The sequence below is a fragment of the Melanerpes formicivorus genome, unplaced genomic scaffold (assembly GCF_026170545.1).
Source record: "Melanerpes formicivorus ecotype bairdi unplaced genomic scaffold, bMelFor1.0.p_v2 SCAF_13, whole genome shotgun sequence".
Lineage (NCBI taxonomy): Eukaryota > Metazoa > Chordata > Aves > Piciformes > Picidae > Melanerpes > Melanerpes formicivorus.
This window is the reverse complement of record NW_027142365.1, coordinates 3,213,407-3,284,468: the sequence shown is the minus strand read 5'-3', so window position 1 is coordinate 3,284,468 and position 71,062 is coordinate 3,213,407. Positions and strand designations below refer to the sequence as shown.

The 71,062-nt window shown below is 48.1% G+C and overlaps 1 protein-coding gene across 4 annotated transcripts; it reads right to left on the bottom strand.

The window, feature by feature from the left end:
- Nucleotides 1-30,899: 30,899 nt before the first annotated feature.
- On the bottom strand, nt 30,900-59,662 carry SEC22C (SEC22 homolog C, vesicle trafficking protein). 4 transcript variants are annotated; one of them, XM_068145897.1, is made up of 8 exons: nt 59,574-59,662; nt 53,731-53,818; nt 52,985-53,208; nt 49,560-49,723; nt 46,866-47,048; nt 39,796-39,914; nt 38,433-38,498; nt 30,900-35,419 (listed from the first exon to the last, which is right to left on the bottom strand). In XM_068145897.1, exons 3-8 carry the CDS (start codon nt 53,164-53,166, stop codon nt 35,219-35,221), a joined length of 915 nt encoding a protein of 304 aa, XP_068001998.1. In that variant the 5' UTR covers nt 53,167-53,208; nt 53,731-53,818; nt 59,574-59,662; the 3' UTR covers nt 30,900-35,218. The 4 variants fall into 4 exon arrangements, with proteins under 4 accessions (XP_068001998.1, XP_068001996.1, XP_068001997.1 ...); XM_068145895.1 differs by having other exon boundaries at nt 52,985-53,194; XM_068145896.1 differs by lacking the exon at nt 59,574-59,662 and adding an exon at nt 57,379-57,457 and having other exon boundaries at nt 52,985-53,194.
- Nucleotides 59,663-71,062: the final 11,400 nt, after the last annotated feature.

Genomic DNA, 71,062 nt, shown 5'->3' with positions numbered 1-71,062 from the left:
GCTCAGGATCTCAGGTAGGGATAGGACTAGGGGGAATGGAATGAAGCTGGAGGTGGGGAGATTCAGGCTGGAGGTGAGGAGGAAGTTCTTCCCCATGAGAGTGGTGAAGCCCTGGAATGTGTTGTCCAGGGAGGTGGTTGAGGCCCCATCCCTGGAGGTGTTTAAGCCCAGGCTGGCTGAGGCTCTGGCCAGGCTGATGTAGCGTGGGGTGTCCCTGCCTATGGCAGGGGGATTGGAACTAGATGATCCTTGTGGTCCCTTCCAACCCTGAATGAAACTATGAAACTATGAAACTATGAGACTGTGAGATGTTGGCTCTTCCCAGAAACACTTTCTCGAGCCTGGGGTTTAAAGTCATTCCCTAGCTAGTGCAAATCAGCCTGGCACTGCAGACTTCCACCACTGGGACTTTTCTGGTCCAGAAATAGTTAAATGGCTCTCTTCACTGACAGCAGGAACAGCTTCACTCATTATGCCACAGGCTGATTGTTTCTTTGATGATAAGCTGTCACTCCAAACTTCACAGATTTTTCCAGGTACATTTCTTTCTTCTTATAGGCACACATGTGTGTGTAGACAGGTGGATGGATGGATGGATGGATGCAGGGATGGATGGATGGATGAATGGAGGGATGGGTGAAGGGATGGATGGAGGGATGGATGCAGGGATGGATGCAGGGATGGATGGATGAATGGAGGGATGGATGGAGGGATGGATGGATGGATGGATAGATAGATAGACAGATAGATAGATAGATAGATAGATAGATAGATAGATAGATAGATAGATAGATAGATAGATAGACTGACTGATTGATTTCCTGATCTTGTGAGACCCCACCTGCAGTACTGCATCCAGTACATGTGGCCCCAGCACAAGGACACTAAACTGTTGGAACAAGTCCAGAGCAGGCCACAAAGATAATCAGAGAACTGGAGCACCTCCCCCCTGGGGACAGGCTGTGAGAGTTAGGGCTTTGAGCTAGAAGAGGGTAGATTTAGACTGGATATGAGGAAGAAATTCTTTACAGTGAGGGTGGTGAGACACTGGAACAGGTTGCCCAGGGAGGTTGTGGATGTCCTCTCCCTGGAGGTGTTCAAGGCCAGATTGCTTGGGGCTTTGAGCAACCTGGACTTTAAGGTCCAGTTCCAACCCAAACCATTCTATGATTCTAGAGGGAGAGTTAGAGAGATGAGAGAGAGATAGAGATGAGAGATAAAGGGATGAGAGACATGAGAGAGAGATGAGTGATACAGAGATGAGAGAGAGATGAGTGATAAAGAGATGAGAGAGAGATGAGTGATAAAGAGATGAGAGTGAGAGATGAGAGAGAGAGAGGAGAGAGAGAGAGAGAGTGGGACTTGATCTTACAGGTCTTTTCCAACCATAATCATTATATGATTCTATAGATAGACAGAAGAGATAAATAAAGACTAGATAGAGGTAGACAGGTGCAATAGACAGACAGACAGAATGATAGGTAGGTAGATAAATAGAGAGATAAATAGGTAGATGTTTTTCAACATCATCATCAAACTGTGAGCAGAAATGACCCTAACCACACTTGAAATTGAAACTACTTCAAGCTCCTGAAATAATTCCTCCACCATATCCCCCTCTTCCCACCTCCTTCTCATCCCTCTCCTAAATAAGTTACAAAGGAAGCACTAATTAGCTGCCAGCACCAGGCAGGTCTGCATTCTTCCCTGCTCTCTACTGACAGGCACTGTACAGTAATTGGGTCAAAATGCACAGATGCTCAGAATAACCAAAGCATTGTGCTTTTGCCTGCAGCTCTGTTGGAGGAAGAGTTGCACAGTAAAGGAAGACCCAACACAGCTACTTGCAGCTCATCTGCTTTAAGGATGCTTGACTAGAACTCTTTACTAACATTAAAGATTCATGAGGGTTTTCACAAAAGCTTCCAACTGGGGGGGGTGTATGGGGTGGGGAATAAATCATTTTGCCCTTACAGAAAAACCATCAGGCTGAAGGCCTATAAATACATTCTTGACTTCATACAGGTAGCATGCCTTTGCTCTGCCACACACAGCCACTCTTCACAGCCCTCAGGTTCTCCAAAACTGAAATTGGAACATCTCCCTCAGTGGCATCACTAAGATCTTCACATCCCTGCAGTAAAGCTCGAGGTGAGGATGAAGTTCTTCACAGAAAGAGAGATTGGCCATTGGGATGAGCTGCCCAGGGAGGTGGTGGAGTCCCCATCCCTGGAGGTGTTCAAAAAGGGATTGGATGTAGCACTTGAAGCCATGGCTCAGTTAGTCATGAGGTGTTGGGTGACAGGTTGAACTTAATGATCTTTGAGGCCTTTTCCAACCTTACTGATTCTATGATTCTAAAGGATTTGCAGTGTTTGGCTCCAGTTAGCACAGAGACCATGGAAATAACCTAAGCAGTTGAGGCAGTTCATGTCAACACCGTGCTGGGCTGCACTGTGATACAGTCTGGCTGTGAACCCTCTCACCTGTTAGGAGCTGTGCTTGAGTCCTGCAGCTGGTTCATGGCAAGCCAGATCCTGAGATAACTGAGCTCTGAACACACCAGTGTCACAGTGGTATGTATCAGAGCAGCTAGATGGAACTTACCTTCTCTGGTGTAACTGGGTGGATTTCTGCAAGCAAACATCCCCATTAGTGAAAATCACTGCCTGCCACTGGTGTTGCCCTGCCAAAGCCTGTGGAGCTGTGCTACTTTATGTCTGCAGGGCTATGGAGCTGGATGTGCAGAGCTGGAGCATTTTCAGGCTGGGACAATGGATATTTCTGTTCATTGTGCTTCAAAACACAGCTAGCCACACAATGCTGACACTTTCTCCTTCTTTCCAGACACAAAGGATCCATGAGAATGCAGATTAAAAGCCCTGCATGGTGCTATCCCACTGACTTTCTCTCCTGCAATCCTCTTGCAGGGTGGGTTGAATGAGCTCAGCAAGGAGAAGGAGCTGGCTGCCCAGGGAAGTGGCTGAGTCACCAGCCCCAGAGGGATTTAAAAGCCATGTAAATATGGTGCTGAGGCACATGTTTTAGTGGTGGGCTTGGCAGGGCTGGATCATGGTTGGATTAGGTAAAGCTGATGATCTTAAAGGCCTCTTCCAGTCTAAGCAAGGCTGTGATCCTGTGTATGATCCTGAGTGAATGAGATGCTTTCTCTTAAGCCAGCTCCATGTGTGGAGAAAAACCAAGAGAGTGTAAAAAGTGTTGCAGAAAATCAGCCATCCTTTGAAGGGAGATGCAGAGAAACAGATGGCCTCTGCTCCTGGTAACAGCTCTGCAGAGCCATAAAATCCTTCAGCTGGGAAGCTTGGCCATGGATCCCATCCCAGGGAGACAGCAAAGCACCTGTTGCAAAAAGACATTCCTGGGGCTCCCCCTTTCAGTCTCCCAAGATAGTATTTTGGGCCAGACAAGGATGTGACCTGCAGAGCAATCAGCCCCACTTCCCTCTTCTGTTCTGTGGACTTGTCCTGTCCAAGCTCTTCCACAGGGTAGTTGCAGCCTTTGTTGTTTCCAGTCTAAGAGGGATGTAGCTTCGTGCCTGGCATACCATTCAGCAGAGGCAGAGGAGCTCTTGATCCCAAGGTAAGGATGTTCAATGCTATGAAGGCTTGACACACCAGGCACACAGATCCCAGCTTCAAAGAGCAACTCATCATTATCTGCACAGCAGCTGGGGCCAGTGCAGCGTTTGAAGATGTCCACCAAAGGCAGTCCAGCCCTAACCCAAACTAAAATAAATAAACACCCTCTTGAGATGACTCCTCTTTGCTGATCAAAGACTGAGTGAGTGCTGGGCTTAGCTGGGAAAATCCCAGAGCCAGGTTCCTTCTATCCACACTCCTGTGCCTAACAGAGCAAAGGATCCAGCAGGATTTTTGCCCCAGATCAACACAAAGCCAGGCTCCTCTCCAGGGAAAACAACCTTCCCTCAGCTGGGGAGTGGAAAGGAATATTGGGTGAGAACTGCAAAGTTATTCTGGGGGTTGACCTCCTGGAGGCACACCGAGTCTTAAAGAGCAGAAATAGCTTGGGAGCTGTCCAGCTTGGTTATTTTGCTGATCTCAGAGCAGCAGGCAGCTCAGGCAGACCTGTGAGCAGCACTGAGACCCTCCAGACTCCTCATCTTGCTCCTGACACAAGAGGAGAAGAACCCCACACCACAGCTCTGAAGGGCTACATTTTCCAAGCAATCTGTTTGGGATGAAGCAGAAGGAGACATACCAGAGGCCACAGGGCCTGGCAGGAGCTGCACCATGCCACAGCTTCAGTCCTGCCTCTAGAGCCACTCTGTCCCTGCTCCCAACAGCACTGGCAGCAGAGGCAGCTCAGCTCAACTGCCTAAGGCTCGTGGACCAGGGACCAGGCAAGGGGGCAGACAACATGAGGAGCCACCCTCTTCCCACTCCTACCATTCTGTGGCTCTGTGACATGCCCAGAGCTCAGGACAGCTTTCTTCTACCAGAGCAGTGCCATGACCAGACTCTAGATGAAGACCATCTCCACAGGTTAGGCAGAGCTTTAGTAAGACGGTTTGATGTCTGATTGCACTCAACCCAGCAGGCTTCCTTGCAGGTGTCACCACCTTTCCACTCACCCTCCAATGCTGACCAACAGCCCAGCACAGTTTAAAGGTGGTGGAACCTACCATGAATTTGGTATCTTCCTCAGTGAGTCACCTGAAGAAGAATCACAGAATCACAAAATCAACCAGCCTGGAAGAGACCTCAGAGAGCATCAAGTCCAACCTGTTACCTAATACCTAACACCTCCTGACAACTAAACCATGGCTCCAAGTGCCACATCCAATCCCTTTTTGAACCCTCCCTCAGCCTCTCCTCACAGGGCTGTGCTCCAGACCTCTCCCCAGCCTTGTTGCCCTTCTCTGGACATGCTCAAGTGTCTCAATGTCCTTCTTAAATTGAGGACCCCAGAACTGGACACAGCAGAAACCTCTTCTCCATGCCTCACACCTGCAAAGAGTGCAAGGACCCTCACTGCAGCTCAACTGGTGCTACACAATCCCACCCTCATCCACCTTGCCAAAGTAAGAAGCAGCCCTGAGATGAGGCACAGCAAACTGCTGCCTGTCTCCTGCCCAGACCTTCCTGATGCTGCCCAAAACTAGGGCAGCCACAGGCACATCATCTCTGTGCCTGCTTTCTGCTGTCAGTCTGCAGAGAAATATCAAAAAGGCAGCTCCTGGTGCTGCTACAATTCCCAGGGAAGGGAGCTGGACCTACTTCTCTCTTATGACTGAGGGTTGGCAGGCAGTGCCTGTGCCCAAGGACACTGCATGTGTCACCAGATCACATTGCTCTTGCCCAGAGGAGCTGGGTGCCTGGAGCTACCCTCTGCAGTCACGTGCAGTTTGCTGTGTTTTGAGAACAGGACTCCAGAGAGGAAAGTAGAAGCTGTTGCTCCCTGCATATTAATAGGCACAATAGATATGCACATAATGTGCATTTAATTCTGGGCATGGGGCATGCAGCAGTCCCTGAGGAACTGAAGCACTTTGAACATGGAGCTGGGTTTCCCTCCAGCTTCACCTTCACCTTGTGCCAGCTAATGCAGACAGGGCAGCAGCTCCACCTTTGTAAGGACTAGGTGCAAGTCAAGCCTGGTCTTCTGGCAGCTCTTACCAGATGTGCTCACATCCAGAAAGACCTCACAGCACCTCCTGGGGATGTTGTGCCTTGATTCTGCCAATTGCTCACTTGATTAAGGGAGGGAGGAACCCATCAGGCATCTTGGGACTCTGAGGGGCTGGAGCATGTCCAAAGAAGAGCAATGAAGCTGGTGAAGGATCTCCAGCTCCTGGAATAAGCTGTCCAGGGAAGTGGTGGAGTCCCCATCCCTGGAAGGATTTAAAAGCTGTGTGGTTGTGGTGCTGAGGGACTGGGTGGGTTTAGTGGTGACCTGGCAGTGCCAGGTTGACACTTGGGCTTGATGACCTCGAAAGTGTCTTCCAGCCAAAACAATTCAGTGACCCTGTGCTTGAAGAGAGAGTGAAACTGCAGCCCAAATCCAGCTGTGGTGGTCGGAAGACACCAGGGAAGCAGCAGATGCAGGGGTGGATTTCCAGGCTTCTGGGTCTTGCTGTACCCCCAAGACTCAAGAGAGCAACACAGAGAGTTCAAAGAACACCCCCAGAGAAAATGCTCTCTCAAACAAACAGGAAAGAAAGGAGTATTTGCTTAAAATGTTAAACATATCTTAATTAGTAAACAAATGCAATTCAAATAAGGCAGAACAAATCCCTGCATGGCAGTGCCAGACCTCTGGTGAAATTTCTCTGTGTAGCAGTTAGAAGAGAAGAACAAAAACACAACCACCACACAGATGCAGAGAGATGCCAAAGGAAATGAAAGATTTAGATTGAAGATGGAGATTTAGAGTCAAAGCTTCCTTTGAAAGTCATTGAGAGTCAGCAGAGGAGAAATCTTCCTCAACTTGCTCAAACTCACAAAGTTGTCCAACCTCCCTGCAGTCAGCAGGGACATCCTCAGCCAGATCAAGTGTTTCAGAGATGCAAACAATCCAGCCTGGAATGGTTGCAGGGATGGGGCACCTACTACTTCTCTGGGCAGCCTGGCTCAGTGTTTCACCACCCTCAGTGTGACAAAACTCTCTCTCTTCTCTCCAGTCTAATTCTCCCTCTTTTAGATGAAACCATCACCCCTTGCCCTGTCCCAGGCCCTGCTAAAAAGTCTGCCCCCATCTTTCTTGTAGACCCTTTTGAAATGCTGAAGGGCCACAAGAAGGTCTCCCCAGAGCTTTCTTTCCTGCAGGCTGACCAACCCCAGCTTTCTCAGCCTGTCCTCACTCCAGCCCTCTGGTCAATTTTGTGGCCTCTTCTGGACCTGCTCCACCAGGTCCTCGTCTTTCATAGGCTATGGGCTCCAGAGCCAGAAGCTGAACTTCCCAGGGGGTCACTGGTATCTCAGGTGGTGCTCAAAGCTGGGAGGTGGCACTCTGTGGTGGGAAGGGCATGCAGAGAAGCAGAGCCCTGGAGAAGCAACAGGAGTTTCTAGATTACCATGTCCCTCATCATCTGCAGAGACTTCTCCTCCTGTTTCTGGCACTGAAAAACAAAATAAATCTCTTTGCACTTTGGACTCCACATCTTCTAGCTGTATTATTTATGAGTCTCTATCAGCTGAAGAGAAGCAGATCATGTTTTATTGATGCCCTTGCAGATTAATCACAGGCTGGATGGCACTTAGAGCATTTCCATTCCTTTGCTTTGTCAGGGGTTTCAGGGCTTGCAGCAGCCCTCCCCACGGCAAAGAAAAACCCCAAGCCCGAATGGTGTAGGTTTCCAAAGGGGTTTAGGTAGGAGATGGTGTCTGGATGTTTTGTTTTAAGGGGAAAAAGAAATCCTGGGGGGTTTGTATAATTGTTGTGAAAGACACAGGTAAGCACTGGAGCAGGCTGCCCAGGGGGGTTGTGGAGTCTCCCTCTCTGGAGATATTCAAAGCCTGCCTGGATGTGTTCCTGTGTGACCTGCTCTGGGTGACCCTGCTCTGGCAGGAGGGGTTGGACTGCATGAGCTTTTGAGGTCCCTTCCAGCTCCTAACATTCTGTGATTCTGTGATTCTGTGACATACACACCCACAGCAGAGAAAAAAAAGGGGGAAAAACAGAGAAGCAAACAAGCAAGCTCACCTTGTGCTGGATCCCTGTTCCTCCTCAGTGCCTGTGCTTGTGCTGCTGCTGTACCACACATGGCCTTTGATTTTATGTCACAGAATCACAGAACTGCTTAGGTTGGAAAAGACCTTTAAGATCAAGTCCAAACTTTAGGATAGCATAGCATAGCATAGCATAGGATAGGATAGGATAGGATAGAATAGAATAGAATAGAATAGAATAGAATAGAATAGAATAGAATAGAATAGAATAGAATAGAATAGAATAGAATAGAATAGAATAGAATAGAATAGAATAGGTTGGAAAATACCTTTGAGATCATCCAGTCCAACCTATCACCCAACACCATCTAATCAACTAAACCACGGCACCAAGTGCCTCATCCAGGCTCTTCCATCCAGGCTCTTCCTAAACACCTCCAGGGATGGGGACTCCACCACCTCCCTGGGCAGCACATTCCAGTGGCCAGTCTTTCTTTCTATGAAGAACTTCTTCCTCACCTCCAGCCTAAATCTCCCCTGGCACAGCTTGAGACTGTGTCCTCTTGTTCTGGTGCTGGGTGCCTGGGAGAAGAAGCCAACCCCCACCTGGCTACAACCTCCCTTCAGGTAGCTGTAGAGAGCAAGAAGGTCTCCCCTGATCCTCCTCTTCTCCAGGCTAAGCAACCCCAGCTCCCTCAGCCTCTCCTCCCAGGGCTGTGCTCCAGACCCCTCCCCAGCTTTGTTGCCCTTCTCTGGACACCTTCCAGCAGCTCAACATCTTTCCTAACCTGAGGAGCCCAGAACTGGACTCAGGACTCAAGGTGTGGCCTAACCAGTGCTGAGCACAGGGCAGAATGACTTCCCTGCTCCTGCTGGCCACACTGTTCCTGATGCAGCCCAGGATGCCATTGGCCTTCTTGCTACCTGGGCACACTGCTGGCTCACATTCAGCCAGCGGTTAACCAGTACCCCCAATTTCTGTCTGTGCTGGGAAATCCTTTCTGGCTTTGGTCCTCATCAGAAAATGAGAAAGAGAAGAAGCCAAGGCAGCCACCCATCATCATGACAGGATCTGTGCAGACAGCACTTTTCATCTGAGGAAGCTTCATGCATTTATCATAGGAACTGTCCCCAGAATTTGCAGTACACTTCTCAGCCTGCTATCTGCTCATCACCCTGAGGGACATGGCTTACTGATGACCTGGCAGTGCTGGGTTAACTGTAGGACTCAATGGTCTTAGAGGTCTTTTCCTGCCTACAGTTACAGGAGTGACAAGTCTGAACTCCTCTCCATGCAGTGAGATGATTTCAGCCTGAGCTGGACTCATTACAGAGTCAGAGCCACTCCTGCACTCTGCATTCATTTTTGCTCAGAGGCATTCACTAGAGGTTGATCTCTCTTCCAAGCTGCAGGAAAATCACTTCACTTGTCAGCCTTTTTGATCAACCTCAGACAGGGTGTCTTACAGTAAAACCCTTGCTGCCTGCAGTGAGGTACAAGCTGCGCTGCTCTCCAGGCAGGATTTCCTTCATTTTCCCCCCCTCAAGTTCTTCCTTTCACAAAGCAGCACCACAGCCTGGGACAATTCACACTCTGTGGGAGCCCACTGGAGAGGTTTTCAGTCCCTCTAAGTCCTTCCCCATTATTTTTGTTTTAAATCTTCCTAAATGAGTGACAGCCTAAGAGAGCCTTTGATGGACATCATCTCCTCTGCCTCTGTGCCTAGATGTGCCATGCCCTAGGGACACTGTGCTCACACTGCTGTGAGTAGGCTGCTGGGAACTGCAGCACTCACATCATAGACTCACAGAATGGTTTTGGTTGGAAGGGACCTTCCAAGGTCATCCAGTCCAACCCCCATACAGCCATCAGGGACACCCTCAACTAGAGCAAGTTGCTCACAGCCCCAGACAGCCTGACCTAGAATAGTCCCAGGGAAGGGGCATCTACTACCTCTCTGGGCAGCCTGGGTCAGTGTTTCACCACCCTCACCACCTTCAGGCAGTTGTAGAGAGCAAGAAGGTCTCCCCTGAGCCTCCTCTTCTCCAGGCTAAGCAACCCCAGCTCCCTCAGCCTCTCCTCACAGGGCTGTGCTCCAGACCCCTCCCCAGCTTTGTTGCCCTTCTCTGGACACCTTCCAGCAACTCAACATCTTTCCTAAACTGAGGAGCCCAGAACTGGACACAGGACTCAAGGTGTGGCCTAACCAGTGCTGAGCACAGGGCACAATGACTTCCCTGCTCCTGCTGGCCACACTGTTCCTGATACAGGCCAGGATGGCATTGGCCTTCTTGGCCACCTGGGCACACTGCTGGCTCATGTTCATGATTTACTGGCCACTTGATCTCAATCTCAGAGCCACACCTGGGAGACAGAGCTGCTCCCATTGCCCTGGATTTGGGAGCATTTGTTCTGAGGAAGGGAACAGAAAGGTGGAGGCAAACAGATGATAAGCACCTCTGATAGATGTTAGTGTGTTGCTCTGCTAAATGAGCCATTGCAAAACAAAAGGAGCATTCTTAAAGAGCTCGGAGGTTTTGATGACAGTTTTGAAAGCAACTGCTTCCACCCACACAGGCTTTTCATTTTGAAAATTTCCTTAATTGCTCCATTGTTACCTTAATGCTCAAACTTTGATCTGAGCACTTTGATTCCGGTGAAATGTTTTATTCCTGGAGTTGCCAGTAGCTCAAAACATCGTTTCTCCTAATTACTCTAATTGTACAGGCAGGGCAATTTGCCTGCTTAGAGCAGAAGATATCAAATGGCCTAGTCAGAGCTGAGGCACCCAGGTCACCACGACTTCCCAACCAGAACAAAAGCAGCTGGCAGCTCTGTAAGGGTTGCTCTTGTGAGACAGAGAGCAGAGGCAGACTCGAGTGGCAAGCTGGAGGGCCAGTCACCAGTGGTGTCCCCCAGGGATCAGTGCTGGGCCCCATCCTGTTCAATATCTTTATTGATGATCTGGATGAGGGGATGGAGTCCATCATCATCAGTCCATCATTGCAGACAACACCAAGTTGGGAGCAGGTGTTGATCTGTTAGAGGGTAGAAGGGCTCTCCAGAGGGACCTTGACAGGCTGGACAGATGGGCAGAGTCCAACAGGATGGCATTCAAGAAGCCCAAGTGCCAGGTGCTGCACTTTGGCCACAACCGCCCCATGCAGTGCTACAGGCTGAGAGCAGCCAGGCAGAAAGGGACCTGGAGGTAGTGGTTGACAGCAGCTGAACAGGAGCCAGCAGTGTGCCCAGGTGGCCAAGAAGGCAAATGGCATCCTGGCCTGCATCAGGAACAGTGTGGCCAGCAGGAGCCCTGTGCTCAGCACTGGTTAAGCCACACCTGGAGTCCTGTGTCCAGTTCTGGGCTCCTCAGTTTAAGAAGGACATTGAGACTCTTGAAGGTGTCCAGAGAAGGGCAACGAGGCTGGGGGAGGTCTGCAGCACAGCCCTGTGAGGAGAGGCTGAGGGAGCTGGGGTTGTTTAGCCTGGAGAAGAGGAGGCTCAGGGGAGACCTTCTTGCTCTCTACAACTACCTGAAGGGAGGTTGGAGCCAGGAGGGGGTTGGTTTCTTCTTCCAGACAACCAGCACCAGAACAAGAGGACACAGTCTCAAGCTGTGCCAGGGGAGGTTTAGGATGGATGTTAGGAAGAAGTTCTTCCCAGAAAGAGAGGTTGGCCTTTGGAATGTGCTGCCTAGGGAAGTGGTGGAGTCACCATCACTGGAGGTGTTTAGGAAGGGACTAGATGGGGTGCTCGGTGCCATGGTTTAGTTGATTAGATGCTGTTGGGTGATAGGTTGGACTGGATGATCTCTGAGATCTTTTCCAACCTTACTGATTCTATGATTCTATGAACTGCAGCCCTGCCCTTAGGCTTTCTGGGTGGCATCCATCTCAGAAGGCATAGACCACAGAATGACAGAATGGTAGAGGTTGGAAGGGACCTCTTGAGATCATTTAGTGCAACCTGTCTACCAAAACAGGTTCATCTAGGGCAGAAATATCCTAGATACTGTTATCTGAGCTCCTCATCCTCTATTAAATGAGTCAAGGATCAGTTCACCTCATCAGAAAGAGGATGTCAATAGGTCAAGCACCCTGCTCTTTCAGAAAAGCTTGGGTGTGACACTTGGTGGCAGGGTTTAGCTGATGTGGTGGTGTTAGGTCATGGGCTGCACTCGATGATCTCAGAGGTCTTGTCCAGCCTCGATAATTCTGTGATTCTGAGTTTCCCCTTACCTCACATCTTCTCTTAGCTGCCACAAAGCAAACAATCCAGCTGAGCTCTCTAAAACAGTTCCTAGTCCCTTCTGCAGTGAGCAAAAACATTGGCCCCTGAAGTCCTGAGCTCCCTTGGAGCCAGGAGCGCCGGGGAGCTGGAGCTGCGCTAAGCCAGCCAAACGGTTGAAGGGAAAGCCATTTGTTGCCACCCTTAGTGATGACTTTTATTGCCAGGCTGTTGAGCTCTACAGCTCTCCACAGGAAGAACAGAGATTTTTATTAGGGGCAGCAGCTAATGCAGGGAAGCAATTGTGTTAATGAAGAAGACAAACAGATTTGTGAGGCAGTCAGGGGAAGTGGCTCATGCAGTGCTCCAGAGCACGCTGCGGCAGGGCACAGGTGACAGCCTGCTGAATGAGGAAGGGTGAAACTGAACCAGCAAGGTCAGGAACAGAGGTGCAAGTGGTTCACAGTCACAGAATGGTAGGAGTTGGAAGGGACCTCTGGAGATCATTGAGTCCAAGCCCCCTGCTGAAGCAGGTCACCCACAGGGGTGCAGGTTGCACAGGATCAAGTCTGGGAGGGTTGAGAAGGAGACTCCACAGCCTCTCTGGGCAGCCTGAGCCAGGGCTCCCTCACACTCACAGCAAAGTTGGTTTTCCTTATGTTTAGGTGTGTTTAGGAACTTTCCTTATGTTTCCTTATGTTTAGGAACTTTGTGTGTTCCATTTTCTGCCCATTTCTTCCTGTCCTGCCCTGGGCACCGCTGAACACAATCTGGCCCCATCCACTTGACTCTCTCCCTTTAGAAATTGATAAACCTTGAGAAGATCCCCTCTCAGTCTCCTCATCTCCAGACTAAACAGCCTCAGGTCTCTCAGCCTTTCCTCCTCACAGAGATGCTCCAATCCCAGGGAGGTGGTGGAGTCACCATCCCTGGAGGTGCTCAGGAAGAGCCTGGATGAGGCACTTGGTGCCATGGTTTAGTTGATTAGATGGTGTTGCGTGATAGGTTGGACTGGATGATCTCAAAGGTCTTTTCCAACCTGGTCTAGTCTAGTCATTCTATTCTATTCTATTCTATTCTATTCTATTCTATTCTATTCTATTCTATTCTATTCTATTCTATTCTATTCTGTTCCGTTCCGTTCCGTTCCATTCCATTCCATTCCATTCCATTCCATTCCATCTCCTCATCACCTTCACAGCCTCTGCTGGACTTTCTTCAGTAGTTCCTTGTCTCTCTTGAACTGGGAGCCCAGAACTTATCGATGGGAGAAGCTGGTGCTGGAGCTGTGCAGGCCAGATGTGTCTTGGAGGCCAGACTTTACTTGCTGGGAAAGACACTGCAGTCAGAGGGAAGAGACAGCTGCAAATGAGAGCACTGAAGTTCAGAGACAAGAACAGTTTTACAGCAGACAAGGTTAAACTCACACTAGTGAAACTGGGATATTGTCAGGCAAGGCTTTTGCTGTCATGTGCAAACAAAAAAGAGATGCTAAAGACCAGAAATGCTGTCACCTCATGGGTGCAAAGAAAGCATCCAAGCACTGTTATTTCTGCTTGACTTCTGCTTGACAACACAATTTCCCTCCCAATGCTTGTTAATGCCACCATAAACAGAGGGCAATCACTGGCACAGATCATCAGTGCTATTAAAAAGCAGGGCTGTATGGCACACAAAGGTCTTTCTGAGCACTCATAATAACTGAGAAGCTGCTGCTCTCACCACTGAGGCCTCTGTGAATGCTAGACAAAGCACCTCTGAAGGGAGGGAGTAAACCTCAAGGGAGCCTGATCATCTCAGTTGACTTTATGGCAGCAATAACATTTTGATTTCTAATCCACCACTATTTCAGATGAGAAACTCTCATGGGCAGAGCTCAGCCTCTCTCATTCCTTTGTCACATTGACCTTTACTGATGGCACTTCCAGGTGGTGCCATCACTGGGATATGTGATAGCCAACAGGCTGTTGTGCTCTGATCCCTACCCTGACCCAGCAAGGGAGGGGAATGCTCACTTCCCAGGTGATGGCATGTCTGCAGTTGCTTGCTGAGGGCTGTTCTCTGTCTCTGGGGGTGATGGAATGGAATGAAATGGGAATAAGAAAAGGATAGGATAGGATAGGATAGGATAGGATAGGATAGGATAGGATAGGATAGAATAGAATAGAATAGAATAGAATAGAATAGAATAGAATAGAATAGAATAGAATAGAATAGAATAGAATAGAATTAACCAGGTTGGAAGAGACCTTTGCAATCATTGAGTCCAACCTATCACCCAACACCATCTAATCAACTCAGCCATGGCACCAAGTGCCTCATCCAGTCTCCTCCTAAACACCTCCAGTGATGGTGACTCCACCACCTCCCTGGGCAGCACATTCCAATGGCCAATCTCTCTTGCTGGGAAGAACTTCTTCCTAACATCCAGCCTAAACCTCCCCTGGTGCAGCTTGAGACTGTGTCCTCTTGTTCTGATGCTGGGTGCCTGGGAGAAGAGACCAACCCTCACCCAGCTACAACCTCCTTCAGGTAGTTGTAGAGAGCAAGAAGGTCTTCCCTGAGCCTCCTCTTCTCCAGGCTAAGCAATCCCAGCTCCCTCAGCCTCTCCTCACAGGGCTTGTGCTCAAGAAGGAGTCATGCCCTGAAGATGCAGGTGGTCAGAGGTCAAAGCCTTGGGTGCAGCAGGAGAACATCTCACTGTCATTCAAGACTGCCATCATCTTGCCCCTTGGCAAAGCCCTCTGCACAGTGCAAGAATCCAAAAGCACAGGGCAGAGATTCACTCCAGCACTGAGGACACAACAGCTAACATTTCTGGCACTGCCTCCCCACCACTGCATCTCTTCATCCCACTGAGGAAACCTGGCACCAAACCTTCGTGCTGCTCCTGGTTGTGATGTAGCCCACAGAGCTTTCCAGAAAACACAGAAATGGAGATTGATTTTTTGGCCACAGCCATTTAATGTCATTAGCAGAGCCCTGCAGAGAGCCTTTGCCTTCCTTTGGCAGTCCCAACCATAAAAGCCTAAGCCCAGGCTTCACTCCAGAGCTACAAAGCTGGGCAAATCCTGCCCAGCACAAGGGCAGCCCACCAGGTCTCCAGCCAAGTCTGGCAGGCTACATCATTCCCAGACCCAAAACTGCTGAGGACAATTGGGTTTTTTGTCCTTACCAGCAATAAATGTAGCCAAGCCATGATGCCCTGCATATAAGCTATCAGCTCTGGTCCATCACCAAGAGGCTTTATAGAGCTCATTTTCCTTTTGTTCTCCTTCACACATAGAAGGGACAGCTTTGGCTTTGCTGAGGACATGAAGGGAGCCAAGCCACACACACACCAACCAGTGAGGCACATGCAGACCCACCTCAGGCTGCCTACCCCAGCATCTATGTGGGCATCATTACAGAAGCATCTGGGCTTTTCTTTTGCTTTAAGCAGCCTACCCTTTGGGGAAGCAGCTTTGCTGCTGGTCATGGAGAACATCTGTGGCAGGAAGCAAACTGGGCTGGAGCAGTGCCACTCATGCTGTAACAGCATCAAATTGGCTTTTTTAACACCTCCAGGCAGTCTGCATTCCTGCTTTGCTCCTCTCAAGAGAAACCAGGTCAGTTGGGCTTCATGCTGCAGAGGTGGCCTACAAAATGGGGGAGAAAAAACAAAGGGCAGCAGTTGATTGCTTGTGTCCTTTCCCTGGGGACAGTCACAACCTACTGACCTCAGTTTCCAAGAGCTGAACAAATCCCAACTAACCCAGGGGCAGCCAGCAAAGCTGGTGGTACCTGGGCTTTCTCTGCCCAGCAGAGCAGTACAGGGGCAGTGTTTATAGAACCATAGAACTGTCAGGGCTGGAAGGCACCTCAAGGCTCAGCCAGTTCCAACCCCCTGCCATGGGCAGGGACACCTCACACCACAGCAGGTTGCTCACAGCCACATCCAGCCTGGCTGCAAACACCTCCAGGCAGGAGGCTTCCACCACCTCCCTGGGCAACCTGTGCCAGTCTCTCACCACCCTCCTGGGGAACAACTTCCTCACATCCAACCTGAATCCACCCATTTCTGGTTTTTTGCCATTGTGCCAGCAGCACCAAGACTGCCCCCAGACCCAGGAAGACTTTTGGAAGTGCCCAGGGAAGTGGACTGATGGCTGTGCCTTGGGGCCAGCTTCAAGGCTGCCTCAGAGAGGCTCTGCTGAATCTCTGCTGGAGCCACTGAGCACAACCCTACATTCTCCAAGACAAATTCCCTGCCCTGTTCATGGCACCCACCAGCTCTCCTCAGCTGGTGATGGGACACCACAAGGCTGATGAAGAGAAGTGACCTCCCAAAGCAGCCTGGCACAGCCATGCAGAGCACAGCAGGGCTGAGGTTTTTGGCATGTGGTTGCTTGTTTATTTGGCTTAATTTCTCCCTTCCCCCTTCCTCTCAAACTCTGTCTTTTCACACATCAACCCTTAAAAACAGCTCAAGTGAGGAAGGTTTTCACAGTATCACACTATCACAGCATAGCCAAGGTCGGAAGAGACCTCAAGGATCATCAAGTCCAACCTGTCACCACAGACCTCATGACTAGACCATGGCACCAAGTGCCACATCCAATGCCCTCTTGAACAGCTTGAGGGAAGGTGACTCCACCACCTCCCTGGGCAGCACATTCCAATGGCTAATGACTCTCAGTGAAGAACTTACTCCTCACCTCCAGCCTAAACTTCCCCTGGCACAGCTTGAGACTGTGTCCCCTTGTTCTGGTGCTGGTTGCCTGGGAGAAGAAGTTTTGCTCTCCAGACCAAGCCACCTTGGCCCTGCTTGGTTCACACCCCTCCTTTGCTCTCACTTCAGTGGTGCCTCCCACCCCTTCCCCCTTTCCTTCCACTCTTATGCCAGCAGCACTGGGGAGAAAATCTGCACAGCTTCATCTCTGGGCTTCTCCCTCTCATCCCACTCCAATTTCTCTGCCAAAAGCCTGAGTTTTGTGTCCTCCCCACTGAATGCCTGCTGCTCTCCAAGAGCAGGGCAGCAGTGAGTGGGTTTGCTGCTCTACTCCTCTTACCCAGCTCTCCATTTTTCACAGCACCATAGGATGGTTTGGGTTGGAAGGGACCTTAAAGATCATCCAGTTCCAACCACCCTGGTTTGGACACATGGGGTCACCCTCCTCTAACCAATGCTCACTTCTAGAGCAGCTGACCACAGAACATTTCCTTTGTGAGAAGTTAACCTGGCTCAATGATCCCAGAGGTCTTTTCCAACCACAGCAATTCTGTGGTGCTATAAGTTTAAGGAATTTTCTGATCTTTTTCCAGCTTGAAACTCTGCAGATTGTGGCTGTCCTGCTTGCTCCATCACCACCTATTGGCATGTGAGAAAACAGCATGTGAATCCTGCTCAGTCCTGTCTAACTGCTGTTATGGGAGCAGGCTCCCGTGGGAGCACCTGCAGGACTTTGCCACCAAGGATTTTCTTGAGGCCAGCACCTGAGCATGGCCCTCTGCCAGAACTGCCCCACCAGCCCACAGACAGAGCAGAAATCCCCTAGGACACACACTGGGCACTAGGAAATGATGGTTTCCATTTTACTGTAGGGAACAGAGAACCAGGAGGGCAAAATGACCACGGCACAGAGGCAGTGTGGTAAAGGGGGGAATGAGCTCAGGTCCTTCACTGGGGTAGAAGCATACAGAGCTCCTTCCCTGCTCCACCTGTGTCCATGCCCTGCTTACACTGATGCTCAGCATCAGTCCAGGACTGCTCAGTACAGCTAGGCCCTCCCAAATGGATTTGAAGTGGGCAAGGACCTTCTGCCTCACCCTTACACCAAGGCAAGGCCACTGGCCATCAGGTCTAGTTCTTACACAGACCTTCACCTCGATCACAATGAGTTCCCTTATCTGCCCTCACTTACCTGCCCATGAGCAAGGCACCTAAGCCTGAGCTTCTTGATCTTTTATTTCCTCAGAATATTCCTCCCATTTGCATTGTTTCCAGCTACCCTCTAAATGTCCTGGTCAAGAACCATTCAAAAGAGATTTCCCACAGCAAAGGAGTTTTTCCTCATGTTCAGATGCAATCTCCTGGGTTTCAGCTTGTGCCTGCTGTCTCCTGGCTAGCAATGGCAGCAAAACTAGAAATGGGGAGATTCAGCTTGGATGTGAGGAAGAAATTCTTCCCCATGAGGGTGGTGAGAGCCTGGCACAGGTTGCTCAGGGAGGTGGTGGAAGCCTCATCCCTGGAGGTGTTTGCAGCCAGGCTGGAGGTGGCTGTGAGCAACCTGCTGTGGTGTGAGGTGTCCCTGGCCATGGCAGAGGGGGTGGAACTGGCTGAGCCTTGAGGATCCTTCCAGCCCTAACAATTCTATGACTCTATGACCATCAGCTCCTTCTAACCCAACACAACTGCACACCTTGCCCTCAGAGGTGGATATTTGCATTCCTGGTTTGGGTGTGAGGCTGTGCTGGACCAGTCAGCAGCTGTCTAGAAAGCAATATTTAGCTGGAGTGCTCCTCAGGATCCCCATACAGAACACATCCTGTAGCAGGCACAACAGGAGCAGTGCCTGGCTGATGGGCAGCTCGTATTTGCTTTTGGGAGGTTCCAAAGCACTGCCTTCCTCCTCATCATGCACAGCAGCTAATTAGAGCATCTCCCCTCCAGAGATCAGCCAGGCTCAGACATTTCCCTGGATTAAAAACAAAAACATCACTTGGCACTGACAGGAACAATAAAGAGAGAGACTGACAGGTCTGCTGGAGCTGAAAGCCACTGGCTATGCAAGGGAAAAACAAGCTCTATGGCACATCAGAGATGTCTCCTCTCTCAAAAGGTGAAACACAGGGAGAGAGTTTGCTTTGCTGCAGCTAAGCCTCAGCCCAGGCATCCAAAGAGGGAAATGATCTGTCCTCAAGAGCCCAACTCTTGGGCAATGGAAACTCAGTGTCCTACTTCACCCTCCACTCCATGCAGGATGTTACAGGCTCAGAGACACTGGAAGAGGAAAGGAAGGAGAGAGTCACAAGGAGGAATCAGGGCTGCTAGTTTGTGGCGCTGCAGTAAGCAGATGTCCAGTCTAAATCTGCCCTCCTCAAGCTTCAATCCATTCCCCACTGTCTATCACTACAAGCCCTTGTAAAAAGTCCCTTCTCACCTTTCTTGCAGGCCCCCTTCAGGTACTGGAAGGCCTCTGTAAGGTCTCCCCAGAGCCTGGGCAGCCCCAGCTCTCCCAGCCTGTCCCCACCGCAGAGGGGCCACAGCCCTCTGCTCGCCTTTGTGGCTTCCCCTGCACCCCCTCCAACAGTTCAGTGTCCTTGTGCTGGGGGCACCAGAGCTGGACAGAGTACTGCAGGGGGGGTCTCACAAAAGCAAAGTGGGGCAGGAAATCACCTCACTTGTTGTACTGGCCACACTTCTGATGCAGAGATGTGATCCTGAGGGACGTGGTTTAGCACCAGACCTGAGGCAGTCAGACAACGTTTGGGCTCAATGATCTTAGAGGTCTTTCCCAACCAAATGATTCCATGATTCAATGAAGCTGCAGAGCTCACCTCTTTTGCCAGCTTGGTCAGATGACTCTCATTGAGCTTTCTCCACTGAGTCCTCATCCATTAGCTCATTTAATTGCAGCCTTTCTGAATCAAGGCCATTGCATCGATTTCTGAGGAGCAGCTCTGGATTTACAGTGGCCAAGTAGATTGGAAGCAGTTGGCAGTTTTGTTACATGTTCTTCCCTCAAATCAATACTTAATGGATGAGAGGGATGCTTGAGACTGTTTCTCCAGGCTGGAAGATACCTCATTACAACATGACTGTCTGCTTTGTTTCCTACAGCCAATTTCAGTCCTTTGGAATGGTAATAGATAGAACTTCAATCAAAGCAAACCAGATAACTCATGTGAAGGAGAATGCAGTAGGGCTCCTGGCAAACCACCCTTTGGAAAGACAGATGAGCTTCATCACTGGTTTTAAAAGACTCATCCAAGTTGCAGAAACAAGAGGTGTAGTTCCAAACAAACCTCTGAACTTCTTTACTTTGAGGGTAGTGGAGCCCTGGAACAGGCTGCCCAGAGAGGTGGTGGAGTCTCCACCTCTGGAGTCATTCAAAGCTCACCTGGATGCTGCCCTGTGCAGCCTGCTCTAGGTGACCCTGCTCTGGCAGAGGGGGTTGGACTAAATGATCTCCAGAGGTCCCTTCCATCCCCTGCCATTCTGAGATGCTGTGGTTCTGTGATCCCCCATTGCCTTGGCAGCTGGCTCTATCCTCAAGTGTTTGAAGCTAGAAAGCAGGAGGTTAATAATTGCTCTTCATTTCACAGGTGGGCAGCTGGGACAGATTCTGTGACATGGTCCTGGGCCACCTGGTCTAGGTGGACTGTCTTGAGCAGGGGAATCTGGAGCAGGTGACCCCCAGAGGTCCTTTCCATCCCCATCCATAGTGTGATATTGTGACATCTCCCAGTACAAACCCAGAGAAGCCAAGAATTGCTGTGTCACCTGAGAGTGAAGTACCTCTAGAAGTCAGGCAGAGAGTGTTCTGCTTCGGTATTGTTTGCTGTTTCCTTTCAAAATGCCTGCTTGAAGGTCTTCAGTTGTTGACTAATGGATTTGTCTCATCAGTGGAGCTCTCTCAGCTTTAGCAGTGCCTTTCTGAACTCCCCAGCAGAACTCAGACATTGCCAGAGTCATGCAGATAAATGGGATAGGAGGATGAGGCCAACACAAGGCCCTGAAGGAGATGAGGTTTTACACACTACCACTGTAGTGATGGAGACACTGGAGCAGCACAGACACTCCCCAGAGATCTGAGCCCAGAACAAAGTGGGAAATCACTTTCCATGTTCCCACAGGAAGCTTTCCTGGAACCAGAGTCTGCTTTGTGTTGGATGGCACATTTAAATGCCATCCAGTTCAACCCCCCTGCAGTCAGCAGGGACATCTGCAGCTACAGCAGGTTGCTCAGAGTCCCCAACAACCTGACCTGGAATGGTTCCAGGGATTTGGCTTCTAACACTTCTCTGGGTAACCTGGGCCAGGGTCTCTCAGTGTAAAGGGATTCTTCCTCCTCTCTAGTCTGAATGCCCCTCTTAGTTTAAACCCATCACCCCCTGTCCTGTCACAACAGTCCTTGCTAAAATGATTGTCCCATCTTCCTCATGGAGGAAAACTCTGGAGAATATCAAACTTCTGGAAGACACTTAGTGCCACATACCTGTGAGCAAAACAGGCATTGCTACCAGCACAGAGCAGACTTAGCTGGTTGTCACCACTGCTATCTCCACCAGACAATGTAGCTGGGTTTGGCACTGCAGAGCAGCCCATCCCTCCATCCACACCTGTTAGAAGCAGAGCCTGTGGGAAAAGAGAGCATCTTCCAACACCAAAAGCCTTTCACAGCTGGGAGCCTGTCACAGTTGGGAGCCTGTCACAGTTGGCTTTGCAGCAGCTCAGCTTGGCATGAGGACAGTGAGCTTGGCTTTGCTTAGAGGAAATGTTCCAGCAAGCTGATGGGGCTAAAAGCAAGAGTTATTCTGGGAAATCCACATGAGTTTTGGCCATGGTCCTAAAGGAAGGAGGAAAGACAAGGGAGTAGACTTAATAAAGAAAGGAGCAAAGTTTCACAACAAGGAGGTTGGCTTCAGGGCCACAGCTGGGATTTCCCACCTGAAGCACAAATAACTAGGATGGATGGAGTGAGGAAAGGCTTGTTCAGCTCTCCACCTGATTGCTCCCACCCCTAGAGCACCACTCAGTCTCACAGAGGGAAACCATCCTAAAAGCACTCCAATCTTCCCAGACACCACATGAAGCCATAGGACCCCCTGGCAGGGACAGCAGATTGCAGCCAGGCCTCTCTGGGTGTGCAATCTCTCTGCAATGAAGAGAAGAGCTGCTGCTTTTGAAAGGCTTTGGTGCTGAGGTGCTGCTGCAAAAGTCTCAGCAGAGAGGCTTCAGCTGTCACAGCCCATTGCAGAGCTGGTCCCATCCATCTGGATGTCTTGCACTTAAGGCAGGTGCAAATCCCAGCAGCCCCAGCACTGTATGTGCCACTGCTTTAGCCCAGCTGAGAACTCTGTCCTCTATTTCTAACTGAGATACATGAAAACAGGAGGAGACCTGACCTACAACAGACACAGACAAGTGAAAGGTGAACAGAAGGGACTGGGAAAACAATCAGGCTTCAAGGCATAAAGGCCTTTGAGGACACAGGGATCACCTGGAGTTTGAAATGTCTCTTCTGTCCCATTCAGAACAGGAGCAGTGGTTCAACCTGACCCAGCTGAGGTGGTTCCTGTCTCCATCCACCCTCCTGGGACAGAGGATCTGGGATTTCAACAGACATTTTCCCTTAGGGATCTCTTTCAAAAGCCAAACTAGAAAAGACAAGATCCAGGTTCTGATATGTGGGAATGGAATGGAATGGAATGGAATGGAATGGAATGGAATGGAATGGAATGGAATGGAATGGAATGGAATGGAATAGAATTAACCAGGTTGGAAGAGACCTTCAAGATCATCCAGTCCAACCTATCACCCAACACCATCTAATCAACTCAACCATGGCACCAAGCACCCCATCCAGTCTCTTCCTAAACACCTCCAGTGATGGTGACTCCACCACCTCCCTGGGCAGCACATTCCCATGGCCAATCTCTCTTGCTGGGAAGAACTTCTTCCTAACATCCAGCCTGAACCTCTCCTGGCACAGACTGAACTCAAAACATAAATCAGGGAATTGCTTCAGCTGGAAAAGACCCGTCAGATCATCACATCTAACCATCAACCTAATCCCACCATGGCTTTTAAATCATGTCCTGAAGTGAAATATTGCTCCAGGGGAGGTTCAGGCTGGATGTTAGGAAGAACTTCTTCACAGAGGGAGAGATTGGCCATTGGAATGTGCTGCCCAGGGAGGTGATGAAGCCCCTGTGCCTGGACCTCTTCAAGCAAAGCCTGAATGAGCACTTGGTGCCATGGTCTGGTTGATTGGATAGGGCTGGGAGGTAGCTTGGACTGGATGATCCTGGAGGTCTCTTCCAACCTGGTGGATTCTGTGAGTCTCTGATTTTGCTGCACCCTTTCTAGAGCAGTCAGAGGTAAATTTGGTGACCCCAAAGATGTGTTCCTGCCCAAAAGCATCACATGCTGCCATCCTGACTGCCTTTTAACTCCTTCAATCAGCTGAACAGAGGATAATGAATTGCTGGAGAGGAAAAGCAACTCCACGCTGAGCAGTTGCTTCATTTGCTCTCTCCAGCTTACAAATCCAACTCTCCAGTGGCACTTTGCCCAGCTCATTTTACTTTAGCAGCTGGTAAATGAATATGTGATCAGGAAGCATTTCCAATAAATGTGATTACTCCTCTGCTGGGGAGGTTGGTGGCAAACATTGCCCAGCAACATTTTATATGAAACAATAAAAAAAGGAGATAACTTTAACAAGGAGGCTTTGGTCATGAAGTTTCAGCCCCACTTGGTCCTCATGGGTTAAAGGAAACCACCTTTCAGGTCCTAATCTAATGGGGGGGTTGGGGAAGTCCATGAGGATGATCAGAAGCTGGAGCACTTCTCCCACTAAGACAGGCTGAGAGAGTTGGGTCTGTTAAGGCTAGAGAAGAGAAGGCTCTGGGGAGAGCTCATAGCTGCATTTCTATACCTGAAGGGGACCTACAGGAAGGCTGGGGAAGGACTGCTTGAAAGGGCTGGTAGTGATAGGACAAGGGGAATGGCTTTAAACTGGAGCAGAGCAGATGGAGGTTGGACATTCAGAGGAAGCTCTTCACAATGAGAGTGGTAAAACACTGCAACAGGTTGCCCAGAAGTGTGGTTGAGGCCTCACCCCTAGAGACTTTCAAGGTCAAACTTGATGGGGTCCTGAGCAACCTGATCTCATCAGAGATGTCCCTGCTGACTGCAGGGAAGTTGAACAAAATGACCTTTGAGGGTCCCTTCCAACACCACCTCCCTGGGCAGCACATCCCAGTGGCCAATCTCTCTTGCTGGGAAGAATTTCTTCCTAACATCCAGCCTAAACCTCCCCTGGCACAGCTTGAGACTGTGTCCTCTTGTCCTGGTGTTGGTTGCCTGGGAGAAGAGACCAACCCCCACCTGGCTACAACCTCCCTTCAGGGAGTTGTAGACAGCAAATAGAGCCTGGCATCTTCATCTTGATACCCACCTCTCAGAGCCTTACAGACATTGCTAAGATCCCCTCTCAGCCTTCCCCTCTCCAGACTAAGCAGCCCCAGGCCCCTCAGTCCTTCTTCGCAGGAGAGATGTTCAAGTGCCATACTCATCCTCCTAGCTTGTTGGTCCCTCAAATGTCACCATTCACATGACACAGGCCAGGATGCCACTGGAATGCTGAGGCAGGTGGGATTCCAAGGGGTGTCTTAGCTGCCAATGAGCAGGTTAAATACAGCTTTTCAGAAGGCACATCCATCGCCCATCGCTCATGTCGGACACCAGAGCGCTGTGGATAATGCCACGACCTTTTGTCTTATTGAATATGCTCCTTGCTCCAGCAAGGATTGATTTGCTCCCCCAGCACTGATGGATGGATAGATAGGACCCGTGGGGAAGAGCTGCTCATTAACCTGGGTCAAAGACAGCGTGGCCAGCAGGAGCAGGGAAGTCATTCTGCCCTGTGCTCAGCGCTGGTTAAGCCACACCTTGAGTCCTGTGCCCAGTTCTGGGCTCCTCAGTGTCTCTCCTTCCTCCATGTGCCCTGGGGAGCTCAGGCATCTTGGAGATCAGAGTGAGGTTGGAGCAGGTGTAAGCAGGGTGCAGTCTGGCAGTTCAGTGTCTCAGTTCCTGCTCTTTCCTGACTTCTTTTCCTCCATTTATCCTTCATGTCTCCATGCTGCCCTCTCCAGTGTGCTGCGATGTAGTCTTGTGAAGTAGGTCTGGTTTTCCCCTGACAGTGTGGAGGAGGGGACACAGAAATCAGCGCTGCTGCCAGCAGGAAAAGGCAGGGGGCAGATGTGTTTGCTATAAAAACAAGTGAACCACAGAGCATATGCTGCTGGGAGGGAGGAAGGGCTGAGAAGATCCTGCAAGGTCCCTTTCAGCACCAGCAAAGCACATCTCAAACCCACTTTTGGTGACGTAGAAGTTTGAGTCTGGTGACTAGAAGCAGCCTGGTGATCTCAGGCAGCTCTAGGTCAGGCCTCTCTGAGACCTGAGGCATCCCAACACAGACAGTGAAGTCTGAGAATCCTAGGTTTCTTCTCCTCCTAGCACCACCAGAGCTGCCACCCAGACACCTCACCTTCCCACCACACTTCACAGCAAAGGGCAGCAGCATCCTTTGCCTGTCTATTAGAAGAGTTTTGGAAACAAGGTTTTGCCTCAAACCCCTTCCCTCCCACCCGGCTTAACTTTCCAGGCAGCTGCTGCAGATGGATTAGGAACCAGCAATGCATGCACATGTGCCTCCAGACTCCTCACTAATGAAGCTTCTGGCTTCTCCTCTCACAGACCCTCCAGTCCCTTCCTGAACCCCTCAGCCTGAATCCTCTCAGCCTGAATCCCTGAATTCCTGAATCCTGAGGCTGAATCCAGCCCCCCTTAGGCTGAGAACAAAGCCCCCATGTTCCAAGCAGGAGTTCCAGCCTTTAGCACAACGAGTGGTGCTTGCTTTGCTCCTTGAAAACTAGTGAGAGAAAGCAAACCAAGGAGCTGCAGTGACTTTGCTTTTGACAAGCTGTTTCCAGCCTAGCTTGGAAAGTGGATTTGTAGCCCTGCAGCGATCCTCCTGCTGTCTCCAGGGTGGTTTGGCTCCAATTCGTGAATCCCACAGCAAAATCTACCGGGAGAAGCGTAGCTTTTGTACAAGCAGGTACCAAAGCCGGCAGATTCCCTGAGTCAGCTGCTTGGCTTCCCTCCCAGCCCAGGCTGGCAGCTTTAGCTTGTACACTGGTGCCTCCCAGTGCTTGCAAGGGAGAGGAGCAAACAGCTCAAGCAGTAACTTTGAAGGTGGTTTTAAATTAGGGATTTTAAATCCAAACACGGCTTGCTTTGTACCTGCTCATGCTTGAGGGGATCAGGAAATCCTCTGTGAGCATAGGGAATGGCCAAGGACATGTTCTGAGTCCTGGGAATGGAGGTGGCCAGGCTCCTCCCTTCTCTGTTTGGTGCATTAATCATGAGACCATAAACTGCTGCTGCTTCTCGCCTGCTTCCTCCAATCCCAGCACCCACAGAGCAAGGCAGCCTCAGGCAGAGGCTTCAGTGAAGGAACCAGAGAATCACCTGGTTAGAAAGGCCTTAAGATCATAGAGTCCAGCCATAATCTGACATCTCCCTGTACACAACTGCTAGACTGTGTCCCTAAGCATCTCATCCAAATGCCTTTCAAACACCTCCAGCAGTGGTGACTCCAGCTCTTCCCTGGGCAGCCTGATGACCTTTTGGTGAAGACTTTTTTCCCTAATATCCTATCTAAATCTTCCCTGGTTGATCCTCAGTCTGTTTCCTCTTGCCCTGTCACTTCTTACCTGGTGGAAGAGGCTGCCCCCCACCTCGCTACAACCTCCTTTCAGGTTGGAGGACAAAATAGGACACTAGGACTTAGGCACATCTGGGCTAGACACCAAGCAGAAGCTTCAATACCAACACAGGACACACTGTGGGAATTCTGACTTGTGAGTCCAAACCAGCAACCCAGCCTGACCACACTGCCAGCTCAAGCATCAGAGGCTCCTGCTCTGCACCATCTGAATGTTTCTCAAGAGTCTTAGGTAACAGCTGTGAGCAGGTGAAAGGCATCACCCTGGGAGGAGGCAAACCTCCTGGAAGGATGCCCTAGTTCCTGGCTCTGCTCACAGTAGACATGCCAGACTCCTGCCTTGTCCTGCAGGGAAGCCCAGTGCTGTGTGTACATTTGGGTCACACCTAACACATAAAGACAGCAAAACCCAGGGCGAGGCAGTGCCGCTGCAATCCCTGCCACCCAGAACCACGCTCAGCAGCTGGAGCTTCACTACCACATCTTCTGAGCACAGCATTGGTTCCCCTCTCTGGCCAGGGCATGTCATATCCCATTAAACACAGGGTGCTCTGCTGCTGAAAGCCTGCTGTGACATGCACAGCTTTATTCAGCAGGCCTGGCACCTTCACTGCAGCTTGGCTTGGGGTTCTTGTCCTCATCCACCAGGCAAAGAGTTTGGGGTCATAAAATCCTAGAATCATTCAGGTTGGAAAAGATCTTCAAGATCTTTTGAATCCAGAGGAGGCCACAAGGATGATCCAAGGGCTGAAGCAGCTCTGCTGTGAGCTGAGGGAGCTGAGGGAGCTGGGGATGTTCAGCCTGGAGAGGAGAAGGCTCCAGGGGGACCTCAGAGGTGCCTGCCAGTACCTGAAGGGACCCTGTAGAAAGGCTGCAGAGGAACTTTCCCTGAGGGTGTCTGAGAGAAGCCAGGGGGAAATGGTTTGAAGCTGAGGCAGAGCAGAGTTAGACTGGAGCTGAGGAAGAAGTTCTTCAGTATGAGACTCTGGCACAGGCTGCACAGGGAGGCTGTGGATGCCCATTCCAAGGGGCAATCTCTCTGTCTGTGAAGAACTTGTTTCTAAGACCAAAGCCTAAAGGAGGTTCAGGCTGGATGTTAGGAGGAAGTTCTTCATAGAAAGAGATTGGCCATTGGGATGTGCTGCCCAGGGAGGTGGTGGAGCTCCCATCACTGGAGGTGTTTAGGAAGAGACTGGATGGGGCACTTGGTGCCATGGTTTAGTTGATTAGATGGTGTTGGGGGATAGGTTGGACTGGATGATGTCTAAGGTCTTTCCCAACCTGGTTTATTCTATTCTATTCTATTCTATTCTATTCTATTCTATTCTATTCTATTCTATTCTATTCTATTCTATTCTATTCTATTCTATTCTATTCTATTCTACTCTACTCTACTCTACTCTACTCTACTCTATTCTAATCTCTTCTAAAAGCAAACACCACTTCAGACTTCTTGACAGTCCTCACCTCCTGCCTTCCCACGTTTCACAGAATGTTAGGGGTTGGAAGGGACCTCTGAAGATCATCAAGTCCAACCTCCCTGCCAAAGCAGGAGCACCCAGGGCAGGCCACATGGGAATGCATCCAGATGGGTCTGCAAAGGCTCTAGAGGAGATTACACAACCCCTGGGCAGCCTGCTGCAGTGTTGTATCACCCTTACAACAGAGAAGGTTCTCTTCATGTTGAGGTGGAACTTCCTGGGCTGCAGTTTGTATCCATCACTCTTTATCCTATCTCAGGACACCGCTGAAGAGAGCCTGCCCTTTTCGTGACACCCACCCTTCAGACACTTACAGACATCAGTAAGATCCCCTCTCAGGCTGCTCTTCTCCAGACCAAACAGCCCCAGGTCTCTCAGCCTTTCCCTGTAGGAGGAGGTTTGGCCTTGCTCCAAGAGTGGCCTTGCACAGCAGAGCCATCACAAGGAGGGAACACCGAGCTGCAGACAGAGCTGCTCTGCTCTGTTTTCGGCCACTGCAGCCCTCCCCCTCTCAAACACTTTTTTCTTTCCCATGCAATTAGGTCGCATCTGAAAGTCAGCAGGCAGCAGAAGTTGAGCTACTTTGTTTCAAATGAAAACATGTATTTCTATCACCTCAGGAGTTGTTCCTCTTTTGGCACAGGGACCCTCTGATCCTCCCACCTCCTTTTATCAGCATCTTCAAAAGAGAAAAGGAGTTATAATTGCTTCCCCCCCTCACCTCAGTGGAAAAGGGAGAGGCTGCTGTTGTTCTCTTGGCACCTTGAGAAGAAACACTTTGAGCAATCACTTATTTACAGAACAAAAATAACATCTAGATTTCAAAGGGCAGGAGAAGCAGGCACTCTCTCCTCCCTCCTCCACTCTCAGCTTTAGCTTATCACCACCTCCTGCCTGCACAATCCACTCCTCTGCCTCTTCCCTCCTTTCAGGGGCACACACAGCCTCCATCCACTCCTCTGAGCGTGGCAATGAGTGCTGCAGTGCTGTAATACCCTCACGAAGCTTTTCCTTATGGGTAGGTGCTCCTAGGTTCCAGTTTGTGCCTGCTGCCCTTTGTCCTGTTGCTGGGCACCACTGAAAAGAGTTTGGCCCCATCCCCTTGCTCCCCAGTCTTGGTGAGGATTGAGAAGCACCCCCCCCGCTCAGCTGCTCTTCTCCAGGCTAACCTCCCCCTGGGCTCTCAGCCTTTCCTCCTCACAGAGATGCTTCTGTCTCCTCAGCATCTTCATAGCCTCTGCTGGACTCTCTGCAGCACTTCACATTTTGCCTCTGCTGCAGACACACAGTGCCATTCCTGCTCCCTGGATAAGCAGCCTTCTGTATAGACTCAGAGCATCACAGAACAGAAGAAGACTTCAAGTAGACCTTACTGCTGTCTACAACTACCTGAAGGGGGGTTGTAGACAGGCAGAGGTTGGTCTCTTCTCCCAGGCAGCCAGCACCAGAACAAGAGGACACAGTCTCAGGCTGCACCAGGGGAGGTTCAGGCTGGAGGTCAGGAGGAAGTTTTACACAGAGAGAGTGATTGCCCATTGGAATGGGCTGCCTGGGGAGGTGGTGGAGTCACCATCACTGGAGGTGCTCAGGAGGAGACTTGATGGGGTGCTTGGTGCCATGGGTTAGTTGATTCGGTGGTGTTGGATGATAGGTTGGACTTGATGATCTTGAAGGTCTCTTCCAACCTGGTCTGTTTCTATTTCTATTTCTATTTCTATTTCTATTTCTATTTCTATTTCTATTTCTATTTCTATTTCTATTTCTATTTCTATTTCTATTCTATTCTACATCTAGGTCCACCCCTGTCACTAGGCCAGATTGCTCAGAACCTTATCCAACCTGCCCTTGGACATTTCCAGGGGTGATGAATCCAGAACTCCCCTGGGCAGCCTGTTCCTGTGTCTCACCACCCTCACAGTGACAAATTTCTTTCTTACACCTAACCTAAATCTACCATTTTTTTTCCCAGTTTGAAACTGTCACTCCTTGTCCTAGCACTACATGCCCTTGTAAAATGTCCCTCTCCAGCTGCCTTGAAGGCCACCTACAGTGTATTTATAGAATTCAACTGAAGGATCACTTGTCAGTGTGCAGCTACCTAGCTGAATCAAAATCCCATCACACTGCACCAGCACACCCAGGTAGATCAGAGGGCACAGCACCTCCAGGAAAGCCACCCCGACTTCACACAGGCACACACAGGCCACAGACAACCCAGGGTGCACCCTGCCAGCATTTGAAATCACTCTGGGTTTGAAGGTTAAAGAGCTGAGCTTAGTTTTAAACATTTTGAACAGTGCCACATGAAACACTAAAGGTGCACATGCAAATGAAAGGACTGACACTTCAGTTTGGTGGAGGAGAAGCTCAACAGGAGCCAGCAGTGAGCACTTGCAGCCCAGAGAGACAATCACATCCTGGGCTGCAGTAAGAGAAGCAGAGCCAGCAGGTCGAGGGAGGTGATTCTCCCTCTCTGCTCCACTCTGCTGAGACCACAGCTGGAGCTCTGGGTCCAGTTCTGGAGCCTCTATTACAGGAAGGATCTGGAGGTGCTGGAAGGTGTCCAGAGAAGGGCCATGAGGATGAGCAGAGGGCTGAAGCTGCTCTGCTATGAGGACAGACTGAGGGAGTTGGGGCTGTTCAGACTGGAGAAGGCTCTGAGACCTAACTGTGGCCTTCCAGTATCTGCAGGGGGCTATAAGAAAGCTGGGGAGGGACTTTTGAGGGTGTCAGGGAGTGATAGGACTGGGGGGGATGGAACAAAACTAGAAATGGGTAGATTCAGATTGGATGTTAGGAAGAAGATTTTCCCCATGAGGGTGGTGAGAGCCTGGCACAGGTTGCCCAGGGAGGTGGTGGAAGCCTCATCCCTGGAGGTTTTCAAGACCAGGCTGGATGTGGCTGTGAGCAACCTGCTGCAGTGTGAGGTGTCCCTGCCCATGGCAGGGGGGTTGGAACTGGCTGAGCCTTCAGGTCCCTTCCAACCCTGACAATTCTGTGATTCTCACATCATATTATTTCCAAGCTATAAATGAGACAACCCTTACCAAAACAGCCATTTATTAGCTCTATGTACATATATACATACACATGCCCAAGGATTTACTTTATACACATTTACACAGGTTCAATTATTAATACAGTGCAAAAATGTCTAAAAAGGTCCCAGCCCACCTTCTACAAACTCAACAGATCTTTGGGAGAAAAAGGAAGGACAACAAAAAAAGGACAAGCCAAAAAACCCCCACAGAAAGCAAGCAGCTTCATAAAGTGACCAAGCAAATCTTCACACCAATGACGTTGACTCTGTGCCAATCTTCCTGTGGCAAGCTGCTGGGTGAGGAAAAAAAGGAGTTTCCAAAGGACTTACCTGGAAAACTGAGAGAGTTAAGGAGCTGCAATTCAAACTACACTGAACAGTTTAAAGCTGAATAAAACCCAAAAGGGCTGGATTCGTGTTGGGGGATTGGATTCCACACAGGCATAATCCTACATTATGAGTCAGATTTAATGCACTCAAACTGCAAGTCATTCTTTTTTATTACATCTTAAAGCACTGAGATCAACCTAAACTATTCTGTTCCTCCTGCTGCTCCACCAGAGGAAGTTTAACTGTGTGAGTGCCACACAGGCAGAGGAGCCACTCAAAATGCTAAGAGAAAAGAAGAGGTCAAACGGCACGTGCTCTGCCTCCCAAGCCAAACCTGAGTGTGCAGATGCTAATACACATCCATTAACCCACTGAGATTCCCTGGCATGATTTAAACACATGAGCCAGCAGTGTGCCCAGGTGGCCAAGGAGGCCAAGGGCGTCCTGCAAGTATCAGGAAGAGTGTGGCCAGCAGAAGCAGAGGAGTCATTCTGCCCTGTGCTCAGCACTGCTTAGGCCACACCTTGAGTCCTGTGTCCAGTTCTGGGCCCCTCAGTTTAGGAAAGATGTTGAGATGCTGGAAGGTGTCCAGAGAAGGGCAACAAAGCTGGGTAGGGGTCTGGAGCACAGCCCTGTGAGGAGAAGCTGAGGGAGCTGGGGTTGCTTAGCCTGGAGAAGAGGAGGCTCAGGGGAGACCTTCTTGCTCTCTACAACTCCCTGAAGGGAGGTTGTAGCCAGGTGGGGGTTGGTCTCTTCTCCCAGGCAGCCAGCACCAGAACAAGAGGACACAGTCTCAAGCTGCATCAGGGGAGGTTTAGTCTGGATGTTAGGGAGAAGTTCTTCCCAGAAAGAGAGATTGGCCATTGGAATGTGCTGCCCAGGGAGGTGGTGGAGTCACCATCACTGGAGGTGTTTAGGAAGAGACTGGATGGGGTGCTTGGTGCCATGGTTGAGTTGATTAGTTGGTGTTGGGTGATAGGTTGGACTCAATGATCTCCAAGGTCTTTTCCAACCTCGTTAATTCTATTCTATTCTATCCTATTCTATCCTATTCTATTCTATTCTATTTTACAGGGGAAGTAAAAAAGGAAAGATTGAAAAGGTTGCAAAGGAATTAAGAGTAAAGCAGAGCTTTGCTCACGTTGTAGGAAAGACCTAGCCCCATCCTCCAGCTAATCCACAAAGCACAAAAATTAAGAGAGAGGTGGAAAAGAACCAACTGCTTCTCTTTGATTTTACAGAAGCATTTCCAGGAAAAACATTCAACAAAAGTGAACTTAATCTCCATCCACTCTAATTAGGTTAATTACACAAGCTATCCAAACACCTTGTTCCACCACTCTTGCTATAGAGCTGTTGCTAGCATCACCTGCCATGGGGATGTGTTTGCTCTGTGCTAAAGCAAACAGATGCTCAGGAAGCAGCTGGAACATTACAGTTTCTTCCTATCAGCTCAACTGAAGGATAAAGAATAAAAGGCAGATAATGGTCCCTGCCCTGGCTCTAAATGCTCTGCCTGCCTTAAGGTATCACCAGGCCAGCTTTGTCCAAGCACACATCAAATCTCTTTTGGGCTCTTTAGCCAGATGGAGGCTAAAAGGGTCACACCATCAAGCAGAACTGGGGCTGAACAGCATGGGAACATAAAGCTTGTCAGTAATAACCATCCCCACCCCCATTTGTGGTGGGGTCATCTGGGTGCCTTGAGGACAGTGGTTGAGTTCTAGCTTCATTTCTCTTCTTACACTCTGGCAGAAAACTGGGGTAATGACAAACAACTTTAATCCACTCCTTACATCAGAACAGCTCCCTTATGGCACACAGCTCTAGCTGCTTCCTGAACTGGATGGCTAAAACATTCCCCTGTCATCCCTACTGCAGTATTCCTCACAGGATTCCAGCATGGTGAGGCTTGGCAAGGACCTCTGGAATCAGCTAGTCAAATCCCCTGCTAAAGCAGGGTCACTCACAGCAGGTTGCCCAGAATCACAATGCCCAGGCAGGTTTGGAATCTCTCCAGAGGAGGAGACTCCACAACCTACCTGGGCAGCCAGCTCCAGGGCCCCAGCCCCCTCACAGGAAAGGTTTTTCCTTATGTTCCTACAGTTTCATTCTGCTACCATTAGAATAAATGGGCTGACATCAGGTGGAAGAGAAACTCCTACATTTTACTGCAGGAAAGATCTCTGGTACCAGGTCTCTTGATGTCTCACAGGCTGTTCTATTCTATCGGCTGCAGCACAGCAGCACTTCCAAGTTACAGCACCAGAGGTCCCTGGTCTGGCAGCTCGCTGCTCATCGTGTTTGCAGCATGAGCTACCAGGAACATTCACTGAGGTGCAAGAAAGTCATTTTGTGAAGTGATTCTGCAGACTCAGGAAGGCAGCTCTGCATCCTGTTAACCTCTTTACAGCAGCTAAAAGGTAGAGATTGTAGGAGAGGAAAATGAACCTCTGGTGAGAGATGTCTGCTGAAAGAAATGGGGCAAGCAGGAAACAGCTTCCTGTGTAAAACCAGGAGAAAATCCAGGACCACACTTCCACAACACCATACCTAGAGACCTCTACACCTGCTCCTTTGGAGGCTCATTTTGACAGCCATGCTTTTTCTTTTAAGCAGGCAACCCCAATTATTCCTGTGTGTGTTCTGCAATGCCCACAAGCACCTCAGCACATGACGTACAGGAACACCCAGAGCAGCAGAGGTTAAGGATTTCAGCTCTTAAGGACTCCAGTCAGAAGTGCACACTCATAAATTCTGGGTGTTAAGAACTCAACACCATTAACTAAAAGTGTTTTATGCAATAAAGAGAACCTGCTCTCACTTTCCATTACTGGAAATGGCTTTCCACTTCCCAGCTATACCTCCAGTTTCACAAGATGAAGGAGTTAGTTGGCTGCCATAAGCAGGCCTGGAGGATTTATTATCCACCCAGCCCAAGCAAACATGGAACACAAAGAGAGTGACCTTAGCCAGGGAAGCAGAGGCTACTTGGGCTGAAAAATCACTTCCTTTCACTTGGTTTCTTTTATGCTGCCTCAAGCATGTTTGCAATTAACCAATGAGCACACACTTCACTATGATGCACTGTTCAGCTAGGAGATATTGAGAGTATTTATGGGTTTGTAAGGAGCCAAGGCTTTTCCTTTCCTTCAAAACCTAGAAAAATTACCCTGAAGCCTGTCCTAACAATTTTGCCCACTGACACTGAGCCCATCTAACTATGGCAAACTCCTTCACTCACCAGTAACCTCTTACTGCTTAACGAAGTCTAGAGGCAAAAATGTCACCCACCAGTCTGCCCTCCTTTTTCTACACAACTTTAACATCTCCCACAGCATTGGCAGGACAAGATACTGAGCTGCTGGACTGTTACAAAGCCAGTAAAACAAATGGCAAAATGCTGCCTGGATGATGATAGTCAAGGAGTGAAAGCCTGGTTTTGGAAAGGGGAACCCCCATCTGTCACAGAATGGTAGAGGTTGGAAGTGTCCTCTGGAGGTGGAGTCCAATCCCCCTGCCAAGGAAGGTTCACCTAACATCCACCACATCCAGGTGGGTTTTGAATGCCTCCAGAAATGGAGGCTCCAACACCTCTCTGGGCAGCCTGCTCCAGTGCTCTGTCATCCTTTAAGAAGCTCCTCCTCATGTTTAGATGGAACTTCTTCCATTCAAGGTTGTGCTCACTACCCCTTGTCCTGTCACTGGCTGCCACTGGAAAAAAGCCAGGAAGATGACACCTGGTGAGATCTACCATGCCCAGCTGCCACATGCCAGGTGAAACACAGCCACATTCTGCAGGAGAAAGTTGTTCCTCACTGGGTGTTTGCCATGATTACAGTGTCCTGCTTTCTTTCAAGCTGCTCTGCAATCTCCTCCTTGCAATCATCAGCGTCAGGGATCTTTAAAAATACTCCCAAGCTATTTTGGGTCAGTTTCATACAAACAGCAAAAGGGGTTGTAAAAATAAAGTAGCAAACCCAAAGTCTTCTTCATACTTCACAGTCAGGCTGTTTCTCCATGAGCTGCCTTGTCAGTATCTGGTAAGAAGAAAGAGATGCTACTCCTATGTGAAAAGCTATCTGCCAGAGGTTCCGTAACCCATGGAGGTAAACGTTGCAGGAGCAGATGGAGAGGAAGAGCACAACTGTCTTCACCTTCCTTGCTGAGCTGTAGAAGAGGTACAAGTAACACTGCAAAAGGACCAGAGAGACAGTGTTAGCATTCAGCCATGTACAAACAGACACAAGAGACAGCTGGGAACCGCTGGCACATACCACAACCCCATCATGCTGAGGGTTGGAAGGGACCTCGGAGGTATCTAGTTCAACAACATTCAGAGAATCAATAAGGTTGGAAAATAAGGTGATCAATAAGGTCAGAGATCATCAAGTCCAACCTGTCACCCAACACCTCCTGACTACTAAACCATGGCTTCAAGTGCCACATCCAATCCCTTTTGGAACACCTCCAGGGACAGTGACTCCACCACCCCCAGTCTGAGACACTGCCACAGCAGCTTGCCCAGGATCAAAATGCTCAGCTGGCTTTGGAACCTCCCTACAGAAGCAGACTCCACAACCTCCCTGGGCAGCCTGGGACAGGGCTCCAGCACCCTCACACCAAAGAGGCTTCTGCTCATGGTCAGACAGAACCTCCTGTGTTACATTTATGTCTACTGCCCCTTGTTCTGTCACTGGGCACCACTGAGAAGAGTCTTGCCCCACCCTCTTGACCCCCACCCTTTGGTTATTGATCAGCACAGAGAAGATCCCCTCTCAGTCTGTTCTTTTCCAGGCTGAATGGCTCCAGGTCTCTCAGCCTTTTCTCATACAAAAATCCATGCTGCTTGGATGTGCCTGCCACTGCAGTGATCACTGAGAAGCTCAAGGCTTCCCTTTCACTGCTGTGTTGAAAAACCCTCCCAAAATAGCTGGAGTGGTGACCTCAACCCAGACCCTTCCGAGTGAGCACAGAAATTGGAAGTCTGTCTGCACAAGTGGTGTCTCTCCTGCATGTCTCAGCCTGGATTAAAAAGAGATTGAAAGCTGAAGCAGCTTTCTAAAACCACCATGGATTTCTGCAAAACAAAGGCTCAGGACAGCAACCCCAAATCTGCTTCTGCCAGACTTGTTCTTGGGACAGGTTGAGGATGTCATTGCAGACTTGGCAGAAGGACAATCATTTTTGGTAACAGGTTTAGCTGGGGGGGAGGGGGGGTTCTTTTTAAACTGAAGAGCAGGTGGAATCCATTTGCTGAGCATGTGTGAAAAGCAACAACCCTTACAGGAGGAAACTGAAAGTGCTGGCAGAAGAGTTACTTTTTTAACTCAGGCAGCAACAGATCATGATTTCTCACTGAAGGTCACAGCTTCCAACTGTGCTGCTGCCACGAGCAGGAGATCAGCCTGCAGAAAACACTTCACATTTGAGCTCCATTTATGCACAAGCATTTTGTGAAGATGACTGCTACAGATCAAATGGGTAAGAGAGAACTCTCTGGTTTAGCTGCTCTGGCTTCAGGTACTAACTGGAAACAAGCAGGACAGAGCCTTTCTTTGTGAAGAACAACCTGCACGCGGTATTGAGACACAAATTAACACCTCAGAGCTCTGCCATAAGCAGAACTGTAAGAAGGCTGAAAGACACTAAATTGTGTCTTTAAGGATACAATAAACCAGCCTCCCTGCAGGTTTTAAGTACCATAGATAGAATCTTCAGATTATGAGCCAAGTGCAACAGTACTAAGCAATGACAACAGCCTAGGCACTGGGTTATTCCTTCTGCCAGCCACTCACCCAGCTAGTGCAGATTCCAAGGGTGACAGGCTCCAAGGGGCAGATTGGACAAACATTTTGCCCTCAGTTTAAAGCTTGTGGACCACTGAGTTAAGCATTTAAAGAACCTTTCAAGAACAATCTCTTTGGAGCATACAATATTTTAGACTCATAGAATAGACTCACAGAATGGTTTGGGTTGGAAGGGACCTTTTAAGGTCATCTAGCCCAACCCCCTGCAGTCAGCAGGGACAGCTGCAACTAGAGCAGGTTGCTCAGAGCCCCAACCAACATGACCTTGAGTGGTTCCAGGGATGGGGCATGTACCACCTCTATGGAAAACCTGAGCCAGGCTCTCACCACTCTCACTGTCAAATATTTCTTCCTTCTCTCCACTCTGAATCTCCCTCATTTAGTTCAAACCATCACCCCTTCTCCTGCCACAACAGGGCCTGCTCAAAAATCTGTCCCCAGCTTTCTTTTTGGCCACTTTAAGTAGTGAAAGGCCACCAGAAGGTCTCCCTGGGGCCTTCTCATCCTGCTGGTCAGTTGGGATGGAGCCACCTACAGCCCAACTACCAGCCTAAAGTTACCCAGTCTAAACCCTGGCTGCTGCTGGAGGTGGGATCACTGTCTCTCACAGACCAACCTCAGCAGGCAGTTTCAGCCAAGTCTGGCTGAGCAACCAGGTTGGGAAGGGACATCCAGGTTGGGAAGGGACATCCGGGTTGGGAAGGGACATCCGGGTTGGGAAGGGACACAGAGGGTCACTTCCTAACGTTGCAGCAGCCTCTTCCCAGCACAGGCAGATGGGGAGGAGAGGTAGGCTTGGCTTTCAATTCCACTCTCCCAGAACACACCTTGTTACTTCACAGTGACTTTTTCATTCCCTTTCTGAAGGCAGAGGCAAGACTGCCAAATGCACAGCACCATGTGCAGCTGCTACTATTTTCCTCAGTCTGCACCAGGAGGTCAGAGAAACCAATCCATTATTAAAAAGTAGATGTAAAAATCTATCCAAGGAGGAGAGGAACCACATTTGTCTCACGGGTTAAGAATATTTTCTGATGCAAATTAGAATATCTTCTATTTGCTTGGCCTTTCAAGGGGGTCATGCTACAGATGTCCATCACTAACCTGCCACTGCCAGGAAGCCATCATGCCTCCCCCTTTAGGGAACAAACCACCTGTGGGTTAGGACATATTTTGGTCACATTGAGCCTCACTTTGCAGGACAAAACTTCTACCTGCAGTTTGCCAAGTGTTCAACCATGGCTTTAACTCTGTTTCTGCCACCTGACTGGAATACCTCAGTGGTAGGCAGGGTAATAAAAACCAAACTGTTCCCCTGCTTAGCTGAGAAGTGTTTTGGCTTGTATTTTTATAGCATAAAATAACCAGAGAGCATTTTCACTTAGAGTTAACCTACCTGTAAAACACAGGCTAGAAAAGGTAGGAAAAAAGCAATCACGTTCCCAATTCCTTCATGGTCCTCCTGTTTGGAGTGAAAGAAGTGACAACTATGTCAGCAACAGCTTTTAGCAAGTACTGCTTGATATTTTAGGACATTCTATTTCATCAAGTGCCTCTCAGCCTTATTTCTGTTGATTGATTGTGACAGTGTTAAGCAGCAAGATCAATATCACTGAACGAGACACCAAGAACTGAGGCTTATGTGGCAATTCCTGCTAAATAAAACTGTGTCACAGTGTCATAAGGACACTGCTTTTTTCCCTTTTCCTTTTAAAAGTTGATTACAGTCTCACATTTGTTAATAAAAATTTACACAGAAGCATCTAGAACAAAATACAAGACTGGAGGGGCAGGGGGAGGAAGGGAGGGAAGGGGGAAGGGAGGGACGAATGGAGGGAAAGAGGGAAGAAGGGAGAGGAGAGTAAATAATGCAGCCTGGCAAGATAAAAATATTTATTCAGGTTTTAATCTCCCTAGAAAAGAATAAAATGCAGTGTGCTGTGATCCACAAGAAGCCACATGTGCTGTGATCCATGAGAAGACACATGAGGTCTAGCAGGTGAGTAATCGACTGTGCATTCCCTGGACAAACAAAAGACTTCTTGTGGAAGCCTTTTACAGGCATCCTGCAAGTATCAGGAAGAGTGTGGCCAGCAGGAGCAGGGAGGTCATTGTGCCCCTGTGCTCAGCACTGCTGAGGCCACAGCTTGAGTCCTGTGTCCAGTTCTGGGCACCTCAGTTTAGGAAAGATGTTGAGATGCTGGAAGGTGTCCAGAGAAGGGCAATGGAGCTGGGAAGGGGTCTGGAGCACAGCCCTGTGAGGAGAGGCTGAGGGATCAGGGGTTGCTTAGCCTGGAGGAGGCTCAGGAGAGACCTTCTTGCTCTCCACAACTTCCTGAAGGGAGGTTGTAGCCAGGTGGGGGTTGGTCTCTTCTCCCAGGCAACCAGCACCAGAACAAGAGGACACAGTCTCAAGCTGTGCCAGGGGAAGTTTAGGCTGGATATAAGGAAGAAGTTCTTCCCAGAAAGAGAGATTGGCCTTTGGAATGTGCTGCCCAGGGAGGTGGTGGAGTCACCAGCACTGGAGGTGTTCAGGAAGAGACTGGATGAGGCACTTGGTGCCATGGTTCAGTTGATTAGATGGTGCTGGGTGATAGGTTGGACTGGATGACCTCGAAGATCTTTTCCAACCTGGTTAATTCTATTCTATTCTAAAGATGCATGCTCTAGTGAGAAACAGAGCAGCCACTCTTCATCTGGTTACCCAAGTGACTGCCTCCCTTTGCCACCTTTACAGGTTGCAGTTGAAGCAGGGTTACCTGAAATGAATACTCTGCCAGGTGAACTCCTCGGATGAGATTCAAAGCCCCACACATGATGTTCAGCACCAGGGAGAGAATCCCCAGGGGCGTCACGGGCTGCATTCGGTACGTAGGGCCTTAAGAAGGAGAGAAAGACATCAGTCAAAGTTTGCATGATTACTTTGAATCTTTCAACAGAAAATGACTCAGTCATCTCATGTGGGTCTTAAACATGGTTTTAAAAGCTTTTAAATGCTTCCCCCAGAGAAGGCAAACAATGAACAGAAACACCTTTGTCGTTTGTTGCTGTTGGTGCATGACACTGCTCAGTTCTTCAGACAACTAAGGTTCTGCAGTACATTTTTAATCAGATTAAACATGAGAAGTTTTTCTTGAGCTATTTGCCATTTACATCATCTTTCATGGTGCACACAGGCATTTTTCAACTGTTTGCTAGAGATTAGCAAACTTAACACTCTTCACAGGTCAGTAGAAAAACTAGAGGCTTCCCAAAGAGCTTAGATTTCTGATACCCATAAGAGCGAGGCAGCAATTATCTCTTCCTCAACTGATCGTTAAGTATTTCTTCCCACTGAGAGTTTGAGGGCTCAGTCTGGTAAACAGCAATTTAGCTTCAGGTACCTGCAGAGTTTCCATAGAGCATTTGGTGCCCTGAAGAAGCAGTTGCCTGAATGTAACTGCAGCCTCCAAGGATTTTGATGCTCTGCTGCTAGAACAGTTGTTGTAGGAATTGTCATGATGATACTAGCAAGTCACTGAGGAGAAAACATCTGTCACAGAACTGCTGCTCTTACCTCTGAGCTGCTCAGCCTGATAAAACATGGCCAAAACTGGGGCCTAGGAACTGGATACTATAGGCCTGGCCTTTGAGCCACAGTTTACAGTGCATTACAGTTCCCCTTCTCCCACTCTGCCCATGTTTCAAAGGTAGTGAATTATTTATTTCCTTCTCCACTACTCCTACTTAGTCCCCAAATGCCATGTATCAGCATGATCTAATTGATAGATGTCTAATTAAGGTCAAAGCAATTATTACAAACATCTATTTAACTTCTGAAATCTGCCAAGTCTAATTCAGGCTTTTGGTAGTCCAAAAGCTCACCTACTTTTTTTTCCCCTTACCTATGGTAACTAGCTCAGCAACAGACACCACACCTAAATACTCACCTACATTTCATCCCTGCCCTTGCACCATCACAAGCAGAACACTGTCAGAGAAACAACAACACAGGTAATTTGCAGCTCAAACCCAGATCCTGGGTGGCCAGGAGAAGTTGTGGATGCCTCATCCCTGAAAGTGTTTAAGGCCAGGTTGGATGAGGCTTTGAGCAACCTCATCCAGAGGGAGGCAAGGGATTGAACTAAATCTCTGATCTTCCACCCTTCCATCTGAAGCCATTCTATCAACCTCTCCTGCACCAACATCCATAACATACAGGAGAGAATGACTGAGCCCTCATGAGGTCTCCCCAGCTCTCAGGATCTTCTGCCTCCTGTCCAGATATAGCCAGCTCCTTACTACTGTAGTTAAGCTGTGCAACACAGCAGAGATCATCTCTGGCTTCACTTCAGTGACAGATGAAACACCACAACAGCTTCAGAGCTGCAGTGCTGTGTGGTCTAAGACAGGAAAACACTTGTGTCATCTCCTTCAGGAGGGATTTTGATAGATGGCTGTTAAAAACAAATTAATGCAGGGATATAAAGAATCCTTTCTAAGTGTCTGTGTAATTGATTTGTCTGGCATGCACTCAGGCACTGACACCTCCATAATTTCATCTCCAAAGCAGCTGCAAAGGGAGCTGTATTAATTCCATTTGATATATGTCACATTAAGTGGCATTGCTGTACATTATTGTCAGACACACATTCATGTAAATAAATGGTGCAAGTAACTGTCATGTAAAGGCAGCTTGGCCTCTTTTTTGCCATGCAGTGGCATCTGAGGTCCAAACAGCACACTGAAGAGAGGCTGTGCAACCAGGTTTGTCCATTCATTGATACAAGTACTCAGTTTCCTACTACTTTGGATAAACTCAGCAACACTGCAGCCATGTCTCTCTCTCTGAAATTCCTAATAGAGGCAACAGCTTCTTCTTCTTCTTGGGCTTACATCAAAGGCACTCAGTGTCTCTCTAAACAAATAATTATTAAGCACAAGTGCCAACTCTTAGTCTGCAAGATCCTATACAATACTTGAAGAGCTTTCAGTCCCCAGGGAAGGGTTCTTTGGCCTGGAGAAGGCTCCAGAGAGACCTTGTGGCCTTTCAGTACTTAAAGGGGACAATCTCTTCAGCAGCACTTATTGCTACAGAACAAGGGGTGCTGGTTTTAAACTAAAAGAGGGAGATTTAGACTAGGTAGAAAGGAGGATTCTTTCACACTGAGGGTGGTAAAACACTGGCACAGGTTGCCCAGAGAGGTAGGTGATGCCCCATCCCTGGAATTATTCCAGGTCGGGTTAGATAATCAGTTGAAGGATCCCCTCTCAGTCTGCTCTTTGTGTGAGACAGTACCATTTTGCACAAGCACAATTCAATCCTTATTGGGTTTCAAACTGATTTGACTCTTCAGAGTGCAAGAAACACAGAGACTGTGTTCTGGAGGCTGTGGATCTGCAGGTCTGAACAAGTCCAGAACAGCCCTGTGCAAACACCCTCAGACAATGAAGAAATTGAAACTTCTGCCTATAAAGGATTTTATGAGCAGAAGCCTCTACTTCTTTAGCAGAGGCTGATGTGAATGTACCTCACTTTGTCCTGTCTCTTCAAGGCCCAGCACAACAAGGGCTGGACAATGAGTCACACACTCAAAGCTCCTGATAAAGACAGCACCAGGAGGGAAAAATGAAATCAGAGTCAAAACATTATCAAATAAAATACATGCACACAAAAGACAGGGATGTGAGACATCTTCAAAACACACCTGAAAGAGGACTCTGAAGGACTCCCTGTGTGCCTACAAAGGGCTGAGAGCATTCATCAGGGGAGCACAATGCTGCATAATTTAGCAGCACGCTTACTAGATGAAGAGCACAAGTTGCTCTCCTTCAGAGAGCCAGCTCTGATGTGCAAACTCTCCCTTTTCACAGAAAGCTACTTACACTTCACATTGCCTCTCTACACACATCACACCACCCTCCAGAGCTTTGTCAGCTGAGCCCAGCTCCAGACACAAGGTGAGGCTTGTGTAACAGCATCTGGGTTGCATGGATGCTGATTAAGAATACAATGCCAGTGGCTTTCTAGCAAGAATTGGGCTGGGCTTAGTGAAGAAAGGAAAGAACAAACAGAAGAAAGGAATTTTACAAACTAAAGAAACAAAGGTAATAAAAGTTCTTGTTCCCATATATCCAAACAAGGACAAAACTGCCCTGATTTTCAGGCCACTTTCACACTAGATGTTGATCTGTTAGAGGGCAGAAGGGCTATGCAGAGGGACCTTGACAGGCTGGACAGATGGGCAGAGTCCAACAGGATGGCATTCAACAAGTCCAAGTGCCAGGTGCAGCACTTTGGCCACAACAACCCCATGCAGAGCTACAGGCTGGGGTCAGAGTGGCTGGAGAGCTGCCAAACAGAAAGGGACCTGAGGGTGCTGGTTGACAGCTGCCTAAACATGAGCCAGCAGTGTGCCCAGGTGGCCAACAAGGCCAAGGGCATCCTGGCCTGCATCAGAAATAGTGTGGCCAGCGGGAGCAGGGAAGTCATTCTGCCCTTGTACTCTGCACTGGTTAGGCCACACCTTGAGTCCTGTGTCCAGTTCTGGGCCCCTCAGTTTAGGAAAGACGTTGAGATGCTGGAAGGTGTCCAGAGAAGGGCAATAAGGCTGGGGAGAGGCCTTGAGCACAGCCCTGTGAGGAGAGGCTGAGGGAACTGGGGTTGTTTAGCCTGGAGAACAGGAGGCTCAGGGGAGACCTCATTGCTCTCTACAACTCCCTGAAGGGAGGTTGTAGCCAGGTGGGGGTTGGTCTCTTCTCTCAAGCAACCAACACCAGAACAAGAGGACACAGTCTCAAGCTGCACCAGGGGAGGTTTAGGCTGGAGGAGAAAGTTCTTCACTGAGAGAGTCATTCACCATTGGAATGTGCTGCCCAGGGAGGTGGTGGAGTCACCATCCCTGGAGGTGTTCAAGAGGGGACTGGACATGGCACTTCGTGCCATAGTTTAGTCATGAGGTCTGTGGTGACAGGTTGGACTTGATGATCTTTGAGGTCTCTTCCAACCTTGGTGATTCTGTGATTCAAAGAAGAGCCATAGGATGAGATCACACAGCTCAGAAGAAGACAGGAAACCAGCTAGGACTATGTAAGGAGACCGGTGTTTTGAGCAATCCATTGATTGATTGATCTCTACAGAATGGAGACACAAATTCTGCTCCCCTGCAACCATTAACACTTCAACATATACATGCTCAAGAAGTTTCCTGTATAGCAGAGCCATAACAAAAATAACATTAATCTGGGAACAAACACTATCCACACAGCTAAACTTAGAGCAGCCAAGTGGGGATTCAGCTGGGTAGGTGACGATGAAAGGAGAGAGACACAAGCCAGGAAAGCTGACTCCAGCTGAGGGAAACAGATGATCACAAACACCATCCTTAAAATAAAGGCAGAACAATCTGTAAGAGTGTTTGGGTTAGATCAGAGAGAACAGCCAGAAACACAAAGCCAGATGGAAAATAAAAGCAAGCAATTAAGGCTATGGGGGAGCTGCAAATGTATTTCTGATCTGTGGGCACAGACTAGCTTGCAAATGTTTACTGGCAGTGGAACTGTTCACATCAGTGCAACGGATTTCTGAGCCCTCTCACACCAGGGAAGTATTTAACCTTCAAGTGCAGTTCTGAGGAGCACTCACTGGCAAGCAAAATGTTTGCAATGCTATTTTTTCTTCCTCCTGGCCTCTGCCCCTCTATATTTTAACTTAAAATACCCTCTGTCAAATCAGATTCCAGCTCATCCATCAGAAGCAATAAGACTGAGAGACTGGAGCTTAATTTGATTAGTGTTCCTTAAGCCCAGAACAACACCAAAAAAAGAGAAAAAAAAGAAGAAGAAAAAAGAGGAAATACAAGCTCAGGGCACCCTGGCTGCATTTAAACTGCCATGCTAATGCTAATTAAAACAGAGACATGGCTTAGTGGAGGACTTGACAGTGCTATTTTTAGAGTTGGACTCAATGATCTTAAGTCTTTTCCAACTGAAATGATTCTGTGATTTCTCTTTGTAGAGGAAATAGGTAGGACTTTAACTGAAACATAAACAAGAAGATAGCAGTTTTACAATACAGAAGTAGAGCTTAGTACTTCTAAGAGTAGATAAAAAAACCATAGAGTCACAGAATGGTTTGGGGTCAAAGGGACCTTAAAGATCATCTAGCTACAACCCTGCTGCCATGGGCACAGACAGCTCCCACTGGCCCAGGTTACTCAAATGAGAAAGGCACCAAAGCTGGGGAGGGGTTTGGAGCACAGCCCTACGAGAAGAGGCTGAGGGAGCTGGGGTTGCTTAGCCTGGAGAAGAGGAGGCTCAGGGGAGACCTTCTTGCTCTCTACAACTACCTGAAGGGAGGTTGTGGACATGTGGGGGTTGGTCTCTTCTCCCAGGCAAGCAGCACCAGAACAAGAGGACACAGTCTCAAGCTGTGCCAGAGGAGGTTTAGGCTGGATGTTAGGAAGAAGTTCTTCCGAGAAAGAGAGATTGGCCATTGGAATGTGCTGCCCAGGGAGGTGGTGGAGTCACCATCCCTGGAGGTGTTTAGGAGGAGACTGGATGGGGTGCTTGGTGCCATGGTTTAGTTGATTAGATGGTGTTGGGTGATAGGTTGGACTGGATGATCTCAAAGGTCTTTTCCAACCTGGTTAATTCCATTCCATTCCATTCCATTCCATTCCCCTATCCAACCTGGCCTTGAACACCTCCAGGGATGGGGCATCCACCACTTCTCCAGGCAGCCTGTTCCAGTCTCACAATGAAGAATTTCTTCTAAGTACCTAACCCAGATCTAACCTCTTTCACTTTCAAGTCATTACCCTTTGTCAGTGTTTGTTACAAAGAGGTCCCCTGTCAAGCCTTTATGTGCTGTCTATGCAGGCACCTGTTGTTATAGAGATGTTTTATTTTTCTTGAAGCACAGCTTCCAGCTTTGTTGCAATATAGATGTATATCCTCTTCCAGAATTTTAGTCAAATGCATTAAATTTTAAAGCATAAGGGAAAAGGAGAAAGCAAAGAGGACGAGAAGAACCCATGACAGACAGTCTGGGAATCTGAAGGGGGCCTACAGGAAGGCTGGGGAGGGACTGTTCAGGATCTCAGGTAGTGATAGGACTAGGGGGAATGGAATGAAGCTGGAGGTGGGGAGATTCAGGGTGGACATTAGGAGGAAGTTCTTCCCCATGAGAGTGGTGAAACCCTGGAATGGGCTGTCCAGGGAGGTGGTTGAGGCCCTGTCCCTGGAGGTGTTTAAGCCCAGGCTGGATGAGGCTCTGGTCAGCCTGATCTAGTGTGGGGTGTCCCTGCCCATGGCAGGGGGGTTGGAACTAGCTGATCCTTGTGGTCCTTTCCAACCCTGACTGATACTATGATACTATGAATTAAAGTTTTACCCTCAGCTCATATTCTTCCATCTTTTCCTTCTTCACTGCTGAAGCAACTCTGATTCAGACTGCAATTGTGTTTCTTGCACTAAAAGTTTCCAAGCAGCAAAGCATTAGTGGAGCTTCTTTTGTCACACCAAAATTAACAAACAACTCTTTGAAAAGCAGGGAAATTCCATCTGGGAAATGCCATGTCCAGTCACATGTAGAGAAGCTCATCTAAGGTTAGGGGAGGAAATAAAAGACACTAGCACAAGTCCTTGAAGGCTCTGATGCATACCTGCTAGGATCTACAGAGCATATGTTGTTTGCTAGGACATAAAGTTAGTCTTTTTCCTTGGGTTTCACACACATGATGCATCTCTCTCTCAACAGGGAAGGGAACCACTGCTGTTGCATGTTTTCTCTGATGTTTGCAGTTAGGTTCAGGAAGTCTACTGTCACCTGTGTGTAGTAGTAACTTACCAACCTCCACATGAACACCTGGGTGCCCGCCATTGGCCATCCCATTCATCAGCTCCGTGTCTTCTAGTTGCAGCTGAACTGGGGGCTGGAACTTCAGCTCCTCCTCAACCTTCTCCCAGTTGGCCTTGATTTGAGAGGCAGGCACACGGTTAAAATGACATTTGACTTTCTGAATAACGTTATCTGGAACAATAAAAACCATGCTTCAATTAGCTCTGCAGAAGTGAAGTGCCCGAGGCAACTGTTAATCAAACCATGGCATTCTTTTTTTGATTGGTCTTCATTTCTTCCTTCATTTCTTTTCTTATTAGCTTCAGGAATAAAATTCTATCACTGGTTAGGAGAAAAAAAGAACTACCTCTCCTGGGTATTTGATATTACACCCAGTCCCTCCAGGACACCTTAAATCTCCATGTCCTGCCTGGGAGTGGACTGAAAATGAGCTCTTGTATTTCAGAGTAGATGTTAAGACATAAACCACCCATGAATGACACAGAATCCCAGCAAGGTGGGGGGCTGGAAGGGACCTCTGGGGATCATCTAGTCTAACCCTCCTGCTAAAGCAGGGTCACCCACAGCAGGTTGCCCAGGATGACAATATTCAGGTGGGTTTGGAATCTCTCCAGAGAAGGAGACTGCACAACTTCTCTGGGCAGCCTGCTCCAGGGCTCCAGAGCCCACACAAGGAAATAAGTTTTCCCTCTTGTTTGGGTGGAAACTCCTGTGTTCTAGTTTGTGCCTGTTGGCCCTAGTTTTATCACTGGACACCACTGAAAAGAGCCACTGCAGGAGAAGTCATTCCATACAGTGTTTTAATAAGATCAAGTGTTAGTTTTTACCCCAGCACAGATAAATGAGTTCCCCCTACATCTGAGTCATGAAGCACCTCTGATGGGCAATCCCACAGCGATGCCACCAGTGTCCAAACCACAGTTTTACATGTAGGTCACCCTTCCTCATCTCTCCCTTTCAACTTAACACCACTTGCAAGCAAATCCCTTTCCACAAACACAGTTGCTGCTTTGACCCAAGCTGCACTGAAAGTAAGTAGAGAATGTGCCCACGTACAACCTGCTGACGCCTCCAGAGCTCAGCTACCTCACTGTGGATACACTGCTACTGCCTCTTTCATGGTGCAAAGGCACTGGCAAATTCAAGCTATTTCAAACACTCAGGGAAATAAAACAGGGTTTCTTGGCAAAATAATACATATTCTTAAGATACCCTACTGCTGGGTGCAATGCAGATGTGATAGCTGGAGTATGAGTTTTGAGAGCACACAGGAGGACTGTATGTTGTGCTAGAATCCAGAGTGCCACAAGCATTCCTCAGCGAAAACTTAAGTCAGCAAGCTGTAATTAGAATCAATAAGGTTGGAAAAGACCTCAGAGATCAAGTCCAACCTACCATCCAACACCTCCTGACTAACTAAACCATGGCTTCAAGTGGCAGCACATTCCAATGGCCAATGACTCTCTCTGGAAAGAACTTTTTCCTCCCCTTGAGCCTAAACTTCCCCTGGCACAGCTTGAGACTGTGTCCTCTTGTTCTGGTGCTGGTTGCCTGGGAGAAGAGACCAGCCCCCACCTGGCTACAACCTCCCTTCAGGGAGTTGGAGAGAGCAAGAAGGTCTCCCCTGAGCCTCCTGTTCTCCAGGCTAAACAACCCCAGCTCCCTCAGCCTCTCCTCACAGGGCTGTGCTCAAGACCTCTCCCCAGCCTCACTGCCCTTCTCTGGACAGGCTCAAGTGTCTCAATATCCTTCTTAAATTGAGGGGCCCAGAACTGGACACAGTGCATTGTATGTAATTACCAAGGAAAAAGCAGCAAGTCCATCTTAAATCCAAACCCAGAAAGAAGAAAACAATGAAAGAAATCAATAGATCACACAAGTCAGCAACAAAATACAGCACAAAATTAAGAATGAAAAATTGCATCTTGCTTTTTCCTTTAAGGAGAGCCTTATGCAGTTAGAAGAGGCTAGAAATTCAAAAGGAGCAATTTAGATCACAGCATAAAGTCACATCGTGCCAGGAACATGCCCTGCAGGGAATCCACCCAAGATCCAAGCTGTGTAATATGCTCTCCTTGTGGATTTCTCAGTCATTTAATCATGATCTTAACACTGGAATACGGGCAGCAGTGAGCTCACTCACTGCAATTATCTTATCTTCTCCCAGGAAAGAGTCTCTCTCTGCAAGGGAACTGTGTTTTCCAAAGGTGTGAGGTTCAGTAGAGCAGCTGCTAATTGGCAAGAAAACCATTTTTATCAGGTTAAAAAAGAAACACTAGGCATGATTATGAAGTATTTTGTGACTCCAAGCCATGCCAGAAGTAAAGCTGCCCACAACAATCTACTCTGTCTGCCTTTCTTCCTGCACCCATCTGTCTCTACTTGTACAATTTCTTTAAATTAAGTTAGAAAGTGTGTGAGATGTGGGTTTTTTCCCTTCTGTGCTTATTTATTAATCACACAGCACTTTGTCTGTCTATTACAGGGGCTCTCAGGAACTGAAAACCCAATAATCTAATAGTTTAATGCAGTTAAAAGATCTCCCCCTCCTCCTCCACATGCAGCTAAAGGCTCATACACAGATGTATTTTTATGCTCAGGCTTTGGCCAGGAGACACCATTTAGCACCATAAAAGTAGCAGACACAGAATTCTTACTACTAGAGAGAATAAAGTGACAAACCAAATTCAAGGAAAGCATATGGTCTGGAAGCTAAACCGATGCTTGTTGTATCATAGGAAGCAGCAAATTCCCACTGAAGCTCCTCCAGGAAGCAAAACGCCATGATGGTGGAGTAGCTGCTGGAACAGATAGCCATGCAGGCAATATCCCCAGAAGAAAGGAAACTGAAATGGAAAAGGAAAAAGAAACATCAACACAAAGAGGTGAAAGAGTCATGCTGAACATGAGAAGCAAACTGTGCTTTCTGTCAAAACAAAATGTACAGACTCTGCTGAAGAGACAGCTAAAAAAAACCCTGCTGCCTGCAGCGCTGCGACAGTCCTGCAGGCCCTGTAGATGGAACACTTCAATCATTCATTGCAGAGCCACAGAATTAATAAGGCTGGAGAAGACCTCCCAGATCAAGGCCAACCATTAATCAAGCACTGTCAAATTTACCACTGTTTAGTGGTGACTGTCCCTCAACACCACTTTTAATTCCCTTCAGGGACGGTGACTCCACCACTGTGCTGTGCAGCATGGGCCAGGGCTTGACAGCTCTCCTAATTTCCAACCTAAACCTCCCCTGGTGCAGCTTGAGGCCATTTGCTCTTCTCTTATCACTTGTTCCCTGGGAGAAGAGACCAACCCTCACCTGATTCAAACCTCCTTTCAAGCAGTTGTAGAGAGCAAAAAGATCTCCCCTCAGGCTCCTCTCCTCAACTTCCTGTTCTCCAAACTACAACCTCAGCTCACTCAGACTCTCCCCAGAAGTTCTTTAGACCCTTCACCAACTCTGTTGCCTGTCTCTGTACTGGAGACTGGAGGTTAGCAAGAAGTTCTTCCCAGAAAGAGAGATTGGCCATTGGAATGTGCTGCCCAGGGAGGTGGTGGAGTCACCATCCCTGGAGATGTTTAGGAAGAGACTGGATGGGGTGCTTGGTGCCATGGTTTAGTTGATTAGATGGTGCTGGGTGATAGGTTGGACTTGATGATCTTGAAGGTCTCTTCCAACCTGTTCTGTTCTGTTCTATTCTATTCTATTCTAGTCTATTCTATTCCTATTCTATTCTAAAACATGAGAGGCAGGAAGAGCTTGAAACAAAACACAGTGGCATTCCACAAACAGTTGAAAAAACCCCAAGTTTGCTCACAGAAAGCAATTCCTTGCTCCTGCTGACTCTGACAACTCCATATTACCAGGAAGAGAGATTTGTTGGCTTGCAAACCCAAAATATTCAAACATTCCTCTTGCTAAGCCATCCATAAGCAATAAAGGTAAGTTTGGATCAGAAACAGCACAGCAAAAATTCTCCTCCAAAATGTGTCTCTCCAACACTGAGGCCATATTGATGCAGAAGTCTCCACTTCCAGATGGCCCAAAACCTTCCAGGAAACTGAAGAGGGCACTCATCTGACTAAAACATAGGCAGGTACAGCAGGATAAGAGAGATCACTCTCCTCTAGCCCTCAGTAAGACAGACAGGGATCAGGGCACTGAGTTCAGATGTCAGCACTCAAAACTTCCACAACCCTCACCATAATCACAGATTTGTACCTACTGGAAGCAGCCTGAGGAAACCTTAAGGCCCTTACAGATCAGCCAGTTGTTAGAAAGTACTTGGTATAAAGCCCAAAGTTTGGAAGCTGTACAATTATTCTCTCTCTGTATTTTCCTTCTACTACTTATGTAAGTCACCTCTCACACAGAAGTATTGGTGGTTTCTATTTTATCACATTTTTATGTGTTTGCTAGGCTGTGTACTTAGGATTTCTGGTTTTGATTAGCTCCATTACAGCCTAGTTACACTGGGCATGTTCCCTAAATTCCTTCTGCCCCCAGCTGACAGCTGAGGATCAACACCATGCCTGTGTAAAACTACCTTCTCCCAGTTGTCAATAATTTATAGCCTTGTTGCCACGGATCTGTTTGCACTTTTCTCATTCCAGAGCCAGAGAGATGCAGAGACCACAGAATATTAAAAGCAGCAGAACGTGCTAGCATTAAAGGGCACAAGTTCTCTTGTGGGATAAGGAATTAAAATGCTAATCTCTGCTTTTCCAATTGATTCAGTGCAAGTTCATGGACCTTCTGTCTTCAACCTCTCCCCCCACCAAAAAAGAGATAACTTCATTTCAGCTCAGTGTTACTTTAAGTTCTCTTCTATTTGCTAAGCAGCAATGCAGTCACCAGCTAAAGCTGCTTTTAAACCTACACTAAAATCCATAGTAAGTGAAAATTCTCATCTCCAATGAAACTCTAGTTTTCTAAAATAAAGACCAGAAGATCCTTCTCCAATAAATAAAAGCAAAGATTTAATATTTCTCCATGCTGGCTGTTTTCAGCTCTCCTCAATGCACATCCAACAGCCTGAGCTTCTGGGGACTTGACCTCTGCTGGTATTCAGCAAATGGAGTGGGCAGCACATACGAGGGAGCCAAGGCAGAATCAGAAGTGCTGAATGCTGAGAGAACAGTGAGACCTCAGTCACTGAAGAGTTTGGAGTTTAGACCAAGTCATTTCCAGTCATTAGGATGCCATAGAACCACAGAATGGTGGAGTTTGGAAGGAACTGATGGGGATCATCTAGTCCAACCCCTTTGCTAAAGCAGTGTCATCCACATCAGGCTGCCCAGGATCAAATATTCAGGTGGGTCTGGAATCTCTCAGAGAAGGAGACTCCACAACCTCTCTGGGCAGCCTGCTCCAGGGCACCATCACCCTCACAGGAAAGAAGTTATTCCTAGTGCTCAGATGGTACCTCCTGCATTCCAGTTCGTGCCCACTGCCCCTTGTCCTGTTGTTGGGCCCCAAGGAAGAGTCTGGCCCCATCCTCTTGCCCCCCAGCTGAGCACCAAGAAGATCCCCTCTCACACTGCTCCACACTAAACAGGTCTCTCAGCCTTTCCTCCTCACTGAGAAGCTCCTGTCTCTTCAGCATCTTTGCAGCCTCCACTGGACTCTCTCTGGCAGTTCCTTGTGTCTCTTGAACTGGGGAGCCCAGAATTAGACACAGTACTTCAGATGAGGCCTCACTGGGACACAGCAGAGATTGAACAGAACGCTTCTCAATCTGCTGGCCACACTCTTCTTAATGCACCTCAGGATCCCATTGGCCTTCCTGGCCACAAGGGCACATTGCTGCCTTATTTTAGAAGTCCAAGACACTGCAATTACTAATAGTAACAAGTCCTGCCTCTCAAGAATAAAGCATTTGCTACCAAAAGATTACCACTAAAATAAGTAATTCTTAACATATGCTTACTAAACTGAGTAGGAGCTGTGTGGCTGTGATGCTGAGAAACGAGGCAGTTACAACCTAGACATGCATGGTGGGATTTCAGAGTCAGGCACCACAGGATACACCTAAAGGTCAACTAATTCCCAGCCAATCATTTCGAAATGCACAGTACAAAAGCCCAACCAAAGGACAGCAGAGACTCACTGTATGCTAAGGTCACGTCCCTTTGCCGTGCCTCGACTGGGATAATGTGCCAGAATGGAGGACAAAGCCTTTAACTTCCTCCTGCATTCCAGAAAGTCCTGGTTGAAATGAAAATCTGTGGAGGCTGAGAGGGGAAGTCCATCCCTCACCCGCACCACACAGGCGAAGAAGATCATGGACATCCTCCACGGGAGTACTCATGAGGACAACCTGAAAATGAAATACTACATTGAGTGAATGGATGTGATGCTATTTACAAGCCAATGTGCTAGCCAGGAACGTGTCAAGGTAAGCAATCTGTCAATGGTTGTTCACCACTGCTACTGAGCAAACCTCTTGCAGCACCACTGCCACTGAAAGGTGATCAAACCGTTCTCAGAGGTGATGTCTGTGTCCGTTTTTGCCTCTCTCAGACAAAAAGGGGAGGCAGAGGGCTCCACAGAGGAATGTTTAACTGAGAAACCACTCTTTCCCCCTCTTCTTTACTTCAAGCATCAAAGATGCTGGAGAACTTCTGAAAGGTATTGATGGAAAGTGGCTGACTCTCACTGATACACTGCACCTGCACTAGTCTTGCAGTTATTGGATTCCCTGGTAGAACACCGGAATACAACAATAAATTCTAGCCTGCTAGACTCTTTTTCCTGAATCAGCTAGGACTAAATATAGAATAAAAGTTGCCTTCTCTAACTTCTTACTCTTTAACAGGTCACAATCTCCCATAAAAAGCTGTTACTGGGACTTACCTGGTACAGTCAGAGCACACCAGAGACCTGTCCCTCGGACATACCACGAGCAGGCAGTGCAAGATGTTAGAAGGCTAAGGCAGCAGCTCTGAAAGAAAAGCACACAGAACAGTTTAAAAATTAATGACCTGTACAGACATTCATAGTTACAATGCAAGATTTCCCAGCAAATCCCACAAAGCATTTTGCCTCAAGGAGGACAAACAACTCATCTTCTTATCCGAGATATGTCAAAGGTCAGGGCTGGATTCTGGACCTGGTCTCAAGAACATGCAGCTCAGGACTGAAGGCAGAATGAATAGTCCTCCTCAGACACCAGCCACTGAAGGAGAGGCTTGACCCTGGTGATCCCTCAGATTTACACTGAAGTTGCCTCAAGTTGTGCCAGGAGAGGTTTAGGTTGGATATTAAGAAAAAATTCTTTCCTGAGAGAGTGGTTGGGCATTGGAACAGGCTCCACAGGAAGGTGGGGGAGTCACTGGCCCTGGAGATGTTCAAGAAATGTGTGGACATGACAATCTGGGATGTGGTTTAATGGCCATGGTGGTGGTATGTCAGCGGTTGGACTTGATCTCAGAGGTCTTTTCCCACTGAAACAATTCTGTGATTCTGTAATGTACATGGGATGAAATCCCTTGTGCTCAGTTTAGGGTCACCTCAACTGTCCCCTCCTCCCTGCAGGTGCCACCTCTTACTGCCCCCCAACATGGTACACAAGATTCAGCAGTGAATTCAGCCTGCACCCCAACCCTTGGTAGTAACTCTGAACATCAGGGCTCTCACTTCCAGAAGGAGCCACTGTCTGTGCAAACATGCCCGGACCTTCAGAAAGTGCCATCGCTGAGGAGAGACTGAGCTGAGAAGTAAAATCACTGACCAGAATTAGTTCTATTCTAACTCAAACCAGGACAATCTATCAATTCCAAGCTGCATTAAAAAATGCTAGGAAATGATACATAAAATATTTCTGATGCTTCAAGCACTGTTTTTAAGTTCTCCTAGCTCCCTCTACAAAGGCAGCTCTAAACTAGCAAACTTTAAGTGATTATGACAAGAAAAAAAAAGGGCATTTACTCTGCTTTAGGCAAATTAAGCAAAGTGTTAGGGGGGGGAAAAAAAAAGAAGAAAAATCCCAGCATGAACTCCAGTTTTTGATAGAGGAATGACAGATTTAAACAGCTCTGTATCAAACAGTTCATTATGCTGCTCAAAGTCTCTTTGAAACCTGTCTCATCATCAAGTGCTTTTCTTGTCTAAGAAGGTAAGAGTGCAAAGTCTCTTCTACTTCAGGCATTCACAAACTCTTCTGCCTGTAGAGCTGCTCTGATGACTAACAAAGGTTGAGTTCTCACCACAAGCAGCATTAAGAGGATCTTATTTCTCCTCCACAGGAATCATTTCCCCATAACATGTAGAAACTCAGCCCTATCAGAGGGAGCTGCAACTTGCCAGCGTGATAAAGCAACCATCCCTTGTCAGAGGAACTGCAAAACTGCACATCACTTTGTTCTCTTAGAGAAGCAAGTCCTGGGCCACCTGCTCTGGGAAACCCTGCTTTAGGAGGGGGATTTGGACTAGATGATCTCCAGATGTCCCTTCCATCCCCACCATGCTGGGATCCTGTGATATATATCCCTCCCTAGGGATACTAGTTAACCAACTGCACATATAAAGGTACACAACTTGCCAAGACATACAAACCTCCATGCTCCAGGGCAAAAGGTTTTCACTGAATACCAGCTGCCCATCAGAGGGATTTGCTGCTCTCCTTTGAAAGATCTGGTAACAGTCACCATCAGGCAGACCTCCAAATTAAATGGCAGACTTCACTGGAGAAATGACTCAGTGCTCCTCCCTTGGAGAACACACCTGCTGCCACGTACTATCAGACTATCACTGCTCTGTTCATCCAAAAGGTTTGCTTTTCAGTGTTTGTTTGTTGTTTTGTTGGGGTGTTTTTATCTACCTGCCTTTGAATTTTCAGTTGTGCCGCCCAATGAGGCTTACAGGGCCAGCCTGTAAGTGCAAGTAGACTAAACATCTTAGGTGCCTTTTGGGTTTGTGAAAATAGGTAGAACAGAAAGGTACATCCCCTACAGAGAGAAGATTCCAATTCCAATCACAACAGAGGGCAGCTGAGCACAACCTCAGGGCACAACAGCTGGAAATGTGTTCACTGGTCCTATTTATAAAGCTCCCACTTACAGTGCAGAGGAATGTCAGTGTAGGTAACACCCCAGCAGAGCACAGAGGTGTGAGATTTGAGAACAGCACCTGTAAAGACTTCTGAGGAGCTAAAAAAAATTATATATAGAGAAGATATTTGTAATTCTGGGGTTTATTTGAAATGTAGCACAAGTTTGGCTAAGAGATACAAGAGCCAACACAACACTACAGAAGGTAGAAAACCCTCAAAGTAAATTCATGCAACTGGTTCCTACATCTCTAGGCAGCTCCTCTCACCAACCACCCATCACTTGAACTCATCCATCCCTCTCCTGTCTCTTTCCCCAGTCCCCAGCCCACCTGCTCTGGCATTGAACCTCAGTGTGGCTTTGGAGTTTCTTCTTTTTTCTCTTGTTATCTTGCACATCAGAAGGTGTTTAGTGCCTGTGGCAAATCACAGGTGCTCACATCACTTTCCTTCTGAGCTGAATTCCTCGCAGGTCAGTCTTGCCATGGCACCCGTGAGTGAACACACACCAGCAAAACCTACCAGGCTGATCAGTCTGTGCACGTAACCAAATCAATCTGTGGTCTTATCACTTCAAACTGACCTGTCCTTCCCTCCTCCAGACTCTTGCAATTTGCATATGATTAGCAGCCCAAAGTATCTGCAACTGACTTTACGTGGCAGTCCTTTGAACTCAGCTCCTGAACTTTAGAATCATGGAACTGTTTTGATTGGAACTTTAAGATCATCAAGTCCAACTGTTAACCAAACATTTCAAGTCCACCAATAAACCATGACCCTCAGCACCACATCTACATGGCTTTTTTATACCTTCAGGGATGGTGAATCCACCTGCCCTGGGCAGGCTGTTCCAAGGTTTGCAACCCTCGAGGGGTAGAAATGGTTCCTAATGTCCAACCTAAACCTGCCCTGGTGCAACCTGAGGCCGTTTCTTCTTGTCCTATTGCTTGTTTCTTGGGAAAAGGGACTGACCCCCTACCTGGCTCAAACACCTTTTCAGGTAGCTGTAGAGAGCCAGAAGGTCTCCCCTCACCCTCCTTTTCTCCAGGCTAAACAACCCCAGGTCCCTCAGTTGCTCCTCACAAGACTTGCTCTCCAAGCCTCTCACCAGCTTCATTGCCCTTCTCTGGATACACTCCAGCACCTCAATGTCCTTGTTCTGAGGGGCCCAACACTAAAGCCAGTACTCTGATAATGTACATGTATCTTTTAATTAAGCAGATGTACTGTATCCAGAACTAATGACATCATGTCAAGCCAGCTATTTCACAAGGCAAGCAAAACCCTGAGAAATATTTTAAGTGGTTGTTTCAGAAGAACAAGTCATAATTTATGACTGAGGTAAACAAAGCCTGGGTTTTCATTACTTGAAACATCTGTACAAGTAACAGCACTTCAGAAGAAAACTGTTTAGTGCAAGACTCATAGACACAGAATACATTTATCAGTTTTACCACAAACAAGACTCTTCAGGGTGTCCTCACTGAAGCGCAGCTCCTCCATCCCTCGCTTCCTAGGAAACAGCCAACTCTCTCCAGTGACTGCGTAGGGATTACCAAGGCAGCCTCACTCAGACCTCTTACACTTTACCTCACTGTTATGCAATCTCCTTCAAATAAGATTAGACTCAGTTCACAAGTGCCAGACATCCCCAAATGCTAGACAAACTGCTACCTCATTGTCTGTAGAAAATAATCTGCTCAACAGGCTACAAAGGCAAACCCCAACCAGTACAGAGCTCAGGGGAGGAACTACATTCAAAAATACTGCTCTTCAAGAAACTATTTCATCTAACCACCAAAAGCAGAAGTTTCCCTCTAAGAATGGCATAACACTAACAAGGGATGTCTTGTTACCAAGATCTCTCTCTTAAGCATTCACCTTCTTGCCCTGCTTGTTCACATTTCCCTTCTTTCTAGAGGGACAGTCTCAAACCCGACAACATCCAATGATTTTGTCCAGTTCTGATCTTCCTACTGAAGGGAAAGCAGAAAGCTTCAGTGAAGTTACCACAGTCTAGGAGACTCCTGAAGCACTCTGTGAAGTTTTTTAGATAGGATAGCTTGATACATGACTGTAACTATTGCACCTAATGCATCTTTCCTTGGGCAGAAGAAAAGGACTCCCTTCAGAAGGGGTCACAGACAACTACAGGTGGGATGTAAGAATATCAGAGAGATTCAGGTTGACTGAAACACAAAACATTTAACAGAGCTGCAGATCAAATGCTGGTTTCAGTCTCAACATGAAGAGAAAAAGAGTTGAGACATGGCTCATGAGAGACTGTTACTACTTCTCTGCAGAATCATGAGGTGGATTTTATCCTCTTCTCGTATATAAAAGGAATATCTGAAATGCTGTTAAATTTCTCATCTTCTAAGGCTGCAGTAAGAGTTTCCATCTGCTTCTTCAAACCTGCTCTCCCTCAATGGTCACAGCAGCTGCTGACCAAGTATCACAGACCTAGAGCAGAACAAGAGCCACACTCCAGATTTAGCAGTGAATAAAGACAATTTGAAAGCATGATGCTAACTGAACTAGTATTTGGGGATACCAAGAGCCTATAGACTCCTAGAAGCCCTACAGGCTTTATTCTTGACCCCAGAGGGAAGCATGTAGAAAATTCTTACCATCCCAAGCCTCCTGTCTACACACACTCCTATGAATTACCAGAAATAATGAGTGTTGCACAAAAATCAAAACCCAACACTCAATCCCACCATCCACTGCACTGCCTCTGTCCTGACTCTTGCCCAAATCACACAAGGCTGTGAAGCTCTCCATCTACATTCATCTCTCAGAAACATCACTTTATCTGCTCCCAAATACACACCCATTCCTTCCAACCTGTATCCAAAAGCCTCCTGAAGCCCACCAAGCTCCACCACGTAACTAAGGACCCTTCCCATATGCATCCTGTCGCACTCATCACGTTACACACACCCGAACTCTGCATTAGAAGCCTCAACCCCACAAGAGCACTTTTTGTCCATACTCCTCATTAAACCCAGACACCTTGAAGGCCACTCTTTGGTACTGATAGGTCTCCTCAAGCACCCAGACCCCCTCAAATCCTGCTCCTACCCCACAGGACCCAAACCCTCACATTATCCTAGCCCATCTCAAGACATCCCCAGCAGAACACAAAGACCTCCTCAGGGTCCCAAGCCCTCCTCGTCCTACACCCCTCAAACACTCCAAGAAACCACCAAATCCTACATCCACAGTACAGGACCTCCACCCCAAAATGCACATCATCCTCGCTCATCCCCACTCCATCCCCATATTCCTCAAGACCTCTCACTGCCTCCCCACGTTCTCCTTGCACATCTCACACCTTACTTCCCTAGCAGGGCATCCCACGCCCTCAGATCATCCCTGGTCATCCCGGACTCACCCCCTCAGAGCCCATTCCTCCTCGCACACTTCCCCAAGCACCCCGAATCTTACTTCTCTGACACCACATCCTGACATCGGAGCCCTGCCCAGCCTCTCGGGGCCCACTTCCCCCCGCACAAGCCAGGGCGAGCGGCACGGCTCAGCCCCACCCCGTCACCCCCCATCCCAATGGACGCGAAAGAGGACTGGGGGTGGGAGACGAGGACCCGATCCCCCCACCCCCCCTTCCCGGGACCGATTCGCCGCTCACCTTCCCCCCGCCCCTCGCCGCGGCCTCGGGCCTCTCCCAGCGCCGGGCGCCGGCGGCAGCGCAGCGCGGCCCGCCCCGCCCTTTTCCGCCCACAGAGGCGGCGGGCAGAGCGGCGGCCGCGCGGGGCACGCCGGGACGGGGGAGGCCCCACGTGCCCGGTGCCGCCCGCCGTGCCTGGTGCCGAGTCGGGCCCGGGCGCGGAGCGTGGCGCCGCAGCGGCGGGGATGCGGAGGGCTAGGCCTGGGAGAGGGCCGCGGGCTGTCGCGCTGCCCCGGGGCCTCCCTCAGTGGCAGGCTGCGGTCCCTTCGCAGCCCCCACAGCGGGCCCGGCACGCTCGGTCAGGGCCTGAGGAAGCAGCCCGGGCGTGCTGGCAGCGGCAGGGCAGCCAGATGAGGCCGCGGGCTGTGGGTGCCTTTGTCCTGCCGCGGGCGCTCGCCCAGTGCAGGCTGGGGGAGCTGCAGTGCAGCCCCTGCCGCAGGCATGGGAGGTGGGGGAGCAGAGGGATGTTCACTGCACACATGGCCCTCGGCAGCAAGTTGCACAGGACCGAGTCTCGCCACGTTCTTCTGCGGGCTGTTGGTTGAAATAAAACAAAGCTCTGCAGCTTAGTTCTTGTGCTGCTCTGCATCCTGGGTGACAGATGGGTGGTTGTTTTTAATTAAGAGCTGCTGCAGGAGATGAACTGGGATTGAAAGTAGATTACCCTTTTCCTGCCTTCTGGTGGTGCCAGGCACAGAAGAAAAGTCAGGAAGCTCTGCATCTGGCATGATACCTGTGCCTCATGCTGGGCCTTGTGCCAGCAACACTGCAGACGAGAAGAGGAGGCTCAGGGGAGACCTTGCTGTCTACAACTGCCTGCAGGGAGGTTGTAGCCAGGTGGGGGTTGGTCTCTTCTCCCAGGCAACCAGCACCAGAATGAGAGGACACAGTCTCAAGCTGTGCCAGGGGAGCTTTAGGCTGGATGTTAGGAAGAAGTTCTTCATAGAAAGAGAGATTGGCCATTGGAATGTGCTGCCCAGGGAGGTGGTGGAGTCAGCATCCCTGGAGGTGTTGAAGAAGAGACTGGATGCGGTGCTTGGTGCCATGGTTTAGTTGATTAGATGGTGTTGGGTGATAGGTTGGACTTGATGATCTTGAAGGTCCCATTCCATTCCATTCCATTCCATCCCATGTCTATTCTATTCAACTGTCTTCTCACAGGACATTAATCTGAAAAAAAACAAAACACAAAAAACCCCAGCAGAATATGAAGAGTGAAAAATAAATCAGTTACCAAATATGGGAGCTTTAAATGCACAGGTCTTGACATGGGGACATGATCTAAGTGTAATCAATGAGTTGCTATTGCTAAGCAGTAGCAGCACTGCTTGGCAGCACGTGCAGTGAATAACCATTTCCATTCTGCTGTTCTAGCAACATCTCGATGAATGACAGCCAGCACTTTGCAGGGCTCCATCTTAACTGACTGCACCAAGTTGTAGAACAAGCATGGCTCAGTGGTTTGGGAGATAATGGGTTCCTCCAGGCAACACTTTGCCACTTCTTGTTGGCAGTGCCACTGCTGTTCTTTCCCAATACCTGCTGTCAGAGAAAATGAGGAGCCTGACAAGTAAACCTGTCCTGAAGTACTGGTTTTATTGGTCAGCAAGGCTGCACTGACCACCAAATGCTCTGTATCTTCCTATTGCTCCTTCACTAGTCTGCTGGCTGTCACCCAACATTGTTCCTCTTGGCAGCAGGCAGTGAATCTGAGACAAGGTTGAAGGCTGAGTCCAAATAATTATAAGTAAAAAAAAAAAATCATAGAATGCTAAGGGGTTGGAAGGGACCTCTGGAGATCAAGTCCAACCCCACTGCCAAAGCAGGATCACCTAGGGCAGGCCACACAGGAACGTGTCCTGGTGAGGTTTGAAAGTCTGTAGAGAAGGAGGCTCCACAACCTCTCTGGGCAGCCTGTTTCAGTGCTCTGTCACCCTCAAAGAAGTTTCTCCTCCTGTTGAGGTGGACCTTGCCACGTTTCAGCTTACAGCCATTGTTTCCATCAGCATGATCTGCCCACTGGTGCTGAAGAGAAGTGAAAAACTGATTTGTCTTTTGCCACAACTCTGAATGTAAGAAAGAAGAACAATGGAGCACGGAGCAAGAGTACTGAACTTCCAAAGAAAACAATGTTATATGCAGACAGACTTGAATCAGATAAGCAGAGATGATCTGTATCCTGTATGAGAAGCTTTGCCAGGGAATTTGAAGCTAATCTTCCATTCTGAAGCAGCACATCCTCATGTCAAAGACAAAGGTATACAGTAAAGCATAGACTAAGAAGAAGAAGTAAAATAAAATCACCACTGAGTAGCAAAGTGTTGGAAGAATCTTTCTGTGCTTACTACATCTGAAAACACCTGAAAACCTTAGTTGTTGAAGGTCTGTTTTACCTACCAGCTGTGAGGTGGTGATAGCAATGGTTGGTGAAAACAAACCAGGCAGAAAACCACTTACTGCTACTCAGGCAATTCAATTTTTTCCACTTCATGCCTGAAGTGACTTGAAGATATTTTTTAAATCACCAAAAATACCCCAAACCAACCAAACCCAGGGCACAGAGCAACTCCTGGTTTACTGATGCTGAATACAAGGTGATGGAAGATGGTCACATTGACAAGAGGTGACAAAGCAAGCACGCTGAATATATTTTAAGGTTTCCTTCTGCAAGGTGATGTGGAGTGGGCTTAGCATACATTAGACATGGCTTCCTGCAGTAGTCCCTAAATCTCTGGCAAGCTGTGGAAGTGCCAGCAGTGCCTTGCTGTGAAAATAACTTGCTGTTACTTCACTGAATAAGTTTTCACACTTTCCTCTCTTGCATTAAATGTAAATTCACTTCTTGCTGCTGTGGCGTGGCGGTTGGAAAGATGCTCATCCACTCCTTTCCCCACAGCATTCAGCAAAGCATGATCTCTTGACTGACCTTCTGTTTCAATTACCATGCCAGGCACAAAACAAAGGACTGCTCTATTAGATTGTTTGCCTTCAAGATTTGCTTGTGATTTAATGATCCTAGCCATGACTGGGAAGGAACAGAACATGGCAAATACTGAAGCCTTCACTTAGAGATTGAAATTAAAATAGAGGAAACCACATTGATATGCAAAACCCCTTGACAGCTTTCTGGATGAATACAAGTTGGCATTGATGGTGATGTTAAAAACATAAACATAACATCTTGTTAGAGCTCAATTGTCTTCGACAATACCTCCTGAGGGAGCAAGAGTGCTGGACCTGAGTCCTGTTTTCAGAAGGCCACGATGCTGGCTCCAAGGTAAGCAGCTGTGCATTACCCAACTGGCAAAAAGAGAGGTACCATCTAACCTGAAAGAGAAGGCTTTTGTAGTCTTTATACCTTTCACAACCTCTTATTCATGGTAAGTGGATACACCTTGTGTGTGTATGAATTGTGGAGCTAAACCACCAAGTGTAAGGTCCTGCAGCCTCCGGTATCAACAGAGGCTGGGAGGTGAAGGGTTTGAGAGCAGCCCTGTGGAGAGTGACTCGAAGGTGCTGGTGGATGAAAAGCTGGACATAAGCCAACAATATGCACTGCAGCTCAGAAAGCAAGCTGTGTCCTGGCCTGCATCACAAACAGCATGGGCAGTTGATTGAGAGGCATGATTCTTGCCACCTACTCTGTGCTTGTGAGACCCCATCTGCAGTGCTGGGTTCAGCTCTGGAGTCATCAGCACAGGAGAGACATGAACCTGTTGGAGGGGGTCCAGAGGAGGCCACAAAAATCAGGAGGGGTGGAACACTTCTGCTATGAGAACAGACAGAGAATTGGGGCTGGTCAGGCTGGAGAAAAATCCAGGGAGATGTTATTGTGGACTTTCAATACTTAAAGGGGGACTATTAGGAAGTTTGGGACGATCATTTTAGCAGGGCCTGTTGTGATAGGACAAGTGGTTTTAACCTCTCACTCAACACCATCTAATCAACTAAACCATGGCACCAAGCACCCCATCCAGTCTCTTCCTAAACACCTCCAGTGATGGTGACTCCACCACCTCCCTGGGCAGCACATTCCAAAGCCCAGTCTCTCTTTCTGGGAAGAACTTCCTAACATCCAGCCTAAATATCCCCTGGCACAGCTTGAGACTATGTCCTCTTGTTCTGGAGCTGGTAGCCCAAGACCCTGGCCTGGAGCCAGTGTTTCTTCTGGAGGTGCCACATTTCTCTCCCACACTGTCAGCAGGGTCACGGGCCGTCATGAGAGATACCGTGAAGCATTTTACATTACCAACACATCAGCCTAAGATACTGGCTGAGGACTGTACTCAGACAAGTATGAACACATAGTGAAGCCAGCCTCTGAATCACATGGTAATGCTCATTCCATCACCTCCCAAAATATCCGTGATGGAAGAATAGAAGAAGCAAAGTCTTAAATTTTCATTTCCTGGGAATTTAGAGAGAAGATTGGATAACTTTAGACTAGCTTATTTAATTCTGTAACAGGAGGTAAAGCCTTCTGTTTGCTCTGCATTATTGTAGAAGAACATGCCACAATTTGCAGTCTAAATCCTCAATTTTATGAGCATTTGATGAACACATGGAAGGTTGATTTGTCTGACTACTCTCGCTGAGCTGAGGGGATCCCATCAAATGCATCTATGAAATGTAATGTCGGTTTCTGTGAACATCCTTAGGTTGTGGGGTGTCTTTTAAACCTAACATGAGAAGAGTCAATAAATGGTTATTCAGCTTTGTCCTATTCATGTTCACAGTTTGTTATTAATAAGTAAATAATCCCCTAAAGGCAAAGGAGCCAGGGATGCTGATTCAGTCTGAATGCTCAAATTCCCCTGCCCTGTTTGCAGAAGTAAGCAGATATCAAAGGGAGGGATACCTTCCCTACCAACCACAGTTTCCAGCTACTTTCATCTTAGAGAATTTCATGAACCTGATGTGATTTCTCTACTTGGTAATCTCAACACACCTCTCTCAAATCCTGTCCATTTCCCTTTTAAACTTTCTACATCCACAGCCTCTGGCAAGGTGTCCTGCAGTTCAGCTGTCCGTAGCATGAAGCATCTCTTCTTCTTCTGTATTTATACTGAAATGTGTAATTCCCTAGTGACCTTCTTGCATATGTTTGTTGAGTTGGCTTTAATTAGGGGTTTACCCTGAGTTCTCATGTCTGTTCCTGACGTTATCATGACCTAACATACAGATTAGTTTCATTGCTCCTGCATTGATGCTGAGGGGATTGGAGCATTTCTCTGACAAGGAAAGGCTGAGAGACCTGGGGCTGTTTAGCTTGGAGAAGAGCAGACTGAGAGAGGATCTTATCAGTGCTGACCAATATCTGAATAATAGAGGTCAAGAGGATGGGGCCAGACTCTTTTCAGTGGTGTCCACACAGGACAAGGGGCAGCAGGCAGAAATTGGAATACAGGAGGTTCCACCTAAACATAAGGGAAAACCTCTTTCCTGTGCAAGTGACACAGCACTGGACCAGAGAGGTTGTGTCTCCTTTGGAGAGATACTAAACATCTGCTGTTTTAGCAGGGGGGTTGGACTACATGATCTCCAGAGGTCCCTTCCAACCCTCATCATTCTTGGATTCTTTAACTACCTCCCAATTTACCAAATCTGATTTATTCCCTCAAGAATAATAATCACCAGCTTAATTCTGTAGATCATAGAGTCATAGGATGGTAGGGATTGGAAAGGACCTCTGGAGATCATCAAGCCCAACTCCACCTCATTTGTACATTGCTTGTGTAGCAAAGTGTTCAAAGTGACATGTAGCAAACTTCACAAGGTATCAGATAAGTTGCCATCTGATCAGCATTTTTTAAACCAATGGTTTAAAACGGAATGGTTCATGGAAAATACTCACCTGGTGTAATGAAGTTTGGGGTCTTACTGGGAAAGTGCAGTTTGTTAGTTCTCATTGCACTCTTCACAGCTTGCTTTCTTACTCACAAATATCTGAGTCGCAAGACAGGATCAGCTCAGACTATCCAAAGGAACAACTTGACTTCATCAGTGACCGGTAATGTCATTTCAGGGGACACTATAATGGGAAGGCTCAAGCTGCATGGTGTGTCTCACCTCCACTGTCTTTGCCCTGCTCAAGTCCATACACTCTGTGCTCTCCCTGCTTTCACTCCCCAGCTAATACTGGAAGCACAAAGAGAGCCTAATCTCAAGGCTGCTCACAGAAGCTTTTCCCTTGCTGCCCAGGTTTCACATGATGTAACAGAGACACAACTGGCTTGAAGTCGCCCCACACCCCACTGTTCATTCCTGTCCTGCACTGACATGATGGTTTTGGTGAAGACAGCTATGAGAAAGATCAGAGAACAGAGCAAGACAAAACGAGGTGATGCACCTGTATCTGTAAAAGCTCTGTCAGTTCCCTGTTCTGGTTCAGAGCAGAGCCCCACAGGCACGTTCCTGAAACCAAAGCAGCAGTGCAGGAGGACAGTCAGAGTGTTCTCAGCCGATGCCACCAACTGCTTTGAGGTGGTTTCACATTGTGTTCATCCTTGAGTCAAGCAGCAACTCTGAATATTTTTATCAGCAGGGAGCCCTGAGTACTTTGACTTTAAAAGCTTAAAAAACAGAGGTAGTAAGGCAGACTTGCCTTCTGCTAAATGTAGCCACACCAACATGGTTTCATTCCGCACTCCATTTGCGTCCGCGTGAAGCAGGGACTAAAGGAGACAATGCCTCTGGAAGCACAGAATGCTTTAGGTTGGAAAAGACCTTTAAAGGTCATCTATTCCAAAGCCCCTGCAGTCAGCAGGGACATCATCAACTCGACCAGGCTGCTCAGAGCCCCAGACAACCTGACCTGGAATGGTTCCAGGGATGGCACACCTACCACCTCTCTGGGCAACAGAGAACAGCAGTTCATCATCCTCAAAATAAAAGTCTTCCTTATGTCGAATCTGGATCTCCTCTCTTTTAGTTTAAAACCTTTTTTCCTTGTCCTAGTGCAACAGGCCCTGCTAAAAAGGCTTCCCATCTTTCTTATAGACCTCTTTAAGAACTGAAAGGCCACCAGAAGGCTACTCTGGAGCCTTGTCCAGACTGAACAACACTAACTCTCTCATCCTGGCCTCACAGCAGAGGGGTTTCAGCCCTCTGATCATTTTTGTGGCCACCTCTGTCCCCACTCCAACAGGTCCATGTCTCTCCCGTGCTGAGGACGCCAGAGCTGCAATCCAGCACTGCAGATGGGGTGTCAGTAGAGCAGAGCAGAGGGGCAGAATTCCCTCCCTCCACCTGCTGCCCACACAGCTGGGGATGCAGCCCAGGAGGTGATGGCCTTCTGGGCTGTGAGTACTCATTGCCAGGTCATGGTTTCAATTTTGTTTTCTCAGTCTCTCTCCAAAGGGCCCACATTTCCCTGCCCTCAGCAAAGGATGCCTACACTCATCAATATTGTTTGTCCTGGAAACCTGCCTTCTAGGGTAAAGCTTATACAACTGTGGCACTACAGCACTCCTGTTACGACTAATCCAAATTAACTGGTCTCACTTTTAGACCATCAGGTGTTAACAGTGCTTGTAACAGCCTATAAAGCTCCAAACAAGAGGCCAAAGCATTGGGAAAATTATTTGAGAGAACAATATAAAAGCAAGTCACTGCTCTCAGGAACAGAGAACAGGCTGCAGCAACTGATTGTGCTGTTTGCAGTAAACAATGTGGTGCATAGAACCAAAGAAGGGGTTGGGTTGGAAGAGACCATAAAGATCATCTAATTCCAACCCCCTGCCATGGGCAGGGACACCTTCCACTAGATCAGGTTGCTCAAGGCCCTGTCCAACCTGGCCTCAAACACTTCTAGGGATAGGGCATCCACCACCTCCCTGGACAACCTCTTCCAGTGTCTCACCACCCTCATTGTAAAGAATTTCTTCCTAATACCCGCTCTAAATCTCCCCTTTTGCAGCTTAAAGCCATTCGCTGTCCTCATGTGGATGCACAGAGACTTTTGCAAACGCTGCAGTTACTGTCTGGCTGACCTAAATCTTCACATTTATCTGGGAGATTTTCTCTGCTATGTTTGATTTTTTTCACTGCTCATCCTCTGAGCTGTTTATTCCCTGGCAGTGTTGCTTATGTGCTGGTTATTTTTATGGCTTTCCCCTTCATTTCCCTGTAAGTGGGACAGCAAAACAGTATAGAGAGCGGGAGCGAGTGCGTTCATGTGATGGGTCAGTGACAAGTTGAGTCAAGCCAAACACCAGAAGGGTTTTTTGACAGTGAGTGCTTTGACAGCTTGAGACAAGTCAGCAGCAGAGGTTGTCTTTAGTGAAGGAAAATGATTGATGGAGTGCTCTGGCAGAGAGGAAAATAGGAAGAGAATGAAGGCAGAGACACAGCTTTGTTTCAAGAAATGAATTGTTTTCACCTAAGCATTAGGGGACACAGTTTAGTCCCTTTTGTAGTGCCAGGAGAGTTTGGTTCAGCCACATCGTGCTTGTCAACCCCAGCAGGGCACAGATGAGAAAATGTGGCCATGGAGATGTGACTAACTCCCCTCTAATCTCATTTTCCAGTTATTTTCCTTGGCTCATGTGCTTTAACCAGGCCTGAGTTTATCCAGTGCTGGGGTCAGAAACCATATCCAACAACATTTTTTCTCCTGTGTGGAGCTCGGTTTGCCCAGCTCCAAAGGTGGCACTGGAGCTCAGCTTTACAGAATGAGGAAAGGACATTTTCTAGTTCAGTCAAGATCTAGAAGCCCTGGGATGCAGCTTTATAGCTGGTTCTTAATTAGCTTATAGCAACTAGATTTATAGATGCTTACATTTTTGGGTGGTTTTCCATTAAAAATTGGACAAGAAATGGATTTCCGGTTGGAGGCTTGTGGTTTTTTTAGGTTTTAAAGTCTTTTTTTCCAGTCTTGTTTTGTTTTCTTTTCTACTCCCATCCTGGCTGCACTTTAATGTTTCTCCTCCTGGAAGATAAGAACATCACTTGAGGAATTCAGCACAGCCACCGACAGAAGGAAGGTGCTGAAGCACTTTTAGGATGTACAAGTGGAGACTGAGTCCATTAAATCAGTCTCTACAGCTCCCTGAAGGGAGGTTGTAGCCAGGTGGGGGTTGGTCTCTTCTCCCAGGCAACCAGCACCAGAACAAAAGGACACAGTCTCAAGCTGCACCAGGGGAAGTTTAGGGTGGAGGTGAGGAGAAAGTTCTTCACAGAGAGAGTTGTTAGCCATTGGAATGTGCTGCCCAGGGAGGTGGTGGAGTCACCGTCCCTGGAGGTGTTCAAGAGGGGATTGGATGTGGCACTTGAAGCTATGGTTTAGTAGTCATGTGGTGTTGGGTGACAGGTTGGACTTGATGATCTTTGAGGTCTTTTCCATCCTGGTTAATTCTATGATTCTAAGTGGGATGCAAGCATTCTTAGGATATACAAGTGGCTCAGATGATGAGGAAATTAAGTTTTGTGTCCTTAAAGCTGCTGAATCCACCCTGAGAATGTGAGGCTGCCTCTGTGCATCCAGTGTTTGTGCTGGTCTTGATTTACATTTATAGAGCCCGTGTGATTATATCAGCCCTTCATTTGCCCAGATACATTAGCGATGCATAAACAGCCCTTGTCCCCTATATTTTACACTGATCGAACTGAAAGCTGCAGCAATTACCATCCTTACAGCATAAAAGTTCAATGTTAAAAGTGCAGTTATGGTGTATTTTACACCCCAAGCAATTACCATTTGTTTATAGCAACAATTGCCATCCATTACAGGAATATGCCAGCACAGTTGACAGTGTATCTGCAATTATTAGCATGCCACTAAACTGGAACAAACTCATGGCACTCCAGCCTGCATTTCATGTGGCAGCTGGAGTAAATACCTTTTTATTTATGTTGTGGGAGACAGAATTTAGAGTCTATAGTAAATACCGAGCCACTTTATTTATATGTTTACATTCAGGTTTCCCTTCAAGCTCCTGCCTTAGCACAAGACAAACTCTTCCTACACAGAGGCATAAACACAATTCTCATGAGGTCACACTGGCAGTTGTGTCTATCTCTGTCCACCAGCATCTTTTAGTGTGGAATTAAGTGAGGCCAAAGCTCTGAGCTCCCAGCACAACTATTATGCAGTTGCTGCAGAAGAGAGAGATTGTCATTCCTGACCAGATCGATGCAATATCCTGTCTCTGGCGGTGGTCAGTGCTGAGTGTTTCAGAAGACAACATAAATCCTTCCAACCTTCTCTGTCCATAAGTGCACACAATGCACTTAATTGTTCAGTGCAGAAAAATGATATCTCCCTGACCTTAGCTAATCATAATTGCATAGAGCTCTATTTGTATCAACATTTATCTCAGTGGTTATTACTAATACTGTTACTAGGAGGCGCTGATTATTGTTTTATTTCTTTTCTCCAAACTCACTGTGCCAGCTGAGGACTCCTGGCAATCCTTCACTCCTCCTCAAGTTCCTCCTATGGAAACCTCCTGCCTCTTTGCAGGAGCTCCCTGTATGAATCCATCCCCTTCCCTCATAGCAATGATTCCACCCATATACAAAATCCAGCATTTCTCCATCCTCTTTTGTGTTACCAGGATTCTCTGTTCTTAAATACTTAAAGGGTGGCTGTCAGAAGGATGTGACCAGTCTTCTCCCAGCAACAGAACAAGAGGAAATGGAACATAGGAAGTTCCATCTGAATATGAAAGGAAACTCCTCTATGCTGAGTGGAGCACTGGAACAGGCTGCCCAGAGAGGTGGTGGAGTCTCCATCTCTGGAGTCATTCAAAGCTCACCTGGACACTATCCTGTGCAACCTCCTCTGGGTGACCCTGCTCTGGCGGGGGAGTTGGTCTCAATGATCTCCAGAGGTTCCTTCCAACCCCTCTGATTCTGTGATTTTTCCCCCAGGTCCAGGGGCAGGGAGCTGTTCCCTTTTGCCTGTTCAGCCCTACTGAGAATGACCTGCCACACTGCAGCCATGGCTTTGCCAGCTGCTTGGCTTTTTGTCCTTCCTGGCACTGTTCTTGTTGTTATCATCACTCTGCTTCCTAGCCTCAGCTGCAGCTTCACAGTTTTAACGCCAGAACAAAATGCTGTCTCAATTAGTTTGACCTCCTAGCTTGTGGGGACTGCTGCATTTCACCCAGTTACCTTTGCGCTGTGACTTGAATCCTCTATTTTTAAAGCACCACCAGCTGCCTGGATTTAGATGCACCTGAGATGGCTTTGTGTGGAGTCAGCTTGGCTTCAGTATGATTTACTGGTTCAGGAGCAGCAAGAGCATACAAATGGAGCTGCACTTGTCCTGGGGCCAGTTTGGGTCTTGGAGTGATGCAGCTGCCTTGAAACAGTGCTGAGCTCGGGCTAGTAAACCCCTGCCAGAACTCAGCTGCTTCTGCCTGGAACCAGCTCAAGTACCCCTGTGCCATGTATCACACTCCTGGAAACAGTAACTTTGGGAGGACAATGACAAAGTGCCCAGCTTG

Excerpts from the sequence above, each read along its gene's own strand:
- SEC22C (XM_068145897.1), bottom strand. The coding sequence starts at position 53,166 with ATGTCCATGATCTTCTTCGCCTGTGTGGTGCGGGTGAGGGATGGACTT. Across the intron at positions 49,724-52,984 it reads GGACGTGACCTTAGCATACA|TTTCCTTTCTTCTGGGGATA; the intron begins GTGAGTCTCTGC and ends TTTCCATTTCAG. Across the intron at positions 35,420-38,432 it reads TTCTAGCCTGTGTTTTACAG|TGTTACTTGTACCTCTTCTA; the intron begins GTAGGTTAACTC and ends GTCCTTTTGCAG.